This window comes from Chanos chanos, chromosome 7 (genome assembly GCF_902362185.1).
Source record: "Chanos chanos chromosome 7, fChaCha1.1, whole genome shotgun sequence".
NCBI classification, from domain to species: domain Eukaryota; kingdom Metazoa; phylum Chordata; class Actinopteri; order Gonorynchiformes; family Chanidae; genus Chanos; species Chanos chanos.
Window position 1 is genome coordinate 14,191,372 of NC_044501.1, and position 72,089 is coordinate 14,263,460.

Below are 72,089 nucleotides of genomic sequence, written 5' to 3' on the forward strand. Positions count from 1 at the left end.
AAAAAAGGAATAAGGAGCCATTTGGCTCCACAGCCCCATTAAAAAGTTCATAATGAAAATAAACAAAGATAGCTGAGCTAATGAACCGTACCCTGAGGCTTGGATCCTTGTGACTCCCTGCAGGATTTTGAGATGTAGGGCAGAGGGGTTGAGTAGGGTGTTGGGCAAGTCAGTAAAAGGTGGAGTGTTAGCTTGGCCGGGTATGGCGTTTGGTGGGTTTTTTTTTTTTTCCGCGCTGACCCGCTCAGCCTGGTTCTAGGGAACGAAGTGTCCATTATCCGACCTCCCCCTTTTTTAATCCTCAAAGAAACCCTGTCCTGGAAGTCCCCCCCTCTTACTCATGTGATTTCAAAACTGGGTCAAATTTTTATTATGTTTAATTATGTTTTGTCAAAGTGAGAGGAGTAGAGTTACAGAGACCATATGCTGCGAGTTAGAGCCGTGTGAGGTCTCGGAGTGAGGTACAGGGACAAGGCTACTGCAGTCATGTCAACACAACATCTATAAATAGATATATATGAAAACATACAATATACACAGGTAAGGGAGTAGCACAACTGAGACTAAAAAATAGCCAGTCTATAGTTTTCAGGGTTACCTATCAGCTTCTCTTCTCAAATTAGGCATTTTTGACACCTAGTCAAAGTTTGCTTATCCCTCACCTTACCCTCTGCCCCTTTTTCAGTCAAACTAGTCTGAAAATCACCCTACAGTTGGCATGTGTAGTTGCTGTCCTTGGTTTTTTTTATCTATAACAACATGTTAACCAGGATTTCAATCCTATTGTCATGGTCTGATTTCCTCACACACTGTTAAATCACCAACACATTGCGTTTGCAGACGTCAGGTTCGTCAAATGTGCAGAGTCAGGTTTCAGAAACACGTTACACCATCTTGTGCTGGAGGCCCACTGTTGAATTAAAACAGAAGAGTATCTCTAGTGAAGTGAAAAAAAGGAGAAGGATTCATTGGTTGCTTGCTTGTCATCATAAATCTTTCTCAGCTCCAGTAATCTGAAAGTCTCCTCTGCTCTCTCTCTCTCTCTCTCTCTCTCTCTTTTTGTGTGTGTGTGTGGGTATCTTGAGATGTGATATGGAGACACTAGATCAAGATGCATCTTGCTGTCCATCTTACAGCACTTTGAAATGGCCAAAGGGAAAAAAAGAGAAAAAACAAAAATGAAGGAGAAGAGAAAGAGGGAGGTATTGGTGTTTACATCACCTTAGCAGATAATCAAATCAAGTTCAAAATCAATGCAAAGTTATGAAGTCATGAGTCATAAGTCATGAAGTGAAAAACTGAATTAGTGCAGAGGGTAACAATGTCTTTATGAACAAAGTTATCATTCTTCATTTTTAAAGAAACAACAAGAGGAAGAAAGAAAGAAAGAGAGATAGAGAGATAGAGAGATAGAGAGAGAGAGAGAGAGAGAGAGAGAGAGAGAAAGAGAGAGAGAGAGAGAGAGAGAGAGAGAGAGAGAGAGAGAGAGAAGCAACGGCAGCCCACTACTTTGTGGTTACCATACAGTGGCCTGTTCTGTTGTTACAGAAGACCTCATCATTGTGTTTATGGCTGTCCTTAGCCTGGGCCTCACCACAGACTTGTGGCAAACTGAAACCACGATACGTGTGGCCTTAAATGGCACATCCCTCTGACGCACTCCATTCGGCTGGAGTTGTTTGGGAAATCGCTGCAGCTTCAGAGAAAAGAGAGCTATGGAAAATGTGAGAGATCATTCGTTTGTTCATCCACAACACCAGGATCGGGTAACTAAGCCTATCCCGAAGGAGAGACGTTGCCAGGAACGTACTCGTACGCATAGAGGGCTTTGATTCAAAACATCAGTTTCATTTCATAATATACGGGGAAGGTTCAGCAGGTTGTGCCAAGCTTGCCTTGAGGGTCTTGCATCTCATTAGGACACATAAAATAAAAATAAATAAATAAATAAATAAATAAAAATAACAAGTCTTGCAGGAGATTGCACTGATGTGAAATTGGGAATTTATTGGGATAATTATTCAAATTAGTAGATATCCAGAGGATTTTTTAAAAGTCTTAACCTCAGTGTGGTGTTTTTGCTTAAGGGCCTCATTCCCGTCAATTGTTCCCATCAAGTGTTGTTGTTGCTGTTGCTTTTTTTTTTTTTTTTTTTCTCTGTGGAGGCCATTAAGAAAATAAACACTATGTCACCCATCATGTCAACAATTTCACTGATTGATTCTCTCGTAAAAAAGCAAAAAAAACCAAAAACAACAACAACAATATAAAAACAAAAAAAGCACAATTTCGAGCTTTTGACGTGAGTTAGTTGAGAACAAAGAGATGGAGTTCGTTCAATATCTGTTTACTTTAAAGCTGACAGGCCGCCCTGCAAAGAACTGATGTAAACAACTGAATGCATCTCTTTACTTCCAAGAAGTTCTTGCCACATTATTAACTGCTGACATTCACACGCTGAATGTTGAATATTCCACTCCGCAGTAAAAGCTCAACTATCTGGAGACGTTAACCTTTCTGTAAATGCCAGAGGAATCATAACATGCTCCAGCACAGGGTTAAAGAGCCTGAGTGGGAGGGCCAGTAACCTTCTCCTGATCTTATTTGGCCAAGTTTTCAAACTTAATTAAAATGTGGACGGTCCAAGTGTCTGCTCACCTATATAGTGGATCCACCACCGGACTTGTATAGGCCATGGTATCAGCATGGAGTGGGTGAGATTTCTTTGTTTACCTGACTGGGCTTAACAGCCGTGGCCCTGGGTGTCCAGATGGTCCACGCTTCCGCACATCTGGAACCGGGCTGGCTGCGGTTATCTCTCTTCTTCTCTTCTCTCTCTCTCTCTCTCTCTCTCTCTCTCTCTCTCACACACACACACACACACACACACACACATAATATGCACACATATGTAGAGTTGAAAGATTTACTTATACATCTACCACCAAAAGTGTTTCTTAAATAATGAATGCAAATTAGCATGCCCATATATTACATGGTTTTAAACATCAGTTCTAACTAAATAGACACGTGCACTATTGTTTTGCACTTTGTGCTCCCTCATAGAAATTTTCCGAGCACTTTATTTTTATACTGTAACATAATGGGGTTCACTGTCCCTTTCCGTTTGTCCCTGTTTCTCTTTCTCTCTGTACATTTCCCTAGAAAGACGAGAGACTTCCCCGAAGGTAAGGTAAAATAAACACAGTTCACACACACACACACACACACACACACACACACACACACACACACACACAGGCAAAACAAACCAGACTCCAAAGCCTCTTAAGAAAATAATACAGATAATCACACGTGCACACACACACACGTGCACGCACACACACGCTCACACCCACACACACACACACACACACACACACACACACACACACACACACTAAACGGTATGGCCTTCAAGGCTGACCCACTTGGCACAGGCTCAACAGTGTGGTTTTTAGCAGGATAAACACATTAACCATACCCCTCCACCCTCTTCCTCACCTCCCCTCAGCTCCCCTTACTGCCTTTCTCCTACAGGTCTGTCACTCCACTGCTTTAGTCCTGGTGGCAAACTCAATAAAGCCATGTTAGTGATGCTCTTTGGTAGATTTGTGGTTTCATAGTTCATCCCCAGTGAGTTTATAGTCTCAGGCTGGTTTGTATACTGGATCAGGTGCTCTCAGATTCGTGCTGATGTGTGGTTTGTAGTCAATACAGCATGTTTGATTTGTTTTGGTCTTAGGTTTGCCCGTTGCTGGAAATGTATGTGTAGGTCTTTAAACTAGGTTATCGGTGCTCATCTGGTTACTGTATGTAATCACTGGTTGAATGTGTTTGAAGAAACAGCGGTGCTACAGGCAGGTGAAAGGTCATGGAATGGTTGATTTCATGGCTTTTGTTCCAGTTGCATTCCAAAGGCCAGGGAAAGTTCGACAAACATAAACCCCGAGATGATCAGTACGACGACTGAGAGGGAACGTGCGTGTTTGCATGTGTCCGTGTGTGCGTGTGTGTGTGTGTGTGTGTGCGCGTGTGCGTGTGCATGTGCGTGTGTTCATGTGTGCGTGTGTGTGTAAGTGTTTGTGTGTGTCTTTATGTGCATGTGTTTGTGTGTGATTCTGTGTGAAGAAAATGTCCAAATGATATAAACATCTGATAAGTGGTTTTATGGGGACCACTGGTCTCCACAAGTTTAAATGTGGTTTTGTTCTAAAAGATGTTGTTATTGGTAAAACGAAAAGTGTCAAATAATTTGTTAGGTTATGGTTAGGATGTGGTTATTATTCCTCAGTTACAGTGAAGTGGGAATCAGTGAAAATTCCCCAAGATATGACAAATGTGTGTTTGTGTGTGTGTGTGAGTGTGTGTGTGTGTGTGCGCGCACGTGTGCGTGTGTGTGCTTGTATGTGTTTTACATGCATTTTACATGAATTCATGTGTGTGACTGAGTGTTACAGGTCCCGCAAACAGAGAGTTCTATTCCTTATGATAGGCAAAGAAACAAAAAGAAAATCAGACTGATAGACAGAAAATCATACAAACACACACACACATGCACACGTGCACACACACACACACACACACACACACACGCAGACACACACACGCACGCACACGCACACACACAAACACACAAACACACACACACACACACACACACACACCACTCTTTCTACTATGCCCTCTTAGATCTTACAGTTCACTTTTTCATCTGATAGTAACACACTGTGGCCTGTCAGCATGGGAAATTGTCTGGAAAGGAGAAAACACAGGAAGATATGAAGTGGTGAAGATTATTTATTGAATGTCAAACCGTCACTGGTCTCCACCAAAACCACAGCACCACATTTCATGCTTCAGTAAAAATGCAAATAGGTATTTGAAACAAAAAAGAGATTTTCTTTCTGGTGTGTTCAAAGAATTTATTTCTCCGCAGTTTGAGGGCTGACATTATGTTTTGACTCAGTTGGCACTGAAGTCTTTGAGACTGTCTCCAGAGTTGGACGGAGCCCTAATTGCTACAGAATGCCTGATTCTGGATTTTTCTTTCAGTTGGGTCATTGATCACTGTGGGCTTTCCTTTAAACAACACACAAACACACACACACATACACACACACACACACACACACACACACACACACACACAAAAAAAACCCCTGGATCAAATATTGTCTGTCCTGCAATTAGAAAGGAGCCACACTTTATTTTGATTCAGTTTGAAGTGTATGGATTTCTGGAATATGTTATTATTCACATTGGTTTCAGTTTGTAAGAGGCCTTTTTAGTTTCTACACTGGGCATTCAGATCATCAGCCCCCTCCTCTCTTTGTTTCTCATACAGTCTTGAGACATATTTTATGTCTATGAGAGAATGGAAGCATTACTCCCATATCCTTCTTAGTGTAAATATTTTGACCTCAGGTAACGGACCTCTGCACAACATATGAAGTCTCAAATGACCAGAGGCCGAATTGTCGCGTGAGCATGGGAGCTTCTGGTGGACTTTGCCGTTCTGGAGATGATAGCAAATGACAGTTTTAATTGGTGTCTCCAAAATAAATAAATAAATTAATTAATTAATAAATAATAAATAAATAAATAAATAAATAAATAAATAATGTGTCTTAGCCAATGGAAGAACATGAGAATCACTCTTCTCCTATGTATCCATAAGTATTCACAGATGTCCGGGGAAGCAATGTGGATTGAAGTGTTGTGTTATTGAAGGGACTGTTCACATCTGGTATAAATAATAACATGGTGTTATTTGCACCAGGTGTAATTTTTTTACTACTATTTAACCTATATTTTTGTCCAGGACTGGTTATTATCTTTACCTCTGCTCTTGATTCGCTCAGTTCTAAAATGCTTCCCTCAGTCAGTGTTAGTCCAGTAATGTCCATGCCCACAAATTAGCCAAGTAAAACTGAAATGATGAATTGGGCCTGCAGCATACTAATGTCTGAATCTGTTATTCAAGTTTAAGAGCCCACTAATTAGTGAATACAATTACTTTCACAGTTCACTTTCTCTGCCATTGCATTAATGGATGGAGGTTGTCCTTCTTTGTTTTGGGAGGCCAACGATTGTCATGTGTAAGATGGTCCTTTTCAGGTTGGCCCTTTTTAATTCCCTTCTGAGTGAGGTTAATCTCAGTAGCTGTCCCTGTTTTGCTTGAAGCAGTAGATTTGATGACATGCTCCATTGCAAGTGTCTTAAAACCTGATGAAATTACTACTCTTAATTACTGACTTGATAGAAGAAGATAAACCCAGTGGTGATGGTGCATGATGATGGTTGAGATTCAGATTATGATGATGATGATGATGATGAAGATGATGTTGAAATAAACATGAATCTACCATTGAATACTGTCAGTCATGTTTTGTCAATTCATATGTCAGTTTTCATATGTATATCATGTAATGGGACTAAAACACTTAAAATATTATGTTTTCCATTTCAAACAGTTTAAATTTCAAAAACACATTTGAATATTTGAGGAAAGTTACACTGTCATGCTTCCATTAATGTATTTGCTTCCATGGCTGGGATTCAAAATTACACCTGCTCTGAGCTGGCTTACAATTGGCCTTCACACCTCCTCTAAGTGAAGTCATACTATGTGTGCGTGTGTGTGTGTATGAATGAGCCTTTTATTGCATGTCTAGCTTCGCTCTAGGCCCAGGGTGGTAACACTGGTGTGATTCAGGCAGCACAAGGTGCTTTCCTCTCCTTCAGTTTCAGTCAGATAGACCAGGCTGTTGACTTTAGTTCAGCTGACGTTGTTGCACAGAGGGGTGTCTCCTATATGCTGACAGACCCTTTATGAGGGATAGAGGAGTCACTGGAGTCTTCCTCCCTAAGGTCCTGAGACAGAAATAGGCTCCTGTCCATGCTCAGTGTGTCAGCAGAACAGCACAGGCCAGCCATTATAAAGGGTCCTCCTTCGGAAAAGGTAATATTTGTAGAGCCAGTGAAATATAGGCCAATTATGCATTGGACGTAAGAACTGTGCACATAAATGCTACACATATGCATTTATGATGAATCATTGGTCAGACATTGTTTAAATTGTATAAATCGTACTTTGGTTGTGCTATGATTTGGACACTTTCAATATTTCTATTTGATTTGTCACAAGATGGAGACTGGTCGTTAAAGCTCGCCATTACAATGTATCATCTGAAGCTGAAAGAATGTATAATTTTTTTCAAGAATGTTTTACACTTGCAACATTTCAAATAGGATCAATTGTTTGATAGCGACGTATTTTTTTCAAAAAGCAGTCCCACTAAATCCATGATAGTGAAGACACACTTATTTAAAGGTCAGCTCAATTTGAATGTGCTTCAGAGCGTTACCCAGACCTATCAGATTCCATTATGACTCGCTAGAGTTTCTCGAGAGAACTCCCAAGGCTCCATTGTTCACTTTAAGAACTTAGAAAACACTTGCATCATCTCCACCACCATGGCCTTCTGTGTCAAATCCAGGCATCCAGGCATTTTCCATTTCTACTCGTTGCTTGGAAGTATGTCGAATGTCATATCAGCAAATATTTATATCAATGCAGACTAGAATGATTTTCCCGAAAGTATGACTATACTGATCTGGTATTGGTGAATTTCAGCTGAACTGCATATTTGCTTACTAATTGGCATGATTCCATTGTTGTGCAAACGGAAAGTGAGTTTGTGTTGGTCCTGACAGTCCTATGTGGTTATATTGTGTATCTTAATCAAGACTTCTACTGAAGATTGGCTGTGATGACTCCTAGCAATGAACTGAATATTCTGCCAGTTGTGAAAGAAATGTAAACCACTGACAAACAAGAGGATATGGCTGTTTACTTGGTACCTCTCTAGAACAACTTGTGTTTACTTCTCACTAATAGGTGGGTGGTACTGTTTTGAACGAGGCTATTGTTTTACTTATCAGAATTTGATAAATGATAACTGCAAGCTTGACCTTTGCTAAGGATACAAGCAACAAAGTACGTTCAAAGCACGGTCTTCCACACAGGTGTCATTTCTGATTTAATTAAGCAATTAACACATCATATTCTGAGTGATGAATAAAAATATGGGGAAAGCCCTGCCCCTTGGTATTTTGGCCACAGTGGTTAGAAGAAGCTTTGAAACTGGGCTGATTGTTGGGATACATCTGACAGGAATTCAGTAATAAACTGGTGAGCTTAGGGATGTTGCAGGAGAAACATTATCTGTGGTGATAATGGCAAAGGAGTCGTCAACCAGGTTCAGCTGCAGTTGAAACTGCATATTCTTCAACCACAAGGACTGTGCTTTGTCTCGAGATGCAAGACAAACCAGATGAGCGACTCCTTACTACAAACATCAATTTTACCTTCGACAACTTCAAAGAGAGATATTATATGGTTGGGTTACTATGTATAAACCCATTATTACACCTAAAAATGCATGTTTGTGAGTGAAATGTCGCAAGGAACACAAGTGAAATGATCCATTCTTCACTTTATCCTAAACAAGTAGATGGGTACATGCATAGTGTGTGGAAAAAGAAACCCGCAAGCTTGTTTCCCACGGTGAAGTGTTCTGGTGGTTCTGCTGCGGTGTGGGGTGCATTTTCTTCCTAAGAATTATGGTTCAATATTTCAATCCTGATGAGGGTGGTCTTCTCAAGGAAGATAATGCCCTTGTGACACGAGTGCTCAATCTATGGTCTGATGAGCATGTCATCAATGTAATCCATACAGCATGCTTGTTTCAGTCAACAGGCCTCAACCCAGCTGAATGCCGAAAGGATTCTGCCTGAGATGGATGGATCTTGCTGCTTCCCACCGGTAGAGTTCTAGACCTTTGTAGAATGTACGTCAAGGCACGCTGGAGGTTAACGTCTGACAACTCGTGGTGGTCAGTGCTGCTTTATGCAGGCGTTTCTTTTATTTTGGCCGTTGTTTGGAGATCCAGGCATTTTAAGACTGATTCAGACAACAAACCCAAACACGACTGTAATTCTTGCTAGTGTTCATCAGAAACACTCTGTGTACAAGCTAAATGTCCACTGTGAAACAACAAAGCCAAAATCGTTTTAATAGTAATAATAAACATTAAAAACAAACAAACGAACAACAACAGGAACAACAAGGATTCTAAGTGCTTCTTGGATGTAAACAGGTATATTCACACCTCTGCTCCTCTTTGGAATCTCACTTCTCTGTGATATTTGTTATTTGAAAAGTATGACATTTTTCATACAAAGGAAACACGACAAGCAATTATTTGTCACTATATCAGTTTCATAGTCTTTCGACTGAGTGAACATCAAGGTTTTTTTTTGGAGGCATTGTGACTCTGTGGTTTTTCCCTGATGAATAGTGCCTTGATTCTTTCTCTTCTCACGTTTCTTTCTTTTTTTTTTTCTTCTTCTTCTTCTTCTTCTTTGTTTCTCCCCTCTCTTTTTCTTTATGAGATGTTTCTGAAAGACTGCAGCAGGAGTAGCATGCTGGTTTTGCGCACTGGTTGTAGTTCACTGGGGGCACATTTGGCATACACATGTTCTCCCTGAGGGCTCTGCTGGGATAGGGTGAGACTGGAACCCAAAATCGACAGGACCACAGACCACAACAACACTCCACTGAAGAATAGCCTTACTTTGCAGAATGTAGGCTACCTCCGCTTACCGCCAGTTTTTTTTTTTTTTTACCCCTCACCCCACAGTTACCCTTTTCTTCTTGCCGTTCCTTAAGATGTCTCTACACTCAAAAGCACATCTGCATCTGTACGTGTGGGTCTAAAACTGTTCTTGTATGTCTTCTCTAATTCTGATCCAGCGGAAGGCATCAAGAAGGACAAAACTTTAAACCTTCGCTTCGTAATCTATTTTGTCAGACTCGAACATTCAACCTGCAAAGACTTACTTATAATCACAGAGCAATCCCTGGTGACTTCCTGGGTAAATATAGGATGCTTAGAAACGAATTAGAAACACTTGCTCGTGGATGGAGCCGTTTCCTTTCTAGGTCATTCTGTGCTCTGCCATTGGTTCCACAACATGGACTTCATTACTGGAGAGATTTATAGGTGTGTACTCAGTCTTTATAAGGATAAATATGGGTTCTATGAAGTTACCATATTGGCTCTGGCTGACACACAATCTAGGAATGCCATGCTAAGCTAGATCATAAGGGTTTTGTAGGTATGTTCTGTGTTTTCATCTCTGGGTGTGTGTGTGTGTCCTTTTTGGGCACCACAGCTGTGCCAGTTTACGTGTTCTCGACAGGGGCCCCAAGATGAGAGACGATTAGGCTGTGTGTTATTTTTCTGAATATTATCCTCTCTGCTTCCTCTACATTTTTTTTTTTTTTACAGCTTAATTGCACTCGTGACTCTAAGTTTAATTGAGAAGGGCGCTTAATGACCTCCGCCATTTTTTGAATTTGAGCATGTTGTCTACTCATTTGAGGAAATGTATAGCATAATTACAGGGAGGATTCTTGGAAGAGGAAATATCTGGATGAGTTTGTAAAACATTAGGCCTAACCTCACATTTGTTAATTGATGTTTGCCAAAGCTGGAAACCCAAAATCTGTCTTTTGGATTCACTTGCACCGTTGTCATTCCCCAGTGAAGTTCAAGTGAACTTGACTGATTAATTTGACCATAAACAGTTTGTAGACTCTTTGTAGTGTTGATTCCAACTAAGCAATCCTTCACAGCTTCATACAAAGAATAAAGGGATTTAGACAGATGTTTTCAAAGCTGCAAAAACAGGGAAAAACTCCTTTTTTGGTCAGACATTTTAAAAGATGATAAGGCTACTGTCAATGTTCTCAAGTAACGCATACTATGACCTCTTCTTTTAGAGTCCAGTGTCCAACTGTGGCCCTGTTTAAAAACCCTCCAGTAGCTGCATATCCCCACTGCTCCTCCAGTGAAACTGGATAAGAAGGAGCCAAAAAGGGGCACTTGGACATGAAGCATTCACCCAAACAGTGTTTGAGAGAATCAGCACTAACAGAAAGTGTGTGGGAACTAGGTCTTCGAATGGGACAGATTGTTTTGAAGAAACAGTGTGGGAGTCCCAAAAGAACACAAGTGTCTTGAAGCAATAGCTTCAAAGTGAACAACAGGGGAAGCCTGGGATGACTTTAATTACGCTGACGTAAAGTGTGTCGCTGCACTCTATATTTTCAGGGTAGAGATGTTTAGTCACATTTTGTTCTTGCAAAAAAAAAAAAATCTTTTCATTTTTTTTTCTGTTTTCAGATGTTTTTTTTATGAGAAGAAGAAAACTCTTCCTTAGTCTTAGAATTCTCGGCAACACACAGTCAGTTATATGGGTTGGGAGTGTTTCTGGGATAGTAAGAGGAGAGAACAGCACAAAATGACATTCAAACATTCCTTTCTGATAGATAGATAGATAGATAGATAGATAGATAGATAGATAGATAGATAGATAGATAGATAGATAGATAGATAGATAGATAGACTGATTCATTCATTCATTCATTCATTCATTGAATTATTTTGGAACCACATATGATGCTGATGTGACCAACTGCCTCCATAGGCCTGAGTAAAAATACAAACACACACACACACACACACATACACACAGACACACACACACACAACACACACACACACACACTCCTCCATAGTGGTGGATGTACTTAGTTCCCAGATGAAGCCCATCCCCCCTCTCTCCCACACTCTGCCCTGCTGCCCTGGTGTCATATTGCCCCTGTGGCTGATTACGATCAGTTGCAAAGCCCTTGTTTTAGTTTGGTCTGTGTGAAACAGTGGGGGTTATGGCCATAAGTGGCAGCGCCTTGGGCTGCGATTTCCTCTGGGATTTTCAGTTAAAGACAGGCAGGTTCGCTCTCTCTTTCCATTCACTGACCTCTGCCCGTCTCAGGGATCTGCCTCTCCACCACCGTAATCCCCAAATCTCAACCTCTTCACTTTGTAAACACTGCTGGGCCCGCCTACACCGTGCTTTTAAGACGTTCGCGCAGAGGAACACACAAAAAAACACACACACACACACACACACACACACACAAAGCGTTGTATATTTAGGCAACACCTCAGAGTGTCTGAAACTTTTCAACGGAGTTCATTTTAACTTCACACTCAAAAATCGTTTAAATTGTGACCTCAGTGATATAACTATAACATGGCAGTGCACAGCACCTCAGATTTACTAACATCTTAATTACATTGGCCCATATAAAACTGTTGGTGTGATTAATTACTGTTATATTATGTATTCTTGACCCAAACTATAAGAAAATTTCTCCTGTTAAAGGCATTTATAAGCTAAGACCTCTGTATGAAAACATGTCATGACAACATACGTAAACATTTTCATGATAATGTCTTATAATCCTTTGTCTTTGTATACTCAGTGCTGTGTAACGTTTCCTGCACTCTTTGCTATTCAGTCACAAAATCAAAAATGTACAATATATTCCCATCTCTGTGTTGCAGTTTGCTGTATTATGCTGTATGGGCACAAATCCATTTTTGGTGGGGGTCATTAACTGCCATATTACTGTTGCAGTGAGAGTGTGTGAGAGCCAGTGCTGGTGTTGTGGATGTGTGTAGTGACAGTGCAGGAAAACCCTGCTGTTCCTTTCCCTCCCGCTATGAAATCTCAACAGATTTCAGCAGTTGCTGTGGACACAGATCACCAGCTGAAATATCCTACTCTCGCTCCCTCATGGCATCATTAACAGCGAAAACAACTCCGGCCGTGCCTTTTATTGGTCCTATGGTGAATGTAGGCCAAATACCCTCTTTATGGACCTGGTGTGCATGAATGAGACGAGAGAGAGAGAGAGAGAGAGAGAGAGAGATTCTATCCCCCGTCAGTCCCCTCAGAGTTTCACCCTGTCTTTATCCCATACCCATACCCTCTCTCTCTCTCTCTCTCTCTCTCTCTCCCCTCTGTCTCCGTGGCGGTATAATGCTAAGTTGACTTTAACAGGCCGCAGCTGTTCAGTGCGCCAGAGGTGCTGAGAGCAGTGTTCTGCTGTGCAGTCTGACTTGCCCCCCCACCCCCCCCACACCCAACCCTCCACCCAAACCACCCCCCCACCTCTCTTCCCTCACGTGAGCCCCCCGGCCTCCCGTCGCAGGTCTACCTCATGCATGAAGACCATACTCCTTCCCCTTCCTTTCCCCACTCTGGAACTATAGTCCTGCACCCAACAACAGTATAAATCTCCCTACCTTTGATCTACTAAATTGCTATGTCTCTCTCTTACCTTCTAAATTCTAGTTCTTCCTCTCTCTCTCTCTCTCTCTCTCTCTCTCTCTCTCTGTCTCACTGTCTCCTTGCTCTTTCTGCAAACTCAATCATTTTTTTGTATCTCCTCCTTTTCTCTATTTTCTTTGTTTTGCTTTTTTTTTTTTTTTTTCTTTTTCCTTTCCTCTCCTTCCTCTCGCTCATTATCCCTCTCTCCTTTCGGCTTTTAGGATCATGGACAGCAGAGTGTGCTAAACCCAGTTTTTTGGGGCCCTGTAGTGATAAATCTTGTGCTCCCTCACCTAAAGAATTCCCCCTGGATCTGCAGTAAATCTTTGCATTCATTGCCCCATTGAATTAACATTTACATGCATTTACAGGCCCAAATGTGTGTGAAACTCAGGCTCTGATTCAGTGGAAAAAGGTCATTTGTTTGTCTCCCATACAGTTTTGGCACAGTCTCCCATGACACGGGATGATTTGTCTTTTTTTTTTTTCTTTTTTTGTTATTTAAAATGTCTCGGAAAATGCAAGCCAGAAACGTTTGTTTCATGTTATAACTTTGTATGGAAAAGTATCAGCGGTGCGAATCTGAGCGACTAGCCACGTGTGTTTTTCACTGGCAGCGTGAGACCTGTGTGACTGGATTATTATTATTATTTTTTTTTTTTTTTTTTTTGATAGGTGACATTAACAGCACCTTTTTATGAATTCTTATAGGTTGAAATTTTTAATAGCGAGACATTTTTGGAGCAGACTCGGGCCTGTTCCTCCTCAGTCATATTTTCACGGCTCTGATTTTTATGAATGTGCTATAGTGGAAAAAGGTACCATGAGGAGTGGACTTTTGTGACAAGGAGACTTCACGTGTCCTAACACAAGGAAAGCTGGAGAAATAATGCAATATGCCTGAGGACCCTGTAAGAAAATTCTGGACATACCGATGAAAAGCAAGCCTGTCAAGAGTGGCACTTAGCATTTACCAGCTCACATTTCATTACCAAAAATATTCTTATCCGGATTGCGCTATATTAACGCGTGCATCAGAAATGCTAGTCACTGTCATCCATGAATCTTTAGATAATCATATGTTATATGATACTGTCACATCCTTCCTTTTGCTACACCAGTTGTTGCTGTTGTCATCATCATTAATATCCATGTTATATCACTAGTCACTATTACGATATTAACTATTAATATATTCTTTCCTATGACAAGCGTTGATATCCTTTGATGCTACAGAGCGTGTATTGGAATAGTGATTAAGAGTCTTCTTTGGTCTTCGGTCGAGCTCTGTTTAGTCTCGCACCATTTCACATATTTGAGGATTACAGGGTGGAGAGTGTGTATGCTGGTACGGATCTGTACATCTAGATCTTTTTTTGTAATTATTATCACATGCATACTCTCACTATCTTGTTAATACATTACAGATTGCAAAAGAGATATTTCAGCACTGGTGTGCACTGAATATTGCTGAGGTCACGGGACTGCGGTAACAGTCTGCTTTTTGTGAATCGAAGCAATGCTGAATTCATTAGGAGGGCACACTGTCATTTCCCTAATGCCGCACCGGGGCTTTTATAGCTCATTGAGTCATTGTTAATCATAGTGTTGTTACTGAAGAACCAAACTGAACATCCTGCACATGCTGTGTCAACACCAACCCGTTTTCCAAGTCAGCATCCCATCAGAATCCTCCTTTCAACTCTTTGGAGTTCGTGTACCGAGACTCATATGCCTTCTACTTCCAATTGTAATAGACCAAAGTTACTTGTAAAACTTTAGGCCTCGTGGCCTAAAGGCTGCCAGTTTGATTTCAAGGACCGGCAGGAAAAACATCCACAGCTGAAGTGCCCTTGGGCAAGGCGCATCCCACCCCCCCCCCAGCTGCAGGTGTGCTGCCCGCTGCTCCTGCGTCTAGTGGTTGTGTGTGCTCACTACTGGTGTGAAAGGATGGGTTAAATGCAAACGTCAAATTCACTGCTGTGTGTGTGTGTGTGATCACAGACATTTAAATCTTTTTTTAAATCTTTTTTTTTTTTAAATCCTGTACCCCCCCCCCCCCCTCCTTGAGTTTATATTTGGATTTAGGCCTTAACGTTCTGAACCTGATTGGTCAATTTGGGTAACAGGCTGACAGGGTTTTACTTTCTCTGACAACTTCTTAAAAAGAAATCTTACCCTGACAGATCCCTAATCCAGTTAATCCAGGTGTTGACCAGTAGAGTCTCATCATGATCTCACAGTCCAACCACGGAAGAAAACAGTGAGGAACTGAACTGAACACTTAGTACCCTTTGGAACAGAATGATGTTTTACTGTTTCCATTCTTAGGTTTCCTCCCAAACATATTTGTTCTTGTCATTATATGTTCTGTTTTGGAAGCTTCTCATGTCATTGCAGCATTTTCCTCAGGATTAAATTTAGCTTAGGATAAAATGTTTTGTTAAAACAACAACAACAAAAAAAAAGATACAATGGTATAAATGATGAAATAATACATGACAGGTAGGTTAGAACGTTCTGCTATTCAGGCCTGTTCACAACTATTCAGCCCCTCCTCCATCACAGTACATCACTCATATACACACACACACAGACACACAGACACATCACCCATACACACAGGCCTGGTGGGGCCAGATAGTCTGGGAAGTGTTAAACTCTCTTCTCCCGTGGATCATGGCCAGGTTACGGTCACGGTGAGGGAGCCTGGGATGTGTTAGACATCCTCGTGCTGATCAGCTGCCTCTCCAGTGAGGGCCAAGGTCAGTTTACTGGTGTGAGTAATCCCACTATCCTTCAGCACCTACTTAGCTCAACTGTAAATTAAATTTAGCCATTCTTTTAAATGCCAGCCAGGTCCCTGCACCGACAGGTGCGATATCGGACAAGCAGTTTCGCATCTGACACTGATTCAGACGGCTGTTTACACACCGCCTGAGTAAGCTGAAGGGATAAAGTGAAATGGAAACATTTATTTGTGTATGTGTTGCTTTTTTTCTTGCTTTCTTTCTTTTTTTTCAATAATGATGTTGTAATACTCCACGCAACTGCAAATTTTCTTCAGTTTGATATTTATAGATTTCTGCTGTTGCACCTATAACCACACCCAATGTGTCCACGACTGAGATAGTTCAATGTGCATCAGAGAAGAGATCTGTGGTTTGTTTATAGTGGGGTTTCCAGGACCTAATGAGTGTTTAAGTTGACATAGACAGCAATACTTTGATGAAAAGAACATGATGAGCAAAGATACAGAAAGTCCTGTTCTCCTCCTCACAGCTGTGAGACACACACACACACACACACACACACACACTATCGCACCCTGCTAGCCAAAACAATAACTAACTTCGAGAAGGTGCCAAAGTTAAACCCTCAGTGGAAAAAGGGAAAAGTGTCTAGCACATTTTATAGATCTTTGCTGCCCTCTAGTGACTGCTATTAGCAGAGGTTTTTTTTCGTCCACTCATCCCTCAGCCATTCAACATTTCACTGGTAGCTTGTATAGACACTTTGTGTTGGAAAATAGCTTTCACTCAGTTCTCTGCTTAAGTATCCAGAGGTCCATTTACTTATCTTGGGCACAGACACAGGGTCACTGATTGGCCGAGATTAATGCTGCAATAATCATGTAATTTATGTAAAGACAAATAATGCTAAACTGTGCAAATAGTTTTAGCAAATGTAACCTAATGGCTGTGTTTTTATAACTAGACGTAAGAAAAAAGACTGCGGGAGCTACAACACCTGCATTCCAACAACCGTACAATAGAAAAAAGCAGAATGTGCCTCCGAATACCACCCAGTCCAAAGAGGTGCTTTGGACGCGTGGCAACTTCACTCTCTATGTCTACAAACTTGGTGTGTGTGGCCTCAATAAAAAGCTGGCCCTTTTGGAGATCCAGGAACATCTAAATTAAAAACAAGTTTGTTTGCCTTATCACTCTGCACTCACAAAAATTACATGTTTTATAGCCTTTTTTAATGGGTCCCTCTCGTGTCTATAATTCGGAGTGAGAAGGATTGTTAACGAGTATAACAGCACGTTTTCGGGCTTCTAACTGGGACCATCTGGAACCATTCCGGTCATTTCAGACAAAAAGAGGAGATCTTTTCTGTTTGGTTGTGTCGCATCCGTAGTATCTTGCTGTTTAGAATACCCTAAAATATCAAAGCACTAAATATCAGTATAACGTACGCAAGCTGAACAAATGAATGCCGCGCTTCGTTCAGTCTAGAACGCCACGGTCCTGAGCTTGTCACCTCACCAGATTCACCTCCACATAGAGTCACTGTCTGAGTATTTAAATTAATTTCAGGTGCAAATTATGATCGGAAAACAGAGAAAGCGCTCCAAATGGATGAAGAACCATTGCTACCTCCCTCGATACCCACAACACAGTGAATGGTCGAGTTTTACAGTTCTTGCACACTGTTACCATTATATAATGAGATAAAAGGCTGTGTGTTAAACTATGTGTGGAATAGTCTCACTTGGTGCCAGTCTGTCTGTTTTTGTGGCAAAGGAAAGTCACAGAGCATGAATAAATATCTACAGGTGGTCTATTTAATTATCTAACCACGTGATCCATACTGTAGCCAAAATCCAAAGACACAACAAACAATTGTCTGCAGACAAGACAAGAAGAGCTAGACCGTCTTTCAAGACTTTATTTTAATCCCTAATTTTCATTTTGTGCGCTCTGTGATTTAGGTCAAATTGCTCAGAAGTGCCAAATAGACACTGTCATTGCAAAAAGAAAAAAACCAAAAAAAAAAAAAAACTGCAACTGCCACAATGCACTTCGGGGAAACAGGAACCGGAAAAAAGCCTTGGTCACGTGGTTATGTGTCAGCGTTTTCAAACTTAGCGGAGAGTGAGGTAAAAGAATAACATGTTTATGTCTAAATTATGCAGTTTTCCCCTACATTTTAAAATGTAACGTAAAGAAGAGTTTTTAGAGACGGAAGCGATTTCGAAATCATGACGTACACTTTACGGTGTGATTGCCCGAACCGAGACAGGTCTGGTTTGCCTTAAACGTGTACCTCTCTGTAATTAAGTAATATTATTTCTTGTAGTATTACATGCATGGGTCAAACGGAACCTTAAATCTTAGCGCGATACATTAAGTTTATACAAGAGCATATTTGCCGCGCTGTAGAGATCTGGCGTGGAAATTACTTTGTAGTTGTGCAGACTGTTGGCTCTTATCCTTTAATCCAACACTGTTAACAATATTTTAAATGACAACTAGTTTCACACCACAGAGGGACGACACGATTTATGTGGTTTATTAAGACATTGTAAAATTCGCCCCAAGACGGATTTCTCTTAATCCAACTGTTTTTCATAACAACATTTTACACTCCTCTGGGTCATATCCAGTGCAGAACACTTGAGTACTGCTAAACGCCAACTCGCAAAAATGTCTATAAAACTATAAAGAGATCTTTGCCCTTCGCGTGTTAATCAGTATTCCCAAAGATTTGGGTCTCTGCATTTGACGTTGTTTTCAGGCAGGAAATTTTTAAAGAGAGAACTTGTGGCCAATTTGGTCGCAGAGGATGGCTTCGCATTAGTTCCGTGGTGACCACCCAAGCACTGTTTTCGGAACCGATAGTCACCGAACTGCGGCACGTTATTATTCGGTACTTTAATGAAGTCAGAATAGCTTTTAGCCCTTAAGTGAGTTGAAGAAGTTGAACATCTTGAGTTTACCTGAACTGTAGTGGTTCTTTAATACGTATTGAAGCTGTCAAGAGGCAGTGCTGTCTGTGGGGGTACTTAGTCTGTAGCAGGAAATCTGAACAGTTTTACTGGCAACAAAAAGTTATTTCAATGATATTCATGGGGAGTCAACTCCTGCCTGACTTTAAGTAAAACTACTTATGTTTCTCTCTCCCTGTCTTTTACAGTGCGGTCTCCACTGAACTGTAGGCGCGATGTACCCCACGCCTCTGTACTCTCACGTGGGGCGTGGGCCTTTCTCCGAGGTGTACGAGCCCGCTGAAGACTCTTTCCTTTTGATTGACGCCCTGGAGCAGGATGCTGATAGGCTTCAGCAGAGCAGGTACGCTGGTCAATGTGTCTGGTGCTGTCAATCAAAGCACCCAAAACACTGTGGCTCATGCTTGGGTACCTTAAGGAGTTTTGGGAGTTTTATCAGTAATATGGTGAATAAGTGTTTGCTTGTCCTGCTGCTCCCCTCTGGCAGTTAAATGGCTTTAAGGTTTTAGTTAGGAACTGAGGTGACGTTGCTATACAATTCAAGTAGCTACATTTTAAAGTAATCACATTATTTTTTTTTCTCAGACCTGTTGTGTGTCTAGAGGTGGGCAGCGGCTCTGGTGTGATCTCGGCATTCCTGGGAAGTGTGATCGGGCCTGAGGCAGTTTATCTGTAAGTCCTGTGGTTACCATCAGATAACATTCTCACCCATACCCAGATCAGTCAGATAGTGTAAAAGTGAATGACTTGACTTTCAGGAACACAATAAACTGTTCTCCCTTTAATCAGTATGGTGACATGTAGTATGTCTTGTTATGAATTATTAACATGAGTGTTAGGATGTGACCGTCCCTCTGTTTTGTGTATGCGACTGTGGGACGATGCGATGCTGATGTGTTGTTCTCTACTGTCTGAAAGTTGCACAGATGTGAATGTGGCGGCAGCTCAGTGCACGCTGGAGACTTCTCGCTGTAATCACCTCAGTCTTCAGCCAGTCGTCACAGATTTGGTGAGAACTGTGTTATCTAGCTATCGTTTGTCTTCATCTCTCTCGGTATTGTCTCGTCCATCTCTCTAAATAAACCAGAGTTATAGATTTATTTATTTTCTTGGCCACTTTCTATCAGCTTGTCTCTGTTCGTCTCTGTTTTCGTTTTACCCCCTTCTGCTGATATTCATCTTTGCTACCAAACACTTCACTCCTGTTTTTTTTTTTTTTTTTTTTTACCAGCCTTGTTTGCTCAGAATCACAGGTCTTACTCTTTTATTCACCCCTCTTTTGTGGCTCTTCCAGACCGTGTGTCTGTTTGTCTAGCTTTCAGTGGTTTTGACATCGTCATAAAGTTTTTTAATAAGTGTCTCACCACTCAGTCAAGTGGAAGCCCAAGTTGATCTCTTTTTCATAATGGCCTTGGACTAATTGAGTTACTCTATTTTACTGGATACCTTCAGTTAGTTGAGTTAGTTAGCTTTGTTTCTTTCACTGCACTGTTTCTGCACGTTTACAGCAAGGTTACAAAAGACCATGACCGGTTGTTTGTGCACTTAGGTGGACTGTCTTTTGCCCAGACTGAGTGGAAAAGTTGACATTCTTCTTTTCAACCCTCCATATGTAGTCACTCCATCAGAAGAGGTAAAACATGTTACAGTCAAAACGGATAACTACGCATTGCGTGAGATGATGTTAACGTCTGTTAATTGTGAAGGCCAGGAATGTTCAAAATGGGCGAACTGGCAGTGATAGAATGGAATGGAAAGGATGATAAAAATGTCGAACTCGTTTTCTCTTTTCCTACCATTTTACCACTGGGAATAGTTCTGGAGACATTCAAGGAAAAGATCCACGCGTTTAGTAGTTTTCCAGTTTTTGTTTTCTCCTTTTTCCAAATTTATTCCATATGTGGTGACAGCTGGCTTGTCTTTCTCCAGACACCCCTTTGTCCCTCTCTCCTGTAAACAGAAGGAGATAGGGTCCAAGCCAATACCCAAAACGTTTCCCAGAAAACGATCCAAAAAAAAATCCATCAGTCAGTACGCTTGCTAAACTTGCCTTTGCTGTGCGTAAAGTTTTATCAGGTTTTGGACAGCTCTATCCATAAACTGTTGAAATGATTACTTTTTCAGAGTTAGCCTGGCTGCCAGACTGCCTGGCAAACAAGAGGACTATTTTGGCTTAACTAACAATCACTATTTGTGAAATAAACTCTGTAAGAGATCTCTTTTATCACAAATAAGGTTAACGTACAAGCAAGTGTTGGAGATGTTTATTATGTGTAATCTGAAAGATGGTTGACTGGACATCTGTTATTGTATCTGCAGGTAGGCAGTAAAGGTATCGAGGCCTCCTGGGCTGGTGGTAAACGGGGCCGAGAGGTGATGGACAGGTTTTTCCCCATGGTTCCCCAACTACTGTCCAATCAGGGACTATTTTACCTTGTAACTGTGTCAGATAATGACCCAGGTAGGTTTGTTTGTAAAGTGGTTGTCTTCCCGCTGTGTTGCGTAACGGATTGCCTGATCATGTCAGACTGAACTAAGCCGGACGACAGCTGCAATTACCGTGAAAAATGTTCAGATTCATTGCTCCTGCTGTGACTCGGTGAACCACAACGTGTTTTTGACGCCTCGTCTTTATCCCGTATCTTCAGTGACCTAGATTCTTTTGTTTCTCTTCTGTATGCTGTTACTAACTTAATCGTTTTACGCTTGTTTTATTAGCGTTAAACTTTTTTTTTTTTTTTTTTTCCCTTCTGTTTTCAGACAACAGAATCGCGTGCATCTGGTTCTAATGACTGGTTTTTGTCTATGTTTGTGTAGAGGAGATTCTTGCACTGCTTGGTGAACAGGGATTGCATGGGGAGGTATGTCTATCTCGTCAGGCTGGGAGAGAGAGACTGTCAATCCTTCGCTTCAGCAAGTGTAAAACGTCACCTTGAGACCTGACCCCGCTACGACGACATCACTCATCCGCCGAAACTCACTGGGACTGGTGTTATAGGCCAGCGGAGGACTCGTTATCGGAGTCCAGAGAGCTTACACAAAGAAGCGTGGAGTTTCTTTTGGAACAGGGAACGACGCATGTTGTTTGCCTTGATGGAACAGGGGGTTGAAATACTGCATTTCACACGTGTGTATCCAAGGTGACTCATGCGCAGAGACATGTGTTGATCTGTCCGGCCATATGTACATATGCGCGGTTTATGTGGAGTAAATCTAGAACCTTGTTTTAAGGTTTCTGCGCTCTGATGCTGTATGGACGTGTCACATTTGGTTTGTGACTTCAAGATTAAGAGGCCAAGTTAAATAAAAATCAAAATGTGGTTCTCGTGGCAAAAAAACAAAAAAAAAACCCTCTTGTTGTGCTCTGAAAAGTCACGAACCTTGTGGCTAAACAATTAAATGGGACTCACTATCTCTTTCAAGCCAGCTTGGCTTGCGGCAAATGGCATGTGGATCACAACGGATTGTAAATTATGTAACTCATTTTATATTATCAATTAAAATGAAATAAGCCACAGAAAAGTAAGTTGGTTTGTATGTTATTGTCTCTTGAAACTAGTGTTGACAAAGTAAGATGTTAGGACACTTCTAGAAAAAAATAATCACAGAATTACAGTACAAGAAGTACAAGCTTAAACCAACACTGAACAGACTACATTTAATGTTAGAGGTCAGATTATCCCCCCCATACCTTTGTGAACCAACATGCAGGAGGGGTCAGAGTTTGCATTTCTGCAAAAATGTTGAGCATAGGTAAACAAAAATATGGGTAAACCCAATCTAAGGAGGCATGCAGTAATTTTGCACACCAAGTGGGTAGTGAAAGCAATTCGAGTAGCGTGAGAACTCTAGTGTGGGAAAAAAACAACAACAACAACAACAACAACAAAAAAAGACGGACATGCTCCTGGAATGTCTGAAGAAGCTCTGATAACTGTCAAATAGAAGGTACAGACAGGTACAGATTTGATAAGTCTCTGCTCTTCTTAAACATTTATGGAAAGCGTACCTAAGCAGACAATGCTACTGTGATGGCTGGAGTGAAATGCGAGACCAAAATGGGAATGCTATTACATTAATTGTGCACTAAGTGGCAGTAATTAAATTCCACCAAACAGGAGACGCACACACACACACACACACACGTTTAAGCTTTAGGTCTGAGTGTGTGTTGTGAGCGTCTGAACGGATGATTTCAGGCCATGTTAATACGGAAAGAAATGTGGGTAAAGTGTATTAGTATTGCTCATGGACAAAGCCAAACTGTGAGTAAAGAGTCTGGAACCAGGGGGAATGTAGATTTTACACCGTTAAGAAACCTCTCCAGACTTACTGAAAATGTAGTGATGTTCTATGACTATTCTCTCGCCTAAAGTCTGCTGCTAGTTCTTGATTTCAGGTGTTGGGTAGAGTTCTCTTGTCCCCCTAGCATTGCACTGAACTCCACACGATTCGGCCGTCATCTCCCAACCTCACCGCTGCACTGGCCACCAGCTCCAGAGCAGCCGGGAAGGCTTTGTGCTCCGCCTCCCTGATCCGGTCTGATAGGCTTTCCTCCGTGTCATTTATCAACACAGGCACTGCCTCCTGCACAATGATAGCCCCAGCATCAACCTCCTCCTGTGGAGAATGACTGGTGGTGAGGAATGGAACGAAGTTGCTTTCACCAAGACAGAGTTGAAAAGTACACTATAGGTTACACTGATAAAACTACAGCATATTGTGGTAACGTACATTCATAAACTACCTCCAGAATATTAAAACAGCTCAGTCTTACAAAGCTTCATGCCCATGCTTCAAAGCTATGGTCAGCTTGTCTTTTTCTTTTTTTTTTTTTTTAACTGAACTACACAGATGGGCAACAGCCTCAAAAAATGATCATGTGCTTCTTAACTCCCGAGAGGTAGCAGATTAAGCTGGAGAGTCGTATGTTACTATGCGTTTATGAAGCTCGGGAGAAAGGCGCGTGTGTCGTGGTTTTGGGTCCTAAACGAGACAAAGGAAACTTACCGCCACAAAGTGCACCGTACAGCCAGAGACTCGAGCGCCAGCCTGCAGCGCCTGACGCTGCGCATTCACCCCTTTAAAGGAGGGGAGGAGAGACGGGTGGATGTTCAGCAGTTTCCCTACGACGGAGTAAGATAGGTGGAGTGAACAGACCTTTTTAAAGATACGTTTTTATTGTTTTTGTTGGCATATACTTATTGCAGATAGACTGCGTGTTCAAAAGACCCCGAATCAGGGCGGTGGCTAAGTCTGTGTTTGAGTGCTAAACCATCTGGTCTACAACTTTCATAATCACTGCGAAAACTGTCATTTTACAGAACTAATGTTTTTCCAGTCTATTTATCATGCAAAGAAACGCATTATGGTTTTTTTTTTTTTTTTATTGAGTTATGTGGATGAAATTAAATGAAGTTTATGATTCAAATCCTTGCATAATCTCACATAAAATTCAAACGTTCTTAGCGGTCGTTGGTGGAGGACGTAGGTGTCGGCGAACACGTTGACTTACCGTTCCACTTTCTGACAAAGGGGCCAGTGAGGATCCTCATGAAGCCTGCCAGGCAAACCACCTCGACCGCAAACTCTTCCAACACACGGTCGATGGTGCTGTCAAATTCTGCCCGACTCCCGTACAGCTTATGGTCCACCACCTTAGAGTGGAAAAATGTTCAGTTATGGGACAGACTATTATTTAGAGACTGCCTCAGTCCTGAATCGTTCTAGCGGTGAAATTAGGCTTTTTTTTTTTTTTTTTTTTTTTAAAGAGACATAAGTGCGCACATACCCGGGTTTGGATGCCAGCCATGGAGGCCCTTTTCAGGCCAAGCACGCCCGGTCGGTTGGAGATGACCACCACGATTTCTGCCGAGCTGGAGGGTTTCTTTGCTTGCTCCATCAGCGCCTGTAGATTGGTGCCTGACATAACAGTCAGTAGTATTCACAGTCACAACCGTGCTACGCTGTACTAACACTTCACTGGGTAAGGTACACCGCAGGATACACACAGCTACAACATGGAGGTAACATCCAAAAGTCAGTATATTCATGCACTTAAGCTGCGTGTTCATTCCTACTGTTGGCGTTTCAATACATGTCTAAAACTGGAGCTTTTCTGGTTGAGAGAGTATGAAACGAGTCTTAAACCCAAACTGTGTGGGCGTGTGATATTTCTGTGAGACACACCTGTCCCAGAGATGAGCACTGCCACTTTAGCCCTCCGGCGAGACGCGTGTTCGCCCTGTCCACCTCCGTTCTGCAGGGTGCTTGTGTCGGGGGAGGGACATTCCCTCAGGCCGCGTCCCAGGTTCCTGATAACTACAGCCTCCGCACCTTCAAACGCACGCACACACGCACACATGGAAGTTTAACTTTGTGAAAATGTACATGGCATAACCAACAAGTGCCAACAGCAGCATTGAGGACTCAGCCTTTGTGTAAAGAAATACAAACACACACACACACAGCTCATTCATGGAAATACCCACATTAATACAACATTATCTTCCTTTTAAGTGATCTGTGAGGTATTCTATGCATCAGTGAGTTTATGACACACAGCGCAGTCTCACCGGGCTGTTTGTAGGTCAGTGAGCCTACAATCCAAGCCTCTTCCTGGGACTGCACCTGTCTGAGGACCCTGTGGGCGTCTTGTCGGCCCACCACGAGCACCGCGCCCAGACCGCAGTTGAACGTACGGCTCATCTCCTCCTCAGACAGACCTCCCTCTTTCTGGAGCCAGGAGAACACGGGTGGGATACGCCAGCGCGAGGCGTCTGCAATCGAGAAGTTTGTTGTTTTGGTTGTCAGAGTTTCTCAGTCGCTCTTCTTAAAGAGGGTTGAAAACTGCAATGCGAATAATGTGGCTAGGCTTTATTACATCGGTGTGCAATTCTGCAAATTTGAAAGGGAGAAGTATCCCTTGCTGCAAACTTGTGTAGTTACAGAAAAGTTGTGACTTCAGTGCCCTCTAGTGTACCTTCTTGGTAATGCACTCCAGTTTCTCAGCATTCATACAAATGGTTTTAGACGGAATAATTTAGAGCTCCAAAGTTGACCCACAGACCACCCCGGAGTCAGAGTGACAGAGAAGTTGTGTATCTCCTTGGAAGCGCACTTCATTTTTCTAAAAATGTATATCAGTATCCTTAGACTAAATAAACAAATCACCATGGTTGAAACAACAGTCTCAGAGAGAGAGAGGTAAGCACTAGGGGCCAAAATAAAAATATGTTTTCTTATGAAGACACAAGCACTCTCTCATGCCTGTTTGAGCCTGTTTTTGTGTTGTGTGTGTGTGTAATTGTGTGTGAGATTTTTTTTTTTCCCCCCTGTTCCTCACCAAGGTCTGCTGCAAGTTGTCGCGGAAGCACGCGAGGGATGTTCTCCAAAAGTCCACCTCCCGTGATGTGGGCATAGGCCTTCAAAGCCCCACTGCGCAGGACCGGCTGGAGAATTCGACTATAAATTTTAGTGGGTGTGAGCAACACCTCACCTGCCAAACAAACAAACAAAATAAATAAATAAACAAACAAACCACAAAAAAAACAAACACAAAAACATTGAAATGGAATGGTCGAAATGAAACAAAATGTAAGGAGTTGGTAAAAAAAAAACCTTACTTGTTAATTTCATTATTCTCCATCTTTTTTATTCAAAAACACTCTAATGAAACGAGAGCCTGCACGCAATAAAAGCTACAGTTGTCCCCTCCTCACCGACACACTCTCTCACACATACCCATGGTCTGTCCAGGCTTCCCAAAGGGAGCAGGGGAGCTGTATTGAAGTCCTGCCCGCTCCAGAACTTTCCGCACCAGGCTGTAACCGTTACTGTGCACTCCAGAGGAGGCGACTCCGATGAGCAGGTCTCCCTCTCCGATCTCTCCCAGCCTGGGGAGGAGAGCTCCTCGCTCCACAGCTCCCACACAGAACCCAGCCAGGTCATATTCACCTGGCCCATACACACCTGGCATTTCTGCCGTCTCACCACCTGGAAAAGTGACACAGAAACACACACACACACACACTTTCAGTGCTCCAAAGGGTTGATAGTAATCCCCAAAATGACTGTTCAACTCACTATATCTCTCGATAAATACATATTAAATATAAGCACACGAATAAAATCAATTACCTCTCACGACTCCATATACTAAAACAGATGTTTTCTAGGCCTTTCAGAAGCATAATTCATCACCGTTTTCACCATTTTTAAATGCAGCGGAGTATGACCGGGCAACACTCGAAAGCCAAAAAGTCTTACGATTTTTCTCAGCTGGTATGAAGACAAAAATCCCTCGCCTATCGCGTCTCTAACATGCCCTCGTTTCCAAAACACGAGCCTTACCCAGTAAAGCACAGCCGGCCATCTTACAGGCCTCGGCGATACCAGCTATCAGGGAAGATGCCACGCCCACATCCAGACGCCCGCAGGAGAAGTAGTCCAAGAAGAAAAGAGGTTCTGCGCCCTGAGCCAAGACATCGTTCACACACATGGCCACCAGGTCCTGGCCCAAAGTGTTGTGAATGTTACACGCCTGAGCAATCTATCAGAGAAAGGACGGAGAAGATCAGCGTTCCGTTATCTCGATTAAAACACCGTCACGACTGGACATTGCCTAAATAAAGCAGTAAAACACACACACACACAGACTGGGGTTTGAATGGTTCAGACCGTGTCACAGGACCAAATAAGCACGTTTCATTTGTCGTCATATACGATAAAAACGAGACGTTTTCCATTTGGACGAGATCTACAACCCCCCCCCCCCCCCCCCGACAAATATACACACGCATGTTTTAGAGAGAACCTAATTACCTTCAGTTTGGTGCCAACACCATCGGTGCCTGATACAAGGATAGGGTCTGTAAATCCAGCTGATTTCAGATCAAATAACCCAGCAAAACCTCCCAGTTCGACACTGCACCCTAAAAAAAAAAAAAAAAAAGGTGTGTGAAATGTGGAGATATAAAAAGAAAAAAAAAAAAGAAACAAAAAAGAAAAGTAGGCCGCGTTGCTACATGACCAACTCAAGTCCAAATGTTGGAATAACATGTCAAAATCCAATAAAACAACCTTTTTATAACCTTAAAATGTGCCAAAACGTTTGACAGTTAATATCCCACCTATTCATTTGAGTTCAAAAGTCAATAGATTTAAGAGTCTCAGATTAGTGCTGAAACACAGTTCAGCAGTAATGGGATCCTGAGGCAAGGCAAGGCAAGCTTATTTATGACACACTTCATATGCATTTGTAATTCAAAGTGCTTTACAAATGAGCAGATAAAAGAACATAGAAGAATAAGAGACTAAAAAAAAGGTAGAGCGCATTAAAACAGCTAAAAGAACACAGAAAAATAAAACATTCAAAAGAAGGAGTGCATAAAAGAACACAGGGGGGGGTATGTAGAGTGCATTTCATGAGTTAACAAAAAAGCATCTGAGAACAGTTGGGTTTTAAGTCAAGCTACAGAATGAAGGAAGACTGAGGTACCTGTGCGGGAAGTGGCCTTGGCCAGCGGTTTAATCAGTTCTACAAGTTTGTTCCCTGCAGCTATGTCCACTCCGCTGTCCTTATAGGTCAACCCACTGTGGAAAGACACGCCAAGTCAGTATCAAAACCACTCATCAGTGTTCTGCTTATGATGACCTGCTTCTTGGTTTGTTTGTTTGTTTTTAAGTGTCAAATTTTGTACAAGAGGAACAACTCGTTTTTATCAATTTTATAAGGAGTGGATAACAAAAAAAATCATAAGATTATTACAATTATTATGTGGTCGGTATCTGTGTAATCTGAGGAAGAAACTGGTAGTGTGAAGTACCAAAAAAACTCTCTCGTAACATAAAACACAACGTCAGACTGGGTTCAAAAAAATATTTATTAGGAAAAAAAAAAAATAATAATAATGATAAAAAGCAGAGAAAGATACAAAAAAAAGTCAGACATGTGGTGCACATCTTGAAACGGAATGTGAAACTTTAAAAACGTGAAATCCACATCAATTTAACGCGGGGAGACATAAAGAGTCACATTTTCTCACTCCGTGAAGACTGGCTCGCAAACCAAATCACGTTATTGGCATTGTGCTAAGTCAATAACACCCCCCCTTGCCTATTTAACAAATCTATGTCATAAAATAAAGAGTTCATTGCGTCGAAGCGGTGAGGGGTCTTGAATCAGTCACATCTGGATATGAACTTGTACTCATAAAACACTATTATGTCCAAAGGTATATGAACAAGAATCACATATGGTAACAGTCCACTATAAACAGTACAGGCCTCTCCTCTATAATCCATAACAAGACACACTGCTCCCTCCTTTATCCAATTATATGAAAACGACTAACCAAAAATAGCGAAAGCTACCTGACTGCCTACCAAACTCTGTCCAGTGATTGGACGATAGGGCAGAACAATGTCCTTTCCACACCAAACCTCGAATCCTCAGAGAGCTCAGGAAAGGTGAGAAGAATAGAGCTACTATAGAAGTATCTTGTTGTGTAAATAAGTCTGTCTGTGTTTGAGTGCTGCAATTATGACTTATCTCCTCCTCACACACACCTGTTACGGGCGAGGTGAGCGATGGCGCGGTGACCAATGTCGCGTCGATATACAGCGTCGGGGAATCCGACGGCGGCCACGCCCTGGTTGGCGCTGTGCAGAGCCGCCTCCAGAGTAGACTGAACTGCAGTGACAGTGAGGACACGCCCACCGCTGGTAATGATCCCGCCCCCTTCTTTCAGGGCAGTGCCTGCATGGAACACCTGTACCCCTAGCTCTGCCACCTGAGAAAGGCCTAATCAGCAATCCCACAGGCAAAGAACAGAAAGAAGCAAAAAGTGACTTAAACTTAAAATAACATTTGTTTTTGCAAGACAGCATGTGGCAACAAAACGAAACAAAATGGATCTTACACTGATTTTTAAAGTCCCAAAGGGCTCTCTAATGAGTCCGAAACGATTTTTTTTTTATTACTTAATCTCAACTTGAATTTTGATTTCAACAAAACAAAATGCTAATTACATATAAAACTGTGCAAATGGACTCATCAAAGCCGCGAGGTGAGAGCGAAACCACAAAATCCCAATACATGAGTAAATCTAAAACTCCTAACCTGTGATTTCAACACCTTTCTGATAAGGTCCTGGGTAACCTGTACTGGCCATGACCACCGTCACTGCTGTACTGTTCTCCAGCCAGACGGGGGCGCTGGATGTTAGTTTCCCCTGTAGAGTGTCCCTTAGCACCTCATACAGATCGCTTTTGAGCAAGGGCATCAAAACCTGGGAAAGAACGTGGCAAACATTACGTGTGAACATAACGTCAAAACGTGCAGCGTTCTCTCTCGTGTTCTGGTTCACGTTCCCTAATGGAACCTAGCAAAGTCGCAGATGTGAATGAGAAGGTGAGAATGCAAAGAATACGAGTTCCTTTCACAATTTTACAAATGAAAAACAAAGTGCTAAGATGAAGGATGATTACGCGTGTCTCACCTGGCACTCAGGGTCGCCGAAGCGACAGTTAAACTCCAGCACTTTCGGTCCCTGTTTAGTTAACATAAGGCCGGCATATAGCACACCTAGGACAGAGAGAAAACGACAGTGAAGAGAGAAAGACAGAGAGAGAAGAAGACAGAGGGAAAACTTCTGTCACTCTGAGACCATGGTGAAGCTATATATAAAGCCCCCCCCCCCCCCCCCCCCCCCCCCCCCCCCCCCAAAAAAAAAAATAACGGACAAAGCCGCACTCTCTCCCTTCCACACGCTCACCTACGTACTGGGTGCCCTCATCTTTCATGCCATCTACAGTCTTCTGAAGAACACTCTCTCTAATCAGTTTCATCATTTCATCAGAAACCTATATAAACACAGGGAAGCAGATACTGACAGCTACACATTTCCAAGGCTTCAAATGTACTCACATTGAGAGTGGTTTGAAAGACATATAAAGGCATCTCGTGGCATTTGTCTCAGCTCCACAGAAAAAAGGTTTAGCCTCAGCATGTGCCTGTGATGGGTGTGGCATGGACATGTGGTAGAGCTGCACGCACCTGTGGGGTTGGGCAATAAGCACCCATCCCCCCTGTGTTAGGTCCTTGATCCCCATCCAACAAACGCTTATGATCCTGTGCCGGGGGCATCGGAGCCACCGTGGAACCATCGCTGAAACACAGACACTGAGAGACAAACAGGTCATTAGTTGTGTTTTGTGTGTGCTTTTGTGTGTGTGAGTGAGTGTGAGAAAGAGAGAGAGAGACAGAGAAAAAGAAAGAAGACAGTTAGCATGAGACAAATTTGCAATGAAGCAAAGAATGTGTGTGTACCTCTGTGTGTGTGCCTCTGTGTGCGCGTGCGCGCGTGTGTGTTTGTGTGAGTGAGTGTGAGAAAAAGAGAGAGAGACAGAGAAAAAGAAAGAAGACAGTTAGCATGAGACAAAGCTGCAATGAAGCAAAGAATGTGTGTGTACCTCTGTGTGTGTGTGATACAAAACACACTTACAGAAACCTCCTCTCCTTCCAGAAGCTCCTCAACCACCACAGTCTCCCCAGCAGAGCCAAACGCTTTGTCCTTAAGACCATGAAACAAGATTAACAGTTGTATTTACACACACACACACACACACGATATCTGACTCGATACATAACCATACAAATAACAGCACAACATTTCGAGACAGATACGACTGAAGCCCCTTTCACACATGCACTGCAACCCTAAAATAATCGGGGTTCTAACCAGAGGGGCTGTATGTGTGAACAAAAATGTTTGAATCAGTTGACTCGGATTCTAAACGGACTTTATTCTACCAGCCCCCTAGTACAAACTCTTTTTTCTCCATGTGTGAATAGAGCGGTTTATACTCTGGAGAATGCACAGTGAGCGAGTGGGTGTGTCGATGCCATTTCTAGAATGCGACTGGCGCGAAACTGGAAGAATACAACATCCAAGGGCGAAGAAGAAAGGTCATTTACTTGAAGACACCAACGAGAATACCTAACCGGAAAGACGATGAGATTCGGGAACTTCTGTCGGTAAGGGCCGACGCCGAAATCGTCAGACAAGAGTCGGTAGCTACTTATTGTAAAACAAAACACTGCGATTTTCGCAGAGTACTTTTTGCGTCATGTCCTGCCTCCTGCACGCCCAGGCGCCAAACTGCCTAAACCAAACGGAGGATTTTGATTACGTGTGAAAGTGTCTGACACGGACTATCTGCTGCTGCGTGTGCGAAAGGGCAACTTCGGACATAATGCGAACCTGATTCTGTGGTTACAGCCCGTAGTGCATATGTGAAAACGGCTTAAGGCTAGTGAGAGCAACGACATAAGACTGGGAATGATTAGCGACAGGCTAATGGATACATCGGGAAACCGACCTTCATGATGTCCAGAGCTGCCTGACACGCCTCCTCCCTGTCCCGAGCCACAATGACTCCCTTCCCGGCAGCCAGACCACTGGCCTTCACCACAAGGGCCGGGAAATCCGCTCTGTCCAAAACAAGTCACAGCCATACCGTTAAACAGTCCAACGCGCACACCTCTTTGCTTAACCAGACCAGTGATTAGCGGAAACGGACGGTGTTGATTCAGCATTCTTTCTAATACTTAAGTAAGAGGATTTGACTATTGCAGAGATTTACGACAAGGTGAAGGAGTCCTGTACTGTGCTTTTACTGTTTTTAGGAAGCAATATATTAAAGCTTCAGCAAGTAGCATATCAGCCAAGGCCAAAATATACATAAAAAGTTATTTGACAGCTCACAAGAGTGATAATGATTACCTGTGCTGTGAAAAAGAGAAAACATAAATAAAACCGGTTAAGACAAGCTGAAATAAGACGCGGATGAATGACGGTGGGTAAGACCCCCCTTGAGATTAAACAAAACCGGGTAGAGCTCGATGATATGGAACCAGATGATGTTTCTGAGAAATTTCTTATGAATCTCAGCCCGACATAAGAAATGGTAACAAAGCGTAGCAGAGACCCTAACACTGAAGTTGTGAGTCTGAGTTTCAGCTTTGCTACTGACTGGGTCAATCGTCGCCCATACTCGGTGGTGTTGTGGGAGGGTCAGTTGGACAGCGAACCCTCCCCATCGCCGCATTTCAGACACTAAGAGCATGGTGGGGGGTGGGCACCATATGCAGCATGTTCCCGTGGAGACCGCTGTACAGTGACAGGTAAAAAGAAGCGCTGGCTGGCTTTGTCTGTATCAGCTCGCACATGCAGGCCCCTCACCCCCTGCACTGGTGCAGGGGGTCGTCCAGGCCGGGGACATGCAATACGATAGTACTGGAAATTGAACGTGCTAAACTGGGAGAAAAAGAGGGTTACAAATTAAAAATGAAGGACAAAACACAACCAAAAAAAAAGACTGGTAACTGACCCCCTGATGTAGCTACAGGCCTCCTGAGGGTCGGTGAAGGAACGCCAGCGGGCTGTGGGAATACCATGACGGTCCATGAAACTCTTGGCGAAACTCTTACTGGACTCAAGCTGGGCCGCTCGGGCTGTAGGTCCGAAACAAGCCACGCCCGCTGCGGTCAGGTCATCCACTATACCTGGTAGAGAAAAGATAATACATAATTCAAGTTTAAAAACAACAAAGCTGAAAAGGTAAGAAATGAATACAACAGTTATTGTGAGACAGGAAAAAAAAAAAATCTGTTCTTTCAAAACTGTACAGCAACAACATGAAATCTTTTCAAGCCCATACATTATTGAAAGCTTCAACAAAAAAACCCTGCAAACACCAAATTTCAAATAACACCATTATCTAGCCATAGGCCTACTATCCCTTCCGAGTGTATAATCTCTAAACATAATGTGGGCACTGAGAATCGCACCCGATTGCTCCTCCACAGTTTTTTTTTTTCCACCCACACTGAATGTTACCTCACACATGAGGGAACCCCAGAGAGTTAAGGAAATGATCCCTTACCTGCAGCCAGAGGCACCTCTGGACCAACCACCACCAGGCCCACGTTGTGGTCTTTACAGTACTGGGCCAAGATGGAGTGGTTATTTATTGAAACAGCTGGAACAAAGAAAAAAAAACAGAGAAAAATGGGAGAGGGCAAAGAGAGAGCTGATAGGCACAATGTCACTTAATATGATAAAGAAACAGACAGCTCTACAACTCATGAAAAGCAGACACAAAAACAAAACAACAACAAAAAACCTGTGTGAATGTTTGTATGCATATTCTCACCAGAGTTAGAGATTTTTCCACAGTTTGCTGTGCCAGCATTTCCAGGGGCAACCAAGACCTGCTGGACATGTGGGGACTGTGCCAATTTCCACGCCAGTGCGTGCTCCCGCCCCCCACTGCCAATTACCAGCACTCGTTCTGCCATGGCAACTGCCTGATGGACATGACAGAGTGACCAATTAGAGAGTGTGTCTCATCATTCATATACGGGCCATGCCACTTGATGTCAAAACGGCGATGACCTAAACTAGACAACACCAAAACAGCATACCATGGGAACAGATTTCAGAATAAATAAATAATACATTCTTATACTGGTCAGTCCAAAGCAGGTTGTTTAACCACATGTAAAAATTGACCTATGGCAAATTTGCATGGAGATGAGGACTGATCTCAGTCCCTTTACTGTGAGGAATCGTTGACCTTTCATTGGACTGGCTGTCTTTAAATCTCCACAAACCATTAATGTCACACCAACAAAGTCTTACACACTCTCAAGTAACACCCCACAGAATTAGTCTTCATTTGCATAAACACATATTTTACAGACAGTGCAATGCATGTACACATTCAAATACAGTGTGCATAACCCAATACACATCATTTATTTAAAGGCTGACATGACTGACAGTGACAAATGTCAGATGAGGATGTTATTCATTTTTCACTCAAGGATATTAAGGTCAGATGCAAGAAGGACATTTCATGCATCTGCTAGACAGACTGAATTATACATTTTAAACGGTGTGTGAACGTGGTGTAATATCACTGTCTCTTTAAGCAAGACACAAACAGAACACCTTTGCAGAGCAAACAACAGAGAAAGTTCAGAGTTCAAAAGTGCCCTGATACGACCTTTTGCATACAAACCCACTGATACAGTTCCCGTGTTGTAAAATCGTCTCTGATTAAAAATAATTAAATAAAACAGTCGCTGAACACGAAGGTTAATGTGTAGCACGATGTCCATGGCTCTAAATTAAGATTTTTGGAATCATGTGATTCACGAGGCTCAGGCATGGATGTTAACTTAATTGATTCATTCCACCCGTATGGGCTCGCATCATGCATGCAAACAGTGTGTATAATTGATCCAACTCTTTAAATAGCGCATTAACTCTAACAACTCTTTCGAAAAATGTACTTATTGTAGCACAATTACCGTTCTCAAAGTTCGTACAAAACAAAATACTAAATTACAATTACAGTGGATGCACAAGGCCATACTGTTAGGCTAAGATACAAGAGAACACAAATCGTTGGCAAAATTTTCGTAATTTAGTTCTGATATATGTGATATACTTTTTAACTTGGATACGATTTACATTAAAACAGTTCACTCGCCCACGTACGATTAGAAGTATCAATCTTTTGTAACAAATTCACAAGAACACCCCTCCAGCAGCTCACTATAAATCAGAGATTTTAGAGAAGTTACTCACGAATTCACAAACTGACAAGCCGTGTCTCGCCTGTTTCAATATCAGTGAAACCAAGGATGAGTCGTCGTGGTTTTCAACTGTGTCACTTACGGCGGCGGGAGAGTCTCTAAAGGAATCTCGACCTCCGTGCATGCAGGTTGTGAGGTACACTAGCTTGAGTTGTATCAAATCAGTAACCACGTGGACGCAATCGACTGATCACTCCACAGGGACAGTGTGTCGGGTGAAGACACGAGACAAGCTCTAACAGCTAATTTATCAACATTAGGCTCTTGATCACACTTTAGTTCATATTTATATGAAAGGCTGGAAGTTTGAGCAACAAAATAAACTTTTTCGCTTCCGTAGCCCACACATTTTCGAACTGCGGAATGATGGGTAATGTAGTTTTACTTAGACCTGTTGCAGCAGTTGCACTACACACCTCGACTTTAAGATAATCACGAGAGGCATAATCACACATCCAACATGGCTCAACTGAGAGGACTTAATCAGACCAAAATGAGTCAATAATAATTTATTTTTGAGCTGCAGTTGACAACTGTGGGTTTCAGCTTCAGAAATTTTCAAGTCTACATTACATTATAATTATTCATTTAAAAGTCTAACATGGGTGTCATAGCACATAATGTGGAATAATACCATTCCCAAGAAAAACACACACACACACAAACATACACATTATGTGATATCACTATCTTAACAGGTTCCACTATAATAGTGGGTCATGATAAGTCCAATCAAGGCAAAGCAAAGAGTGTCCAATCAGATTAATGGCAGTTCAGGGGCACTGAGGAGCTCCCGCCCCACATCAGAGTCCCTGAGAGCGAAGAATGTGACCCCTGAACTGTATGCTGCTGGTATTACAATGTGTGACATCTTTGGCTGCTCCTCATCACCAGTGTCCTCTTCACTCATCATCTGCCTTACTTCGTCTGTGGGCAGAAAAAAAAAGAACATTTTTAGAGCTTGTCCTGTATTTCACAGGTGAGACCAGACACAACATTACATGAGCCACACAGGTAACTCAAACACATTAAAAAAAAACAAACAAAAAAAACACAACTTTTGGGGGAGGTGTAGGACAGGACAGGAGGACAGCTCTTTACTTTAAATGCGATGAAAAGAAAGATAGATTGACATTTTAAGACAGATAAAGAAAGAGAGAGGTGTGTTCTATCTGCATAAACAGGTGAAGACTGTTCCTCTTGTGTTGATCAGGTATTTGATAGCTTCCACATGACAGTGCATGGAGGAAGCACTCGATCAGAATGAAAGAACGAAAAAAAAAAAAAAACGAACAAAAAGACTATGAAAGGGCACCTTCTACATTTAACGTTTTCCAGCGAGGGTCATCGCTATGCTCTGATATTGAGGATAATGTGACGTCAGGTGTCAGCCTCTTCAGTACATCCTCTCGGCGAATCAGCAACACAGATTCACTGCAGAGACGCTGATGTACTTCCTCTTCACTCACTGTGAAAAACGTGCACACCAATAAAACCAACTCACCTGCCACTACACTTAGCCCAGGGTGACTCATGGACAATACATATACCCGCAATGAGCAAAGAAACTGCACATTTTGTCACTTCACAAACACCACAGGCCATCTATGACCGATCCAACTTGAACCTTCACAACGCATTAATACATACAGGAAACAAATACAGAACAGCTCTTGAGAATACCACATAACATACGTACCCACGTCTAGAGGGTTGGTCATTAACACTGCATTGGGTCCGACTCCAAAAATCAGCTGGTGATGCCAAGCGTCAGGTATCTCTTCTCCTTCAGGTACTGCCCGCTGCATGTTCATGGTGGCCACTGGCACGGCCCCTCGTCGGATCCAACGGGCCAGCCAAGGTACCAGTTGAACCCGTCTCCGTGGGTGGAGGGCAAAGAATCTGCCCATCACACAACCATCACTTGCCTTTTCTGCCCCATCTATCAGTTGCTGGTGTGTGGCACCTGGGAGAGGGGTGTGAAGAGAGGCTTGGAGGACGCTGGCCCAACACACACATTTACGGTTAGTTAGAATAAGATCTAAGATGTGCTGAGAAAGAGTTCAGCTGAACTAAGGGACTCGGTACCTGCGGGTGGGAAAATTAAAGACATGAAGATAAGTATTCTGAAGGTCTTCAGCCTTAAAGGTCATGTTCCTTCAATAGAGCCGTGAGACAACCGCAGCCTAAACGCTAGAGAAGGGGGCTTGGCACCGAAAGGTCGCCGGTTTGATCCCCTGGACCAGCAGGGGAAAAAAAGTGCCAGGGGAGGGAGGGGGAGTGAATGAACTAGTGTCTGTTCACTGCCAGACAGGTTAAATGCAGATTCCTGATTTGCCTAGGGGAATTAATAAAATATCTAAAATCTAAATCTATAATAAGAGGTCGGTCATGTTTTGTTGGGTGATAAAAAATGGGATTATACAGTGAACTTAATGTTTTGCACTACTGTCTCTGAGGTGGGTTTGGATTTTTTTTTTATGTTGTTGCATGAAAGGAATCAGGGCAAAAACTGTGAAAACATCATGAATAAAAATCACAATATTTAACCATCAAAAGAATTTTGTGGAACACAAAGCTTCACAGTGTGCTCGTACAGTCCTTGTAGAGACTAAGTCACCCTAGTGGAAATTCAAGTTCAAATCCAGTAGAAAATCCCAGTAGACATCCAGCTGAAATCCAGTAGAACACCAGTAGAACACCATTTAAAAACCAATAGCAATTTTAACTGGTTCCTATTGGTTTTTATAGGGAAATTGAAACACATAGTGTTTCTAGTGATTTTTCTTTAAACCGGCAAATTTAAGCCAATAAACCAACTAGAGCCCGACCGATAAATTGGCCTGCACATGGTATCGGCTGATATGAGTTAATTGCAGATTAAACTGTTGCGCTTAACTTATTCTGCCTAAATGAGGCAATGGTAAATATATCTGCGACTCGCATGTCTGTAGATACAGTCAGTGCATTGGAAATGATTAAACCAGAGGAGACGCGTAAATAAACGTGAGCTGAACAAGTATCTAACGTGGCTTGGTAACTACAAAGTTATCTAGTTTCTCTTTCAAACGTGTAGTGTGAAATCCCAAAGTCGCAAATCCTCGATATGACATGACTACAGTCATGTAGTATTAGATTCATTCAACAGCAGTGTTTACTGTAGCTCACTGTATCAGTTTACTGCATTCTTTATCAAAAATTTTATAGATTTTGTTGTACCTTTGTTCAAAGCACTACTTATAACAATAAAACAAGTTTATTTTTAAACTGCATTATGTCATGCTATCTTGGTGAGGACTCTTACGTAAGAACATTACATTACATAACTACACATAACAAATGTTAGGGAAAATCTTTGTTTATGTTATGCGTTTCTGGAAAAAAAAACCCCAAAAGAATATCGGCTGAAATATCATTATCGGCTTTATAAATCATCAGATATCGAAATCGGTACCGGTCTGAGAAATCCTATATCGGTCGGGCTCTACAACCAACTTCAGGACCCAAAAACATACAAAGACACAATGTAATTAAACACATGCAAACAATCACAGACAATCCATCCAGGAATGATCGAGAACCCCTGGATTAATGGATAACTGAGGTTATGAAGTGGTCAGTTGTGTATCTACCAGCCTCACAACGTGAATGTAAGTAGTCTGGGAGAGGGGACTCGTTCCTCCTAAGTCGTGTCTGCACACAGCAGTCAACCGCGTCAGGTGCTACTGTGATGCCTAAAGCTTGCAGGACATCCACAACCGCGGTGGCTCCGCACGCTGATACTCCAATCTGGAGGGTTTGCCTCTGTAGTGCCTCCTGTACTGACCACAGCATGGCGGTGCAAGATTCTTCTTCTTCTTCCTTCTTCTCCTCGACATCGTCGGCGCGCAACAGTGATCCAGTGGCGCCTGCCTCCCTTTCAACGACAGGAACCATACCATTGTCCATCTCTGGTTAGCTGAAAAACAATCCAGTAGATTTTCCATGTCAGTTAAAGCCTAGTGTCAGCGCACATACTTCAAGAGCCAAAGGGTTCAGTAGACTGGATATCTTGAATCAGGTGAGGTAATACTGAGCTAAAGCAAAATGTGTTGTCTTGTGAGCACCAAGAACTGAGGTCGAGGAATGCACACCCTACACAAATGAATTGTGCTATAAAATGACAGAGAGTGTAGAACAACTGCTCGTTTGTCATTTCTGGTTAAGTACCCACTAAATATCAGGCTGTGCTAACTTCATGTCTTCCTGATAGTTGATATCCAAACCTAAGGTATATCAACCTACTTTCAGATACCTGCACTCGTTGATTGTTTGCTTTGACCCTTTACGAGCTTACTAAAGTTCTCTCAATACCAGTTATCCAATAGTCCAGAATCGCCATATTCAATTAAAAAAAAATAAATAAATACACGCGTTTCGTCAGGTAAACGAGAGAAGCTCTACACATTTGGTGGTTCTTCATCGACGTTACTGATTTAGAAACGGAGCTATTCTATTTTGAGCTAACGGGTGGCACTCTATTTAGCTGAGGCTAATAAATCTGGAATAGTTTAAAAGCATATTACAAATCCAACAAATAGCTCCTTACAAGCTATTTTAATCGGAACCACTTAACTTTACAGTGATACATGTGACAAAAAAGCATACCCGCTGATAGCTTTATTTTGCCGGACGTCACAACATGTGTTTTGCTTCTGTAATTCCGGTATTGGGGGCAGTTTCTCGTCGATTGGATTAGAGTGCTGTACTGGTGCGCGTTGATTGGTTCAGCATATCATCATTCAAGGTCAAATGTTCAAGCATTTTATTCAGAGAAAATGACAAGTTTGCTGTGTTTTGACTTAGACCACGCAGCGAAGTGGTGCGAATATACTTTTTATGGTACAAGAATTTAGAGAGTCGAACAAAGGGTAAGAGATGCGGAATCTAAAGAAATTGTTACTGCGAAACTGTTAACCATGTTTTTCCAGTTGAATCCAAAGTGACACTGAATTCCAAATAAATGAATGAATAAATAAATCGAACAAATGTAAATGCTGTTGGAAGAAAGTTTCTGTTTGTTTTTGTGCGAACAGTTTTTGTCCTTGATAGAAAATTGTCTCACAGACCCACTGAACCATACTGAGAACAGGCAACATCAAATTTTACAACATCAACTTTTACAAACGGAACATTCTGACAAGTTTTTGTCTTGAACTTTTGGAGTATGTTCTCTTCCGTTTATCTTGCCATATTGTGAAAAAAAATCTATCCACGTACACAGTTATTTTATCTATGAACAATGTTTCGGTGTATCTTTTAGAAGTGATGATTTAGAAGAAACAGTGGTTCTAAGGCAGTTTATCAAAATACATTACGTATTTGTTTGGACAGTTTCCAAAATATAGTACTAAAGAGAATTCTCCATTGGACCAGTGGTCAAGCAAACCATGAAAATGAAACAGAGGATTATAGTGTAACAGTTCAACGTGACTTTGAGCGCTAACTGCCAGACATTGAAAGGTTTGTTCGAATATGGTGTCATGGAAACAAAACTTTCTGGCTTGATGTTTTGGCACAACGGAACAAACCAGATGCCACCCACTTTTGCAACTCTGTAATTATATATCTGATATTAACGTGAATTAACTAATCAAATTTAATGACTAATGCTCTCTTGATTTATAACTGCATGCATAATCATATGCCTGGCCAATTTGTATGGGGGCAGAAACGGCGGTACATGTTGGTTCACAGAGACATAACACACTCCCATGCCTTTTTTTTTTTTTTTAAAGAATAATACCCGCCTCGCTGCTCCCATGTAAGAACACAACTGACGTGGAGAAAGTGAAACTCCACCACGATGGCATTTTTTCAGGGAAAACTGTGTTAGTAGAGGACGCGCACACTGTTACATGTGAGCGTTTATAAGGCGGTCTGTCCTTGTATCGGTGCGCTAGACAGAACAGAGAAGTTACATGACAAACACCACAGAAGTGGTAGCTTCCTGTAACTGATCGCACCTAAGGAATGCTAAGAATTACGTGTCCTCCGTTTTTCTTCGCAGCTTGGCACAATGTTAGTGTTAATCATGGTTCTTTTCACATGGTTACATGGTGAGTACAAGCAGCGTTTTTTCATGAACATTGTCAAAATCCAGTTGTTAATTTATTTTTAGTTTTTTTTATTCACCAGTATCCTAGAATATTGGCTGTAATGTCTTAGGATCAGTTCAAAGGACGATGGGGATCTGAAATCGAGTCTTACATTTTATATTGATGTGGAATGCGACTTTACATACTTGTCTTCACGTAACGCTAGAGTCGTACATGAGGGCAACACATGGCAACGCAAAAGCTATTCACTATCAGCTCTCTGTGCTCAATTTAAAGTACAATTTATGCAATTCCTCTACATTTAAAGAATACCTATGTGGTTCAGGTGAAGACGAGCGTGACACAGTTACAAACAATGAACTAGATCTATTATCTATTATCTGTCATTGTTCTGTTATTCTTTCTTTTGCAGTTCTTTAAAACGTGGGCATTTACTTTTGTTAAGTTTGATGCAATATTTCTGCTATTTGTTTTTATTATTATTATTATTAGTAGTAGTAGTAGTAGTATATTAATTCTCCATTGGCTTAATTAATGCTTAAAAATTATTTAGGAGCAAATAGCCCCTTGTTCTTTCTTTGCTCATTTTGCTTTTGCTTTGCAATAATCATTAATCATTTATGGGGACTCTGATCAGTAATTAAAGAGTTTTAATTGTCACGTGTGTGGATCAAGACAGGTCATCCAAACTATGAAGATCTTATGACATGACTAGGTCAGGTACGTAGCACAGGACATTTTCATATCATTTTTTACAGCAGGACAATAAACAGACTGTCAGACAAACAGTATTGCAACACAACATAAAAGTGTGACAATACAAGTACAATGCCAAATACACAGATGTAACAGCAGTGCAGACAGGACCAGTGCAAAGGAGGTTTCTATTTACAGGTATACAAATGGTCAGATGTGAAGAATTTACAGGTACGTCTTAATAAATAACAGGAATTGGAGAAGAGGATTACAATTAAAGGAAAGGTACAGATAAAATTCTACGTAAAGAAGTAAGTGAATGTGGCATTCCTGTAATATATGTAGACACACTGCCTATACATGGACACACAAAAAGCGCTTATCTAAAAACACAAGACAAGCAGGAGAGGTATGCACAGACAAGGGGTGTGGGGAGTGAAATGCGTGAGGGTCAGAGTTCTGAGGCAGTATAGTAGAGTAGAGTACAGAGTACTGAGGTAGTAGATTAGACTACAGTGCAGTACGATCAAAGAGAGTTGTTTTTTTTTTTTGTTTTGTTTCTTTTGGACACTGTAGTGTGTGGTCTAACCTTTACTCTCACAGGCCATCTCTTCTTGTCTTGATTCAGTGTTTTTTATTCAGTGATTTTCTGCACACAGATTTGTGTTGGGTTAAACTACAGCATCGTGGTTACAAGTTAAGGTACATTTGAACTCCTGGGCCACATCTGAGTGCAGTCTTGACACTCCATGTTTGAATTTTCTCCACAGTTTGCATCGGGGTCAGGGTGAGAACTCTTCTTGGTGAAGATGCCCGTCTTCCTTGTGAATGTCCCTCAAACAAAAATCCCTTTCTGATCTGGCAGAGAAAAGACACCATGGTGTACCATCACAGCAAGAACTTAAGCACCATCGCGCATTACCATAACAGAACCAGTTTGATCCTGCCGCCAAACAGGAAGAACTGTGCTCTACTCCTCTCCAGTGTGCGTGTCTCAGATGATGGAACATACACGTGTTACTATCAAAACTCACCCCTTCTGTATTCTTCTGTATCACTGCAGGTGTTTGGTGAGTCATGCTTGTCATTTGGAGATTGTGAATGGAGATCACTGTATTCACGTTCATTCAACTTAGGCACCTTTTGCTTGATTGTTCATGTAAATCATTGATTTTCGTGCGTGTTGTATTAAGGAAGTTGACTTCAAAGATTTGATGTCTTTGCTTACATGATATCTGTCATAATCCAATCATTACTGATCTTTAAATCCACTCACTCATTCATTTATCAATGCGTAATGCATGTGGTAATGTGCTTGTTCCATCATTAATGTCAATTTCAGCAAAGTACACTGTGCAGTGTATTTACCGTAATCCCAGTTCTGGACTATTCTACTGTGAGGCATCTGGAGGATATCCTGAAGGCAGGATACAGTGGAAACTGAGAGGGCAACCTTTGTCTCAGCCTTCTGTCACCCTCAGCAATAAAGACCACCATACAGGCCTCTATTATATGAACAGCTCTCTCATAATCAATGTCACTGACCTGGACGCTCTTACGTGTGTGGTGGAAAATCCAAGAGATCGCGTTATTGTTCAGAAGTGCGGCGGTGAGTGTGATTTTTGACAGCATGTCTGACATCCTTCTTGAATTTGTCATCAACGGTTTCATTGTTTAGACATGAAAAAAAAAAAGTGCCAGGAGTTGTTTTGAAATTGGTGCTACTGTTAGTGATATACTTTCACCTGACGTGACAGCATTCACACGTGAAAATAGTGACGCTCGTTGGTTTCAACAGGTGGCGCTGTGTACTAATGAAACAAATCATACAGAGCACCTGTGAATAAAATCATATCAATAATCTCACACAGTTGATTACTGGAGCTTGTGGTTGTTTTCTTGGCTCATTCAGGTTCATATATGCCCATGTATGAGACTGTAGTCATTGGTGCAAAATTGTCCAGAGACTGTGGGTTTGGGTGAATGTTAAAAATTCCTCATAATAATGGGAACCTAAGCTTGGACAAAAGTTTTAAGATAGTATAGTTTGTTTCATTAACTTCAAAACACTTGTTCCATGACCAAGCAACACTCTTAAGAGGTCATTGCTTTCAACTTCAAATAGTTTCCTTGGATTTAACACTTCTGCTTGAAATGATTTTTATTTATGTTTGAAACATGTTATCAATGTCAAAACAATCTCCTGTCTCATTTTTTTTATGATGTGACATAAAAGACGAGTGAAACCTAGCCCTCATATACCTAGTGTGCTATTGTTAGAGTCTTTTTCCTCTGCAGGTGCAGACGGCAAACCAGACATGCAGTCTGCAGGTCCAGAGATCCCTCAGGTCAAAGCTCTTACAGGGGTTGTCCTGGCATTGTTTGTGCTCTGTGCTGTGCCTCTAATAGTTAAATATTACAAAGAACATCAGACTCACAAACCACAGGTAAGTTAGCCTCCCTGTATGTTCTCCTTTTTTTTTTTTTTCTTTTTTTTTAAAGCCAGTTTAGGTGAACTAAAGCAGCTGAACTCTTCAGAGGTCTAAACCCTGTTTTATCTTAGTTCCAATACCAGAGTCACAACCTCTTTTGTTTTTGCCCAGCATGTGAAAGACATAAATCAAATTTTTCTCTTCTGTGAAAGGATGATGAATTACAGCAACAGAATGACTTGCTGGAGAACCAGAGGAACAAGAAGTCGCACATACAAAATATACACGCTTAGGAAAACCACCGAGCACATGCAGCCTAGTCCATGCTTTGACACTTTGTTTACTGGATGGATGCGGAACTGAGTTTTGATATCATCTGAGGTTATCTGATATCAAAGTGAAACACTGTTCTGCAAATGACTGACAGTTCTGTTGGCAAGCCCAAAAAACTCAATTCCTTCCTAGCTTTGTTGAGAATTTGAGAATGTCATCAAACACTGTCTTAAGTTTTATATACACTACAGGCCATATATACCATATATGTGTGTGTGTGTGTGTGTGTGTGTGTGTATATATATATATATATATATATTTTTTTTTTTTTTTGTCGAGAAAAAAAACAATTGTAGGCAGAAAAGGAATGTCCACATTTAATTCTCAGTAACAATTTGACAAGAAAGAAAAAATTAGAAGCACTTTTATATTTAAGTTTTGTTTTCATCAAAGTAATGGCTTCCATTGGCTTTAATTACGGCAGAGCAAATGTTTGGCATTCTGTGCAACGGTTTCTCAAAGGAGTTTCGCAACTGTTTCCATTCGTCCTTCAAACTCTTTCTCAGTTCCAGGACACGAAGCTCTCACTCTTCTGTTAGGTTTATCTCACGCTAGCTCAATAGCGGAGGGATCAGGAGACGATGGCGGCCATTTCATTTTTTTTTTCAAAACGCCCTGCTTTTCTATTGATCCATTGTAATTTTGGCATCATTTGGAGAGATGCTTAGGATCATTATCCTGCTGTACAATGAAGTTCTTTCCAATAAACCTTAATCCAGATGGTATTGCTTGTCTCTACAGAATGGAGTGATATTGCTCTTTTCGCATAATTATTTTCTTTTCACTTGGACCAAGTCTCCTGATCTCTCTCCTCCAAAACCTCCCCACACCATCACAGAACCCCCCCCCCCCCCCCCCCCCCTCATGTAACCCCCATTGTAGGCACAACACATCCCTCACTACCTCACTCTCCAGACATTCTATCTGTAAACACTTTCCTATTAGACCCAAACAATTGAAACTTTGACTCATCAGTTCACAGTACTTGCTCCCAATCCTTTGCACACCAATTTTGATGTTTTCTGTACCAAAGCAACCTTTTTCTTCTTCTTTTCATGGCACGGCAATGGCTTTTTTCACAGCCACACGGCCAGACAGACCGGCAGACCTCAACCTTCGCTTCACTGTTGTGAGGGACACTGGTTTCTCTCTCACAGAATTGATCTGTGCTCTTAACTCTGGAGCAGTTAACCTTCTGGTTCTTTTGCTTGTCAATACTAAGTGTTGATCCTCACCTTTACCTGTCACTTTCCTTCTCCCAGATTGTTTTCTGTTGTTATTATCACCTGTCTGTTATTTTCTTTCAAGTGAGTACTGTACACCATGTCTGGATATTTGCAACTTTTTTTTAGCAATCTGCCTTTGTGCATATCCTTTTTTGGTAAGAATTTCTATTGATCGATTTGAAGAGACAAAGTTTAAGTAAAACAATACTGTGCACAACTACTTATACTAAAATAATCTGGGACAAGGAAAGTAGCAGATTTAGATGGATAGTGTTAGGGCACCTTTATTAAAACACATACTACTGGATAGTGGACAATACCAAGCAGTGGTAAGCTGACCTTGTGTACCAGTGCAGTCAGTTCATACTGATCATTGAAAAAAAATGTGCAAAGCAGCTATGTAATCTGTTTATTTCAACAACCAAAGAGGGAAAATGAAATGTTGACATTCCTTTTCCAAGTTCCAAGTTTTTTTTTGTCCAAAAAATATACAAGACTGAGTTATTTTTTCTCTCCTTCTTTCTCTCTTTCCTTTTTTTTTTTTTTTTTTTTAAATCTGGGGGTGGCTCCAAAATGCTGGCCTGTTGTGTATACAGCAAAGAAATATTTGGAGTGAATGTAAGCAGTTTTATATTTTTGTAAGATTTTACATTGTGTTTTTTTTACTATTACATTGTGTTTATGTTGTGTTTTCTTTACTATTACAATTGTTATTGTTTTTTTTTTCTTTAACAAATGCATTAATGAACAAAAACTCGTAAACATATTACTGACATGTAGTATTGACCTAGATACATAGTGCATTTCCTTGAAAAAATTATTTCTTATTTTTTTCATGTTTATGGTCCATCATAAAGCAATGTGAAATTCATGTAGACAAAAGATTAAAACGTGTACAGCCACCACTATCTCTGATTAACGAAAAATCTGTATGAATATCGGGTGTCAAACCTCTATGGGAAAGATGTGCTGTTAATAAAGTTTGTTTTTGAACCACTGATACCGTTGCATTGTAACTACACTATAATAGTTTGGTGATGCCACACTTTTCCCTCACTCATTCTACTCAAGACTTCTACCAGAAAAGTCAGCTGACAGAAAACATCCAATAGAATTCCATCCCATCTCATTTTGTTTCGATTCGATTGGTCTAGCTCATGAGAATTCCGAGCTGCGCTCAGAATTAGGTCAGCAAATGATCAGTCGTGGCCTGCGTGGATAGTCTTGCGGTTCTGTACATTGGTATCCAGAGAGATAGAAAGCATGTGAGCTTGCTGATAACACATGCAGTGAGTGCTGGTGATGCTGATTCTTGGTGTGAACTTTTGACAAAAGTATAGACTCGAAACTGGTTCAGTGCACGATGCCTACAAATGACACAGAGGTCGAAACGTGCATTTTCCTCACTTATGTATGAGAAACTAAAGTAGACGACTCATTCCTTTGGTGTAGGTACTAAAACCCTGATAATTATTTGTTCATAGTATTCTAAAACCCTGATAAGTTTCTTTTCATAGTACTCTGATGGTACATCTGCAGGTGCAAACTGGTTTATAATAACATTGGCATAATTGTTGCTGGTGAAACATCTGACGTTTAATAAATTATTTTATATCACACGTCCACTGCACGAGGGTTAATTGAACTGATACTGGTATGTGCATACATTGTGAGAGAAATTTTGTTTGTGTGAAGACCAGGAGTTCACTTGGTCAAACTTCCTTCTAACATTTTGTCTGTCAGTCATTCACTGACATTTCTTTTCAGTGATGCACCTTTTGGAAATGATTCTTGACTTCATGTCAGGTCAAAGAAATTAGGACATACCAATCTGTCATTCATTGTTTTTAATGGGCATTAATTTTTCTTTTTTGGTCCTGTCAGATCTCTTCACAATGGTTTGAGATATCTCTTGTATTGTGTCAAATTTCTGTGTGTGTGACAGATAATACTTTCTGAGATGTGAAATAGTTGCGTGCACTTTTGTAGGCATACGCTCACACAAAAATACATACAAGTTTTAACAAGCAGAGAGAACAGATAAGCTTCTTTGGAAACAAGATGCTATGAAAATACTTCACAGTATGATTCACATTTTCATGTCCAAGCAAAGAATGGAATTAAAAAAAAAAGGCAGTTCTTTTGTAACTTTGATACGAAGGGACAACAGGCACAGTATAAAAAAACAAAAACAAAAACCTTCCAAAAACATAATTGATCTTACAGGTAAGTGTAACAGTGTAATAGTAACCCTCTCTTTGTTTCAGATAAGATCTCATTTTCCTGTTAAAAGGCAGGCAGATTTACTTCAAGAAATCTTAATTTAAAGTTTTCATTATTTTTTTTTTTAAACTTTGTTGTTTTGAACAACAGCTTTGTTGTTTTTGACGCAAACCACTTAAGCATAACAGGAAATGGAGCTCAGTGGTTGTAGGTGGTCAAGTGTTTTTTGGACAAACAGAGAGACAATGCAAACAGACAGTTTAGCCTTCACTGTCTGGTCTTATTGTGCCAGGATCTCAGGAGACTGTTTTTTTTTTTTTTTTTTTTTTTACATGCATAGATAATGTAAGACTATCCACCCAAGCCATAAGATGCACTCTCTTTATGGTTAATTATTAGAAATTCACTTGTTGAACTGTGGGTCCCTGGTTATCTTCTGTGGTCATAATTTTCTTTATTTGCTTAATTACAGGCCATGTTTTCAAATGTGATTACACCTTCCATCTAACACGAATGCCCCTCACCTTTGGAATGATCAACTTTATATATGGAGACGCTTTGGTCAGTTGGTGTCACTGGTCACAGCATAACAGCTTCTCCTGAGTTATTGCAATAGTGATAGAGACCTTTGCGCCACTCCCTTTTAATTATGTTACTATGAGTTCAATTACATTCTCCGAATTTGCCTTCAATGTTGTGATTGTAATTGTCTCCTGTGTTTTTATCCTTCAGTGAGTTTCATGATTTTCGTCAAGTTTAGCCAATAATTAGGCTTAATGTTGTTTCTGGGTACTTCACCCATGCCAGGGAGATAAAATTCTCATGGCAGTAGGTGTCAGTGTTGTGCTGCCTTTAAACGATATAAACTATCTAAATAAATAAATAAATAGATTCACTGCTGCACTTTCCAAAGCTAAGAGAATGCCTGTAGTGCATACGGATGGCTGTGTCAATCCAAAAGGTTTCCATATTGCTTTGGGTAATCAAGTGTTCCCCTCTTCAGTGTGAACACTTATTCAGATATGATCCCTGTTTGCATCCAGTGACAATGGTGATTACATTAGCACAGATTGCAATGAACAGCCCTGAGAAAAACACAGACTTCAGCAGGAACACATGGGAGAGGAGTGAGATCAGTCACGCAGAACTGTTCTGTGTGTGTGTGTGTGTGTGTGTGTGTGTGTGTGTAAGATGAGTGACTATTACACCAGATCTGTAGTTAAATGTGGTTAAATGGAGATCCCATATTCACTGATCTGAAATTCACAAAAATAAGTCTTTGTTATGTTTTCATTCTTCTAAAACTGAATTCTGTTCTTGATTCTACAAATATGGAAAGGGCTTAATCACACCTCAGTCCTTGATGTGTGATGCTACTGATGTGAAATACTCAAATTTACCTCTGCTGATCAACTCTCTCTCTCAACTGATAGCTTAATATGCTTTCTGCAAAAAGCAAAAACGTCTAATAATGGTGCATTTTACTGTTTTAATGTGTTGTCTCCACGTGGATTCATTTTGAAATTTCATGAAATCGCAAATGTAATGACAATTATAGGTACATTTTAACCATGTTTTTGTTGTATTCACGACTTCAGTTTATGTTTCTAATTCAGCACTTCATCTAACAAATATTTTAAATGCTCCACTCACCTACCCACACCTTCTCATAACCGCTCTGCTGTAAAGAGACAAATACACCATATCCATACGTATCTTAAGTCAAAGTGAGGTCAGTGTGGTACATGTAATGCTAACCTACGCCGTTGTCAGTCAGAGGACATACTCCTTTACCAATTCACCAGATCTACATTCATTAACTGTTCTCTCAGGACTGCCTTTACTAATTCACCAGATGTACATTCATTAACTGTTCTCTCAGGACTGCCTTTACCAATTCACCAGATCTACATTCATTAACTGTTCTCTCAGGACTGCCTTTACCAATTCACCAGTTCTACATTCATTAACTGTTCTCTCAGGACTGCCTTTACTAATTCACCAGATCTACATTCATTAACTGTTCTCTCAGGACTGACTTTACTAATTCACCAGATGTACATTCATTAACTGTTCTCTCAGGACTGCCTTTACTAATTCACCAGATCTACATTCATTAACTGTTCTCTCAGGACTACCTTTACCAATTCACCAGTTCTACATTCATTAACTGTTCTCTCAGGACTGCCTTTACCAATTCACCAGATCTACATTCATTAACTGTTCTCTCAGGACTGCCTTTACCAATTCACCAGATCTACATTCATTAACTGTTCTCTCAGGACTGCCTTTACCAATTCACCAGATCTACATTCATTAACTGTTCTCTCAGGACTGCCTTTACTAATTCACCAGATCTACATTCATTAACTGTTCTCTCAGGACTGCCTTTACCAATTCACCAGATCTACATTCATTAACTGTTCTCTCAGGACTGCCTTTACTAATTCACCAGATCTACATTCATTAACTGTTCTCTCAGGACTGCCTTTACCAATTCACCAGATCTACATTCATTAACTGTTCTCTCAGGACTGCCCTGATGCACTCTGTACAGCTCAGTTCCATTTTATTTATTGACTATCTTGTAAAACCCACATATAAAACCCTTGTATCAACAGCGATGAATGTATTAATAATTAGTACGCATTCTGAGTATTCACCTATCTCCCTGAGGAAACTGAATGCTAAAAATAAACTACAGTCACATGTCTCCAGCCTTTCTTTCTCAGAGAGACCTTCTATCAATATCCACGGTTATATTTAATGAGTCGAAGTACCTCGAGACAGCTTTATAGAGTCATATATGTTTAATCACGCCCATTTTATGCATTTCACATTATTGTTGGACTTTACGACATGGTATAAATGCCTTTTGTTCACATCACATATCTCTGGAAGGGCAACAAACCACGTTGTGTACAAAGTAAGCACAGGGCTACTATTCAAGGCACATGTCATTGTGGGAACCTCAGTTCAATTTTGTTGTTCCACCCAAGCTTTGAATTACATTGCTTCAGATTGCTTTGAAGAGAAAAAAAAAAAAAAGGTTTGATTACAGAGTAAAATCACAAGACTCTGTTTCTACCAATGGTTCCAATTTTGAAAACAGATCTCCGCCTCTTTTCCTGCACATTTTAACGCTCAGGCAGAGAAAAGCGAGTGCTCGGAATGAAGCCCTTTGATTGTTCTTTCCTCTATTATTGTTTGTATTTTCAAGCCCAGACAGCAAACAGCTTCATTTTTCTGTATTTACTGGTTATTTTCATCATTCCTCACCTCAAGAGAAGCTGAATGGGCTGGACTCAAAAGAGAGAATTGCCTCCAGTGAAGTACAGATTTGGTAAAATGGTCACTTTTGGTAGACCCAACAATCAGAGTGACGGTGGTTCTCCATTCCCATACTGACATTGCATGGATGAAACTGTCTGCAGCCCACCTGCATACCACGGGGTCAAAATGGTCATTTTAAGTCAGTACTTTGATTCAATTTAGGTGTTTTTCTTCTAGGTCTTTTTTTTTTTTTAATATTATTTTTCATATGGGGAATAGGTAGATAGAAACATAAACGGTGAGTACAGAAAACATTTCTCACGATATAACACGGTATACTCATTGTTGTAGACTCATTCTGTGGTGTATATACGGATCAGTTGTGCATGGACATCTGCTGGATCATTTATATATATATATATATATATATATATATATATATATATATATATATTTTTTTTTTGCTTGTTTGTTTGTTTCTTTTTTTTTTAAACCAAAGAAGTAGAACAAAACAATTATTGGATTATGGGATTTAATTTGTTAATAAATCACTCTGTGTTTATTTTTTGCTTTATTTGTTAGACAAAGGCTTTTTCTTTCTAAATTGTATGGCGTGCATGTTTTCTTTTTAAATATTCTCAGCCCACGAATTCAAAAGAGACCCTTTATGCTTGAGTGACCTTGAACCATTCAACCTATTTAAATAATTTACCAAATCTTGACCTCCTTTTACTTCACTCCGTTGCTCGAAAAAGCAGAGCAGTCACTGAATCCCTGCAATCTCTTGAAATACAACAGACCAGGTGTAAAAGAGTTGTTGTTGCAGTCAGCCATTCCCTTTACTGTAATTTCCCTCCATTTGGAACCATTGTTAACCTGCCACCTCAAGGTAGTGAAGTCATTCATTACCACCCACAAAATCTCCTGCTCACACACACACACACACACACACACACGCACACACACACACACACATACACAAACACACAGGTCCGCCTGGTACACTGCCTCCAAAGTGAGTGAAAGGTACATCAATGGGGCAAGAGGTTTTTGCCTCACGGTTCGTTCTCTCTTTTCCCTCTCTCTCCAACTCTCTTACTTTTCCACCTCTGCCAGTGCAGGTGGCCATTAGCTCTTGATCCCCAGGCACTGACGTCTCTGTCGGCACAGGTGACTGCCTCCTCGTTTAGGCTTCAAATGCCATTTCCTCCACCACATTTCCTAGCCATACTTCCCTTCAATCTTTCCCATTCCTCTAGCCATCACCACGACCACCACACACTGACGACTATGTTGCCATGCCAATTTAGATGTCAACCTCCTGACATTTAGCAGATTTTCCACAACCCCCTGTTCACGCGCCCACCCCTTCCGCAGCCCCCTCCCCAGGAGAGCTGTGAGGGAAAGGAAGGAGGGAACTGATCGCAAAGGGCTGAAAATGGAGAACAGGGGGACAACCCCCTCAACCCCGTAGCGTTAAGTAATGACACGTCGGTGTGGCTGTTGATGAGCGGCTGATGAAGAGAGAGCTTTTAGGCAGTTGGAGTATGCCTGTGTGTGCATGTGTGTGCGTGTGTGTGTGTGTGTGTAGGTGTATTTATATGTGAGTGCGTATGTGGCCGTCGCAAACGGCCAACGAAATAGCAGCATTACTCTTTGATATTTGTTGTGCATGAATGTTTGCGTAGGTTGGAGTTACAGAGTGATTTTGATGTGCCATTTCTATTTGGAATTACTATGGATTTGAAAAAAGGCATTAGGATGCATTAGCAGCGCATACATACCCCATGCTGTCTGTTTCTGTGTCTGACGGAATGTTTTTTTTTCCCACATACAAAAAAACGCTGCACGCTGCTGTGCAGTTACATGTAAGCGATCTATTATGTACGTTTGTGTGTATGTGACTGTTTGTGTTAAAAAGAAGGAGGCGATGGCGTAAAAGCTGCGCCTTAAAAAGTGGCCGGCGTTTGTGCTCTTTATCGTACTGTCAAATGGCAGGCAGTGTAGAGTTAATACTCTCCATTGGTTCCTCCCCACAGCTGTTTATCCCTCTTTGGCAAACATGAGACGTGCTCCGAGATCCATTTCCCCCACGTCGTGCAATGGGTTTCTCAGTCAAGTGTTTATTGTTTCTGAGTGATTGGGCCTCTGAGACATGTCTATGTGCGTGTGAGTGTCCGTGTGTATGTGTGTGTGTGTGTGTGTGTGTGTGTGTGCGTGAGTGTGAGCGCGTGCGCGTGCGCACGCATTTGTGTATGTGCGTGCGTGTGTCTGTGTTAAGAGTGGAAGGGGATGGCTGGAGTGTTCATCTCTAGATCTCAAACTCATTTCTATGCAAATGATCTCAACTGCTTTCCAAAGCCTGGAATTGACGGCCATTAGACTGGAAGGCTTGCTGCAAAGGGAGTGGTCCTACTCCCATAGATTATAGCACCAGTAAACAGAAACGAGGACGAGAATGTGGGCAGCTCTGTCTCAGAGGAGGAGAGCATTAGTACTCCTCTTTGGTAGAATCTATTCCCGGGGCTTTGGCCGTTGTTAAATAGAGGAGTTAGCGTAGTTGAACAAATAGACTACACAAGAATTGCACAGAGATAAAGGCAGAGGCTATCTGAGATATTAACACTTTGAAACGATTTAAAAAGAAAACATCAAAGTTTAATGCATTGTACCTTGCTTGGATTGTGAATTCTGGGAATTGGAGATTTTAGGCTTTTCTGAGAGCTGCAGTGCTTTGAACTGTACAAAAGACTTCACATTCGCCATGCAGTTGGCAGCTGCGTAGCATTCAAAACTGGTCTAAGTGTGAGTACTAAACAATTTTCGGCAAACATTAGGAAACAAATTTGTCAGTGTTAAGTGAACTCAGGAAGTCTTTATATAATTCTACATACGTCGTTTGATCATTGATCAGTACAGACACAAAGAAAATGCACAAAGAAAATTTGGAGGGTTGTTGGAGGACAATTTGGGGCACTGATCTGAATACGATTACATGCCAGGTTCCAGCGAAACAAATGTTAGTTGTCTTCTCAATGAAGATAGCTGAAGAGAAAACTAGTGTAAATTTGACAAATTGGCACATACTTCATGATTATAGAGGCTTAGAAACATAACGGACCCATTTGATTTACAAGAAATTATTGTCAGCTTCTGGGGTAAAGAGATGGCTTGGACTCCTCTGAGTTCTAGGGCGCTCAGTCAAGCACAACCACATAGGAAGTAAAAAAAAAAAAAAAATTCTCATATGTAAGGCCGTGACGAATAGTTCAGGGGGTAGATTCGTCTCTCCAGTGCAGAAAGAGGTGCCAAAGTAATGGAGGGTTTGGCAGAAATGTTTCCCCCTCAGCTAATGGGCTGGATAGCTTTGGCCTCATTCTTTTCATTCTCTCCCCCCCCCCCTCCCCCCCAGACCTTTCTCACAGCTGTAAGGACTCCTTGAGGAAACAAAATATGACCTTTCCACTCCTGACAACGATTCACTTCAGCAACTCTTAACACTGATTCCTATCGGCCAGTGCTCGGAATGATCCTCAAAAGCTGATCTATCGCTTCTTTAGATAATTGGATTTAAATCTTACGTTTGATACAAGCGCACTGAAACAGCTCCTTTCGTTTTGAAGTTTCGAGGTTTCTGAAACCCCGAAATTTGACTTCTAACAGCCATGCGCATTTCATAAATTTGTACCCGTAATTTATATGAACTGCTAATGATATTTTTGTGTGGAGGGTTTGTGGAAAGATTTCACGTCAGCAGAATTCTAACATCTTATGCGTCGACAACTTTGCACATCAGCAAATTGTGAAAGCGATCTTCATTAATGACTGATGGTAACGACCATAATCACAGCCTTCTGCAATCTGTCATTCTTGGAAATGAACAACAATTCCTATTCCAGCTCATAAAGATGATTCACATGCACATTTGTGTTTACTGCTTTCATGAAAAATGGTTTTCTTCAATCTTCAGCCACTTTAGAAAAGATCGTTATTGTCAATGTTTGGGGAAAAAAAAAAAAAGAATGTATAGCTGCACATTTAAAAATGTTTCTTAATCTGACATTGTCTTTTCTATGACTGTCAACAGTTATTGTAAGACTATAAGTTCACTTCCATGGCTAAAAGCTCGTTAGTCCTTTAAATCATATATTCATTATAGCTGGACAATGCTTCTGAGGCAGTCTTAGTATAGCCAACATGAAAGATGTGCCTTCAATTTCCTGTCAGTCAAAGTCTCACATTCACGTTAACTTTTAATCAAAGATTCCGCTAGCATGACTGAGGCTCCTGAAGGAATATAAATGCACTCGAAAACCCGGGCCAGTCAGACGCGCGCATGCACGTATGCACGCACGTATTTACGCACACACACACGCACGCGCACACACACACACACACACACACACACACACACACACACACACACACACACACAATTGACATTTATTCCATGATTTGTAAAGTGAGGGCAGAGGAGGTAGCCATATGCAATACTCACGTAACATATGCATTCCTACAAACTACATTCCACAGGAAAGAAAGAGTCAGACAGAGAACCTGGGGCATCTACCTTCCCTGATGTTCTGCAGAAATTCTCTTTGATCTTCAGCTTTAAGTGAAATGAAGTGCTAATATCTCACTCACCACCTCCGCTGATTTCATACAAGAAAAAGAGAGAGAGAGAGAGAGAGAGAGAGAGAGAGAGAGTGAGAGAGGGACTGAAGAGATGATTTAATTCTCAGCAGACTGATGAGGGCTGTCTAAGTTTTTCCAACTAGGAAGGGAAATAAATAAATAAATAAATAAATAAAATCAAAACTCCACTCACAATAACATCATACAAACTTATGGACAGATACACACTTAATTGTCTATGACAAAACACTAGATGAAAAATCCATTGCTTGCTCTAGGTGTCAAGATGACCTTTGTGAGAACTAAGTGTGAAGTTATTTCTTTTATTGTTTAAGAAGTTAAGGAGTTTCTTCAGAGGTAAAGCGCAGATTGAAGCGCAGAGAAACTTATCAAGTTTTCTAGATGAAAGACTAATTTAGGAACTCAGCATGACTCATAATGTGTCTATTTGTTTCATTTGAATGATAAATATCTGCAAAGCCGCTGCTCCATATTCTTTGTTTCCCTGTTTCCAGAACAGGCTCTGTTACCTTTGCTATCAGAGAGAAAATGAGCGTACAGTAATTTGCATAGCAACATGTCATCACAGATCTTGGCCTTATATCCACATAGCTCTGAAGTAAGGCACTGTGATCTCTGACAAAGCCTACATTTTGTTCTTTTCACACAGTACACTGAAACAGTTATACAGTTTGCAAAACTGCTTCTGTGCATTTGCGTGTACGCGGTAAATCGTGCATCAGACTTGAGGTCACTGAGTAAATTTGGAGGTTTTGTTTTACTTTTGTCTTGACCAAAGTGTATTTTGGACACTTGGATGGGGAAAATACATTTGGGTATTTTCATTTAATGTTTTTTTTTTTTTTTTTTTTAAATTCTTGATGGATTTTTAAACAAATGTGTTCAGTGCATTTGCATATCATCACCTCCGGTTTTCTGGAAAATTAATCAAGATGCTACATGTTTCTGACCTCAGGCATTTGTATTACCTCGTAGATAAGAGACAAATTATTGATGGACTTTATTCATTTATTCTTTTGTGTGTGTGTGTGTGTGTGTGTGTGTGTGGTTTCTTATTAATAATAATGAAAGTTCAAGCCTTGAGCAAAGCTCAGTTAAACAGGTAGTTATTTTTATTTTACCTCTTTCTCGTTCATTACGCTGCAGACCCCTATCATTCAAACGTATTCACAGTTAATATTGGAGTTGTGCGTAGACAGCTCCTCAGACTGTGATCTTGCTAGGGGGACGGTCTGTTTTTCTGATAGTACAGACAGTCTTGAGTTATGATGAAAATGAGCTGTGTTATTGCTGTTATCTGTCATACTATACTATAAAAAATATTTGGTAATTATATACATACAGTAACTCCTCTGACGTTTGTCTTCATCTGTACAGGAGACCCTCAATGAAATGTATTTTATTACCTTGGTCACGTATAGTAAAAGTGAATTTGAATTAAGAAAAAAAAAAACAAAAACTGAGTAAACTAGACGATATGAACTCAATGATACTTGGCAGGTGTAAGCCTTTTGTTGCATGCAGACATCTCATCCATTTTTTCTCTTAAGTGTAGAGAACCTGTGATGATATGTTAACTGTATGCTGAATTACAGCCAGCAGTAGCTTATCACAAAAAACAAAAACAAAAAAAACTGTCAAATATCACAGAATTGGGGGAAATATCTGCTTAATATTCTAATTGTTCTAGCTTTCAGTTTTCAAACAATCAGTGACGAGGAACGCTCCATTCCCCGACTCGCAGGCAACACCGAGTTTGAACAAAAAATGAGTTGAATTATTGACAAACTCATCATTCATAACATTCCACAAAGCCTTCGGCGGACTCGGAGCTGTTGTGAAAAGTGAACAGACCCAGTTTCAGTTTGAGACTGCTCTAAAAATCCTTTGAAAAATCGTGAGTACATAAAAGAAACAAAGATGAATTTGCAGATCGCCAAGGGAACGCGCTACCTTAGCGATACAGTTTCGTGCTTACGGTGTGTTTGGTTGTGTCCTATTTCATGAAAAACAAAGATGAACTGTGCTTGGGAACACATTCATATACACCAATCAATATTATGGCTGTAAACTGAAAGCAAAAGGGGGCAGATAAATAATAATGAAAGATTTATTTGCAGTCTATTTGTTGAGAGTACACTAAGATCGACAATATTGTATTCTCTTTCTTAACTTTCATTTTTACACACTTAAGAACACTGGCATCATCATCATCATCATCGTCGTCATCGTGTGTTTGTTTAGGTGTTGTAATGTTAGTGTGGACAAACAGAAATACCACACCAAGGAACAAATATGATTTCTTAGTTAGCTTGGTTAAAATGGTGATGAGAATTCCGCAGCCTTGGGGATAACACGACTTCTTACTTAATAAAACATGAAATTAGGCTTTTACAGGGTGGGAGGGAAGCCATTTTGTACGCTATTTTCTTTTTCTTTGTGTTCGTAATTGTAAGTTGTTTTATTTTTTTGTACCCTACTGGAAATGCTCTTCCTTGCTTTCTCCTTGTTCTTTTTCTTTTTCTGGCTCCTGTTCCCCACTGTGGAGGCGAAGGAAATTGGGTATTGACACAGAATGGGGACCTCATAGGCAACCTCCTTTAGGTGCGAATGTTTGAAAAATGAAAATGTACCAAGAGAGGCTGAGGGGAGCGCTATCTTGGACGACTGCCATGTCTCAGACTGAGGTCCATTATCAGTCCCAGAGCCACTAATAGAATTGAATAATGTGCAGGTTGTCCAGAGATGGTTGTTAGAACATTCAACTGAGAGACGTCGAATGTTGAGGGAAGACAGGCCCCTGGGGTGGTACCCAGTGGTCCATGTGAAAAAAAAAGAGACTTATGTATACTATTTTTGGTGAAAGAACCAGGGAACAAAGCAACTGGAATCCCATGCTACATTAATTATCCCTAACAACCGTATTTATTTATTAGCAACAGTTACACACTGTAAGCGCTCTGTATGCACAGGCGGTAATTGTTACTAAGACATTTGTGTTAAGAGCGTGAGTAATTAATAGTCCATTCCTAATGTGGGGCCACAGAGTGACAATACACGTGCAGGTTACACATTAGCCACATGTGTCGTTACTGCATGAATACAGAGCTACTGGTGATATTTAATATGGAGTGGGTTAGATGTGTCATTGCATAAAAGTGCTGAGTTACAACTTAACTAAAATGATAAAGCGCTATGAAGTATTATTGAACGGTTTAATAAAATTTCACATTTGGGAGAAAAAAAAAAAAGACTTTTCATTATCCAAAGTATAGGTACAGGGATTATGCCTGCAACTCAAGGACATTATGCAATAAAACAAACTGGGTGTAAAATATTAACAGTGTATTCATTACAAACCCAAACTTTTTAATTACCACCTCGGGGACGAAAGACGATAACATACCCATAGAATTTTTTTTTTTCCCCGAACACTCTTTCATTTGCACTCTTCTGAGAACTGTATTAGAAAATATTTATTTGTATGTATTCTACTTTGAGGGTGAAAACATTAAAAGAGTGGTCTAAAGGTGAAAGATGAAACCGGTCTCTGCAGGGGAGAGAGAGAGAGAGAGAGACCAGAGCCCTGTATTAAAATTTCTCTCATCATCCAGATCTTAGGTGCTCAGTCTGTAGATAAAACTGCTTGAAATTGCATTTCCACTCTTCTTAAATCGTTACAGGAAATATTCCGAAAAAGAATTCCGAAAAACTTCAGATCATACATTTCGTGGTCTGTGTCAACAGCAACTACATTAATTGCGTTACGACACGATTGTGCTTCTCAAATGATTTTCCTCCTGTTTTCACATCCTTCTCGCTATTTCTTTCCCTCTTTCTTTTTTTTTTTTTTTTTGGTTTGGAGGTTCATGCCTTGGCAGCCTCCCCAGGCTCAGTAGACTAGTTGTTCCAGTGCCTGATTGCTTTGTGTGTACAATGGGCTTGTCTTTTTCCCCCTCTCTAGTTGTCGCCCATGTCTTTAGCTCTCTGCAAATGCTGCACAGCCTTCACAAGTGCTTTTTACACACACACACACGCGCACGCGCACACACACACACACACACACAGTCCTGCCCTGTCTGCTGAGACTTGGGCCTTGTGCGTGACCGTGCAAGCCAAGTGCACCGTAGGTAATTGAAACCGCGGCTGGAGTGTGCTCCCTACTCTCCCCTGGTGTAGTTCTGAGAGGTTGTTGACTCTGAGGCGACCCACACACTATCAGTATATATATATATATATATATATATATATATATATATATATATATATATATATATATATATATGCGTGTGTGTGTGTGTGTGTGTGTGTGCATGTGTATGTGTGTGAGTCCTCCATAGCTGTAGGCTCATCATTAGTAACTAGTGATGGCACCGCTGCCATGAAAGAGAAAAAAGAGAGCGAGTGAGGGATGGGAAACATGTGGATGGAGACACCATGGAGATGCATGACTCCAGTTAACAAAGGACCTAATGAGAAAATCAGCCTGAAAACGGTGAAATGTGAGGAGTAAAGACGGTGGCACTAAATGTACGTCAAACTAAACGGTACATTGAAGTTTTCATACGAGTATAAACACGTACTGTAAATTTACCGATAAACCCATCAAAGAAAACCTGTAGTGACAGGGATGATATACCGTCTTACGGCATAGTATCTTATATTTCACAGAGCGCAAAAACTCATCGATCAGACTATGTATTAAAACAAGTTCACGCTCTGAAAAATCCATTTGCTTTCACGTTTCCATTTAGTCAACAGAAATGTATTTGCTAGCAGGTTGTGTGTGTGCCCCTCGTTCATTATGAAAAGCCTGCCAGGAAAAGACAGTAAGAAAAAAAAAAGAAAGAAAGAAAGAAAACCATACTTAATAGTCACGGCATAATCACTTTTTACTCTGTTTCCCCTCCAGACCTGTTCATTTCCTCCTTTATGCATCCCATTACACACTCCGAGTGAATCACCCGTCAAAATGATGCTTTTTTGGCGCGGTACGACTCTCAGATAAAAACCCAGCGCCGCCCCAGAGAGAGCGCATTTGCTCTCGTCACTGTCTCTTTCATCTGATAATGACTCACTTTAATATGGTACACGTTTATTAGAAACAACTGGAGAGAAAAAAAAATGCAGATGCCAATAATCGAATTGGATATTGGCTTATAAAAATGTTACGACGCAGTAATTATAGATTGTCTGACTAGGAAAGCGGGACAGTGTCTTCGGTCTTAATGAAAACGGAAACATTTAATCTTTGACAGTTTCACATGTAGCTTGTAAAAGATTAAAAAAAGTTCATATTTCAGCTTTTTGCTTCTGTGTAGTGAAAGGGCAAGAAGAGAAACACAATCCATTAAGAAGAACTGATGTTAGATTCCGTGAGTTTTTTTTTCTCAAGGACGCGTAAAAACAGATCTTAACCTCAACCACAAACCTTATTCATCAAACAGGATTATTCTGAAAACCACAAATGTAACAGGCAGTCAGCGTTATTAAACACAATTAGCACAATTAGCACAAAACTTTCAACGTAGGTGTTTGAATAAGAATTCAGGCCTTTGCACAAAAGGCCAGAAATTCCCAGACGTTGCTGAGGGCTGCCAGGCTCCTTAACAGTTGCACAGTGGTTCATTTCCCCTGCTGAATGAGAGTGAGGTCTCTGATACCCACTGCACCAAATATCAACAACTGTGATATAACGGCAACCTGGAGCAAGGGCTAGACTCGCAAATAATTGGTTAGAGAGAGAGAGAGAAAGAGAGGGTGTGTGTGTGTGTGTGTGTGTGGGGGGGGGGGGGGGGGTGGCTCATGTCTTGATAGGTGATATCGACATGATGTTCAACATTACAACTTTACAGAAAAAAAATTATGTTTCTGCTTCTTTTGAATCATTGATGAAGCGTAAATGTTTCCTGTATTCCTCCATAGGCCCATTAATCTTGAATTACACTGACATAAACAGTTAGAGCTTAGAGAGAAGAGATGTGAGAAACTCCAATAACTACAGTTTGACACATACCTTGCTGATACAGTAAAACTGAACCACTTGGCTGTTAAAATTTGTAAAGATACTTTAAGATCTAAATAAAATGCATGTGATACGAAGAAACCCCCCAAAAAAGGCACATTTTTCCTCACAGAGCTTTTAAAAAAGCATAAACTACAGGTTATGTATAGGGGAATGTTTTGTCTGTTTTTTTTCCCATATGAATCCTCATTCAGGATGCCCTTTATCTTTTGATTTTTAGATTGTTTTCTTCTTTCATCAGTTACTTGCAGTGCCTTTGGAAAATGCCACAATCTTTTTTTTTTTTTCAGTCAGAACCTTACTGTTGTAGTTCTAGTAAGTCATACTGACACATTGTGCACGTATCTGTACTTGTGTGTGTGTGTGAGCGTGCGTGTGTGTGTGTGTGTGTGTGGTGTGCAGACAGGAATGTGCACAGCCATCAACATCTAATGAATTCCATTGCAGTCAATCGACTATCTATATCCCTCAGTCTTTGATCATTACTCCCTTTGTTGTTTATCATTAATTTTTCTTTCTTCTTCTCTTTTTTCCCTTCCATCCCTCATTCACTCAAAGACAGTAATAATTACATCCCCTGTGATTCTGGTTTTAAAGTTCACTGTTGCTCTCTGGGAGGGTTCTCCAAATACCAAGGGCATCAACAAAGGGAAGGAGATACACCCTGCGGACATTGGACGCGCACACACACACACACACACACACACACACACACACACACACACACACAGACAGACACAAACACACACTCACACACACACACACACTAAAAGCAATAACAAACCAATAAACACACATCTGTTTGTTCTTGTTGAACTTTAGCTATCAAAACAAATGAGTTTGAGTGATTAACCTTGTCCGGTGCAGTCGAACCATTGGAATGTCATTATCTTTTGCCCGTCTGACGGGCAATGCTGACTTTTCCTTTCTTCCTGTCTTTTTTAAGTAAAACAACACATGAAAAAAATAGAAAACATAGCTTGAATTAATGAAATTGTAGTAATGGTGATGTATGGAGGAGTTGGACGTACGACAGATGGGAATGTAATTACTGATGTTTTGAAGATCAAAAAAGGGAAAAAAAACAAAAAAAACACGTCCCATAAAGCAAGGTTCAAGAAACCATGACAACATCATCCGTCATGTATACACAAACAGTATATGGGAATTAAATGAAGGGAGGTTTGTTCTCCCTGTTCTTTTCTATTTACACAACAATATATTTTTTGAATGTTCCATCAGATAGGGCTAATTTACTCATTAATCACAAAAGGACCAAAACAAAAAAAAAGAAAAAAAAGAAAAAAAGATATTGGCATCTTCCTAGGAGCCAAACAGAGGTTTTCTGATGTAGTCGGAGTGACACTGGGGTGGGGTGGGGGTGTTGGGGGGGTTAAAACGAATAATGTGTTGTCCATGTCAAATCTACTGTGTGGGCCATGGGTAATGATTTTTGTTCTCCGGGAGAATGCCCATGGTGGTATCATGGAGTCAGTGCAGCTACCAACTCTAAATCAAACTCCCGGTGACTCAAACCACAAAGCTTCAGCCAAAGACGTGGAAGAGACCAGTGGATACCAAGATTATTGACTTTCTCGGTTTTCTGCAATATGGATCTGACCGAGTCGCAAATCAGTTGTTCCACCTAACAATTTCGAATGGTTTCAAATATCTTGACAGACACGCACAATGAAAACACCCATGTTGTCGCTACTAATGTAATCAACATTTGATATACAAATAGCGTTATCAAAAAAAAATCACGTTATTTTTCAGCATGTAGAGAGTGAGAATCAAAGACACCCCCCCCCCCTACATACCCGCCTATTATTTACTGCAGGAAGACCTTCTCCGATTTCTCCCTGCAGACGGATGCAAAGGTGTACGACAGATGTTGTAGTTTGGCTGGCCAAAGTTCTGCCACTCTCTCACCCATTAGTGCATAATAGATTACGACATGACTCCCACAATGGGCCAGTTCACCTTGAGTCTTGTATCTGTGAGAGTGTGTGTGTGGGCGTGAGAAAGAAGGAATTATAAGAGGAGTTCTAAAGCTTTAGAAGTTTGTTTTTGTTTTGAGATCCCATTGGTTATAAAACCAAGGTCTGGGCATGACGCCAGAGAGAGAGAGAGAGAGAGAGAGAGAGAGAGAGAGAGAGAGCAAGAGAGAGAGGGAAGGAAGAAATGGAGGGCAGGAAGCAGGAGGAAAGGAAAGGTGGGAAGTAGGATGGCTCTGTTAGCTCTAGAGAAGCACAAAAGAAACAAGAGGATTACGAGTATGAAACGGTCAGTGCAGGTCACATACCTGAGCGAAAGCTGAGGGAGAAGCGATAAAGAGTCCACAGATGTTTTCTCTATCACCGCTGCTTTGCTTTTCTTTCTTTCTTCTTCTTCTTCTTCTTCTTTTTTTTTTTTATAAAACTTCAAAGGTGAAGAAATACTCTTTATGAAAGGAAAACATGTAGCCACATATTTCAGATCTTAAAGTTTGTTTTGTTTTACTGTTCTACATGTGCTTAACCCTGAACATCCTCCCACGACGTTCTCAATCGCTGTTGAAAATACGGAACACAGCAACTGAAGCAGCTCTATTTTGAAGACGATTTCCTCGCTTGTTACAGAAATAAAGAAAGGCGTGTTTATCGTGGCAATTCAAACTAATGTCGTATCTTCACTTTAATTATCGTAATCCTCACATTCATTGTCAGACTGTTATTTAGCATATAAAATACATGATATGGCAGCATAATGACTTAAATATTTACAAGTGATATTAGAAGTGATATTTAACTCATGAATCATTACTCTAATTGGATTGCACCTCTGCCCCTTATCACACATCACTAAGCTGTATACTGAAGTCTGCAGACTTCATTCTTTGATCTGAGTGAATTTTTCCATCTGTCTAATTTGGGAGTACTTCACCGTTGCCTGGGTTTAAGTTCCACACTTTGAGTCAAAGCGCAAAATGTAGAGATGTAGTCGGGGCAAATCTGAGATTAGGACAATAAAAACTGAACTGTCTAGATGCGAGTCTGCGGGCATGTTATCCGAAGAAAGAAAAACACAACATTGTATAAATGATTAAATACAATAATATGTGCACCGCACAATGCTTTTCATTAATGATCCTCGCAAAATGTGTTTTTAAGCACTTTTTAAATCTGCTACTTTGTAACTGAGATAGGAGCAAAAGCCCTCTAGAATTTGTTTTCCGTGGAGAGCACGAGAATAACTACAGAAGTTTTCCGTTGTGTGTAAGTGATTTGAGCCTTTACCGTAATGCTAGGGGAAGGTGAGGTGATGGTGGCGAAACCTTGGGGACTCGGAGAGCAGGCAGAATGCTGCGTTCGGATGATGAGCATTCATTGGATGGTAAGGATCAAACCGTTCCACCAAAAATGAGAGCCAAGGACGTCGTCCTTATCGCGGGCGATCTCTCACTCCGCTTCAACCTTGCAAAATAAGATAAACGAAAAGCACGGAGGTATCGCTTCAACATCTCCACAATCACCTACACATCGGTGTAATGGACTATAGAGATTTATTGTGCATAGAGCTTTTTTTTTTTCTTATCTCTAAAACCACACCAAACATGGACATAGACAACTAGATCACTTACTTGAATTAAAGGCTTTTAAGAAGAGCACTGTCAGAACATGAGATTGTGTAAGGGAAAGTTAACCCTTACAATTACATATCTAGCAGTTAAACATCACCTGAATTTCCTGAAGAGATGAACACAAGATTAAGCAAAAGGGGCCAGATAATGAAACCTGGAAGTGATTAATCATTCGTTGAAATGTATTACTGGTAATTGCAGCAATTTAAAGCTGACAAGTGTTAGGACAAAAAAAAGGTTTTGTTAGAAAAATGTGAGTTGTCCCCAATAAACATATCTATTAATCCAAAGAAAGGTTATGTGTCAAAGGCAATACATGAATAAAAATGAAAACTAAATGGTCAAATTCTTACACACAGAATTGGGTTTCACAGAATGGACTCCTCTCATACTCATATTATTACTGAGTGCTGTGATATGCACCGAGATGGACCTGAGATGGATCTATTTCCAGTGAGAAAATATTTCAAATAGCAATGGATTGTAGCATTGGATTGAACCATTTGCAGTTTTTATCAGATGTCTCAATATTTTAGTTGGATTGAAACCTTTGATTTCAAGAAATATGATTTTCATTCCTGTGAGTTTCTCATTTCTTCAGAATTTCTCCTAAGTACAAAGCAAGTTTTTTTTTTGTGTGTGTGTGTTTGTTTTTCCCCAAATGACCACAGAGGTGTAGAATGTGCACTGACCAAATTTGATTTGTTCTTAGGTACAAAGAGCACTCATAGAATCACAGGTCCCTGTTCACTCACTGGTGGAAGGGAAATTGCAAACAAGTACATAATTTTGTACTCAAACCATCATTGTCAGTTCTTGTATATAGAAAGATCAGTCAGTTCTCAGGACATAAATTCAATACTTGAACATTTCTTCTCATTGTTATCTCTATTCAACATGCCTTTCAACAGGATTACCACTGTTTCATATGGTCTCCCAAAGCAAGTTACATAGTTTGTCAGTATTTGAAAATCCAAACAGTAAAGCATTGACAAACTGGCATTGTCCATTATAGAATTACCTTTATAACAGCTCAAATAATGTTTGATCAATGCCTTATGGATCTGTTTTTGCTGGTCTGAATAAGTGCCTGGTGACAGATAATTATGTATATTTTAGCTCTCCAAGTCTTGTCAAATCATTGTGCAAAAAGCAATGCTTTCAATGAGGATTTGGGCTTAGCAAAGGCACAGAAAATTCAAAGGACTTTCTATTCTTTACTGCTTGGAACAGCTGATGTCACCAAAGCTAAGAAAGACTACAAGACATTTCAGCTTTTATAGATCCAACAGCACAGAATATTTTTGTTTAGTCAGTGATGTTAGATCTATACTGCCTCTATACTGAACAGATCAAACACTTTGATTTTTTTACCTTTTTTTTTTTTAATTCTTGGTGGCCTTATGTGCTGAAGAACATGTAATGGTGCACTCTTCATGAACTAACAAAGACCTTTATTTCCAAATTACTTTTAAATTTGTTTACGGAGATGAAGGAGAAAAAGCAGTTATGAAGGTCTGCCTACTACTTGAGCTGTAAAAAAAAAAAAAAAAAAAAACAGAAACAAAACCCAGCACAAGTGTGCAAAAAGGTCAAACTTAGACTTCATGCTTTGATCTGAAGAGTAGACACGTCTTTCACAGTCACTTTGAAGGAAAAGGTCATTCCAATGTACCCTGCGATAGTGTCTACAAGAGATAAACATCAACAATAACAGCAACAGAGTCTACCCTCCAGGAGAAAATTCCAGAAAATGTCAGAGATGAAAAGCAGTTTGAAATAAAGTAAGCCGGCAGCCAAAGGAAAAGCAGGAGAATGTGTATGTTTACACTGCACATGAAACTATGGCTCGTGCAAACTGCCTCAGATAATGATGTATTGCATTTAGATGTTGCAATTATTTTATAGACACACACACACACACACACACACACACACACACAAAGACACACATAAACCCACACATGCACTCACGTTCAACTTTTTACTTTTCTGTTTTTCTTGTTTTTCTTGAGACTTTTCATATTTCCAAATATCTTAGTGCCTCTCCTGCAGTTTTCCTCATTTTCTGTACCGCAGGGAATGCCATCTCTTGCCCACCTACATCCATGCATCCAATCAATTTCCCTTCCCTTCACTGAAGTGATAATGAAACGGCCCGGTGGGCTCGGAAGGAAGCTATTGGATGTGCAGTCAACTCCCATTATTACTACAGCGACTGTGAGAGGCATATGCTGAGGCAGGGGTTGCTGGCCTAGAGGGGTGATCTAATAAAACAGCACTCAGCTTATGAATGAATGTGTTTACATCAATATCCACCCACATCCTCCTCTCAACGCTACATGCCTTAGCCCACATGCCCGCATCCAGCATTAGTCAGGAATTCAAATACTTGCGTCAGTATTAGAGAGAGAGGGAGAGGGAGAGGGAGAGAGAGAGAGAGAGAGAGAGAGAGAGGGAGAGTGAGAGAGAGAGAGAGAGAGAGAGAGAGAGAGATTTCAAAGATCTAATATATTATGGAGTCTAGGAAAGGAAGAGGGAATGGTAGACACAAGGGAGAAAATGAAAAGGGAGAAACTAAGAGAAAAACAAGACAGAAATGTCTGTTGATTGAGTTCTCTCTGTCAAAAAAAGACCAAATATTGATTAAAATATTGCCTCTTCTCTTCCTAACAAACTCAGGCTGCAATGACCTGCTGCTTGCTTGCTAATCAAATGCTACATGACTGTGTAAATATGGGGAAAAAACAACAGCTCTCCTGCAATTTCTATTGATTATTTTCCATCTGCTTAAGGGGAACAGTGAAGTCTCAAATTATGTGTCTCTTAATTGCTACATGTGTGAAGCATACATAATTCCCCCTCCACCTCACCACTTAAAGTGGGTCTGTGGCGCTATACTAGTGTAAGTATCTTAAGTGGCCTGTTGCCATCCATCTTGAATCTTAGCCCATCCACACCAATCCATCATTCAGGCTCTGAGGGAGGAGGTGCTATGTGAGGTTGCTGAAAAGGATTGGATTGGAATGGTCCCATCCATCTCGCCATCCAAGTCCTTTTAGCGCACTTAGCATCCTGCGCAACACCCTAAATATGCATTAGTCTAAACAATATCAATCAGGTAAAGAGACTCACTGCATCAGTCTTACAGCTCCTCCGTGGCAGTTTGTCAACAGTGCGCTGGGCTGAGAAAGTTACCGTTCCTTTAGATACTGACGAAAAAGTAACGATAATGGTCGGATGGGAAGCTAGGATGAAACTAGCATTACAGGGAGTGATTGCAGACTCTGCAAGAGGCAGTGAACGGCAAGTACTGAATCAAACTGAAGACCCTCAATCAAATCATGAGAGTGACTTTGAGTGTCCCTGAAATTCTTAGCTGGCGCCTTCATTTCTGTTCATGCTCAGGATACTCCTCATTTGTGTGTCCTTTGGTCCTTATTAGCCAACCATGAAGCTTAGATTTTCACTTGACTTGTTTACATAACGTTCTAAGTAGAGGAGGTAATTGTCTCATGCAGAACGTGTCAGAAAGTACTAATGGTTGTAATTCTAATAGGAGACACATTCCATTTGTTTACAAGAGCGACTAATTAGAGAATACATTAGGTCTTGCTAAAATATTAAATCCGGTTATGCAAATTAATTGATTTTTCACCTTATTTTTTTACTGTCCTGTGCAGACAGTTGAGGAGGGGTTTGAAAATGCATAATATAGCCCGGTCATTGGCTATGTTCACACTGCAGGCAAAAGTGACCCAAATCTGATTTTTTTTGCTCATATGTGACTCAGATCTGTTTTTTTTTTTTCATGACAGTGTGAACAGCACAAATCACATGGAATCTGATCTTACTATTCCGATTTGGGCCACTTTCATATGTGGTCCTAAATTGGATTTTTTGCAAATGCGACTTTTATGTCACTCTAGATTGACATTCGTCACAACTGTGCACTAGTGGGAGTCACTCGGTGAATACAAACATGGAAGACAGCTGCGATGGAGGTAGTCAGTGGAGGGACAGTGAGGTGTTAGACCTCATAAGTTTTTGGGGTGACACTTCTGTACAAGCAAAACTTGAAGGGTCATATTGTAACTGGTCTGTGTTTGAAAGCATATCGAAACAAAGAAGTAGCAGCCATTGCTCCACAAAAAGCCGTAATTTAAAAATTTGGCTCTCCTCATCCTCGTTATCATCTGCTCACTGGCTTCAACTGCACATTAACTTATAAATGAAACCATCAACGCTGACTTCAGTGGCCTCCATGTTTACTTCCGTGCGCCAGCGTGCTGTGTGTGTCATCTTTGTTCTTTTGCACATGCAGGTCAGTTCAGGACTGTGACCAGTTCACACTGGAATCTGATATTGGCCACATTTAAAAAATAATGTGAACAGCCAAACAAAAAAAAAAATCAGATCTGAACAATAAATCCTAACTGAACACTAAGGCTTGCAGTGTGAACATAGCCATTGATTTGCACACATATCTGAGAAGAGTGATACTCATCGACAAAGTTTTCTGACCTCTCTCATGCCCTCTTTTTTTTCAACCAAAAACCACTTTCTTACATAGTGCAAACTTGCATCTGTACTGTTCAAGGATGCATTGTCAGCTCATGGTCAGGTTAAGGTCCGCTGTGCTTATTTGAATTTCCTGTCATGGTTCCCTTTTGTTCTGCTATTAAACATCTTTATTTCAGATCACAAGCCTGCACACCCCAAAGCCCCTCTGTTCACACAGAAATTTAAAAACAGACAGACAGACAGACAGACAGACAGACAGACAGACACACACACACACACACACACACACACACACACACGGCCACCCCTGTGGCTGGCTAGGCTGAGACATTCATCAAGCTATTGTTACCTTCCATGCAAAGTCATGGCCGGCAAACTGGCCTGTTTCCAGGACCCCTCTAACCCTTCCCTTTTGAGATAAGTGGTGGACCATTTCAGACCTCTTCACATAACATCAACCCTCCCTTCACTACCCCTCCATCTCTCACAGTGAAAAATGTTCTGTTCTTCTTCTTTCCCTCTCCCTCTCCGCTTCGTCCTTGACCTGGTACGTCCTGCTCCTGCCATCGTCGCACGTGGAGGGAAATTGCCAAAGCACAACAGGCTTTCACCTCCCCGACAAAGGCCCATTAACCTTTACTCCCTCAGACTGAGTGTTCCCTCTGACAGAAACTAGCAGGGTGCTCTCTGAGTAGGCCAAGATAGGCTGGAGCCCTGCAGAGTGAGCAATGAGCGGAATCATATGTTCTGTCAGTATGATCGTGGAACTGAGCTTGCGCCGAGACAGACTGACCAGATTTTGGAATTGTTGCCACTGGCGGAGCCTCACTGAGATCCGCACTGTGACCAAAATTCATTGACTTTGATAAGCTCAGAATGGAAGAGTTGCTAATTAAAGGGAAAATGGTCAATTGAGTTTACGGATCTTGGACCAATTCAGTCTGCTCGCTAACTTGGAGGGTTAGAGAGCGGAGCCAAGAACCAGCGGGGTGGCTGGTTCAAATCCCAGGCAGTCCACCTAAGGATACTGACCCGCTGGGGTTGAGGGCAGGGGGTTCCAATGATTTTAATGTCTCTGCCCTTTTTCTCCCTGCTGCCATCATGCCCTTGAGTACGTCGCTTAACCCCAGGTTTCTCCAAGGGTGTTGCAGCTTGGCTCCACTGTGTCTCCCAGCACAGTAGCTGTGAAACAGAACAAGTGATTTAATAAATGCTTAAAAAATAGCTAAGTAAGAACTCCACACTCACACCAATAAATGGAGAGTTGTAACAAAATGAGAATTAATTGATTTAGGTCATTAATATCCTGCGGTGGAGGGTTGAATTA

The 72,089-nt window shown here is 41.0% G+C and overlaps 3 protein-coding genes across 3 annotated transcripts; 2 read left to right on the forward strand and 1 right to left on the reverse strand.

Annotated features, from left to right (window-relative positions):
- Nucleotides 1–19,190: 19,190 nt before the first annotated feature.
- On the forward strand, nucleotides 19,191–21,921 carry hemk2 (HemK methyltransferase 2, ETF1 glutamine and histone H4 lysine). Its single transcript, XM_030778998.1, has 6 exons — nucleotides 19,191–19,328; nucleotides 19,571–19,657; nucleotides 19,904–19,994; nucleotides 20,535–20,618; nucleotides 21,305–21,446; nucleotides 21,803–21,921. The coding sequence occupies exons 1-6, from the start codon at nucleotides 19,201–19,203 to the stop codon at nucleotides 21,919–21,921; spliced, it is 651 nt and encodes a 216-aa protein (XP_030634858.1). The 5' UTR covers nucleotides 19,191–19,200.
- A 1,239-nt stretch (nucleotides 21,922–23,160) lies between these two features.
- gart (phosphoribosylglycinamide formyltransferase) lies at nucleotides 23,161–34,349 on the reverse strand. Its single transcript, XM_030779937.1, has 21 exons — nucleotides 34,205–34,349; nucleotides 33,935–34,030; nucleotides 33,380–33,554; nucleotides 32,369–32,480; nucleotides 31,492–31,560; nucleotides 31,044–31,169; nucleotides 30,763–30,850; nucleotides 30,487–30,572; nucleotides 30,108–30,276; nucleotides 29,555–29,789; nucleotides 28,485–28,579; nucleotides 27,809–27,918; nucleotides 27,338–27,536; nucleotides 26,729–26,980; nucleotides 26,331–26,483; nucleotides 25,561–25,764; nucleotides 25,175–25,321; nucleotides 24,777–24,907; nucleotides 24,501–24,642; nucleotides 23,996–24,111; nucleotides 23,161–23,605 (listed from the first exon to the last, which is right to left on the reverse strand). Exons 1-21 carry the CDS (start codon nucleotides 34,347–34,349, stop codon nucleotides 23,411–23,413), a joined length of 3,045 nt encoding a protein of 1,014 aa, XP_030635797.1. The 3' UTR covers nucleotides 23,161–23,410.
- An 8,976-nt stretch (nucleotides 34,350–43,325) lies between these two features.
- Nucleotides 43,326–45,173, forward strand: LOC115816028 (CD276 antigen homolog). The gene is made up of 4 exons (XM_030778999.1): nucleotides 43,326–43,518; nucleotides 43,791–44,057; nucleotides 44,747–44,895; nucleotides 45,093–45,173. The coding sequence occupies exons 1-4, from the start codon at nucleotides 43,326–43,328 to the stop codon at nucleotides 45,171–45,173; spliced, it is 690 nt and encodes a 229-aa protein (XP_030634859.1).
- Nucleotides 45,174–72,089: the final 26,916 nt, after the last annotated feature.

Coding starts and splice junctions, on each gene's coding strand:
- LOC115816028 (XM_030778999.1), top strand. CDS start 43,326: ATGGTGTACCATCACAGCAAGAACTTAAGCACCATCGCGCATTACCAT. Junction 44,058..44,746: donor TATTGTTCAGAAGTGCGGCG/GTGAGTGTGATT, acceptor TTTCCTCTGCAG/GTGCAGACGGCAAACCAGAC. Junction 44,896..45,092: donor ATCAGACTCACAAACCACAG/GTAAGTTAGCCT, acceptor CTTCTGTGAAAG/GATGATGAATTACAGCAACA.
- hemk2 (XM_030778998.1), top strand. CDS start 19,201: ATGTACCCCACGCCTCTGTACTCTCACGTGGGGCGTGGGCCTTTCTCC. Junction 19,329..19,570: donor GATAGGCTTCAGCAGAGCAG/GTACGCTGGTCA, acceptor TTTTTTTCTCAG/ACCTGTTGTGTGTCTAGAGG. Junction 19,658..19,903: donor GGGCCTGAGGCAGTTTATCT/GTAAGTCCTGTG, acceptor ACTGTCTGAAAG/TTGCACAGATGTGAATGTGG.
- gart (XM_030779937.1), bottom strand. CDS start 34,349: ATGGCAGAACGAGTGCTGGTAATTGGCAGTGGGGGGCGGGAGCACGCA. Junction 25,765..26,330: donor ACAACTTGCAGCAGACCTTG/GTGAGGAACAGG, acceptor TCTCGATTGCAG/ACGCCTCGCGCTGGCGTATC. Junction 24,643..24,776: donor TGGCTGGCATCCAAACCCGG/GTATGTGCGCAC, acceptor TTCCACTCTAAG/GTGGTGGACCATAAGCTGTA.